The following is a 72,089-nucleotide window of genomic DNA, read 5'->3' as shown; positions in this document are numbered from 1 at the left end:
AAAAAAAAAAAAAAAAAAAAAAAAAAAAAAAAAAAATTAGCCAGGCATAGTGGCACCTGCTTGTAATCCCAGCTACTTGGGAGACTAAGGCAGGAGAATCGCTTTAACCCAGGAGGCGGAGGTTGCGGTGAGTCGAGATCACGCCATTGCATTCCAGCCTGGGCAACAAGAGTGAAACTCCAACTCAAAAGAAAAGTATGCAGCAACTTGGTATCTCAGAGAAAAGTGGCTAATATGAAAAACACCATTAGTAGTAGTAGTAGTGTTACAGATTTAAGGTTAAGCTAATAAATTTTTAACTGCAGGACAGATTACTGGATGGAAATTAGATAATATATTCACAGCAGCCATATGATTTTGTAAAATGTACACATAAATATAACTTTTGTACTATTTTGCTTATATTGTCTCCACTCTCAAAATTACATAAGCTTCAAGTCTCACAAACCAAAATCTACTTCTGGGTAAAATGTAGACAAAAGTCTTGTTGAACCACTAATGTTTTTTCTTTTCAGATAAAATCATAGATTGCTGGATTTCAAATTAGATTTAAAGAAACATGTATGTAAATTATATGACTAAATCTCTTAAAATATCTTACACAGTATAGTTGCACTGCTCATAAAATTGTACAGGACAAAAATTGATAATTGTAAACAAAATCTCTATCCTTTTTTTTTTCTTTTCTTTTCTTTTGAGATGGAATTTCACTCTTGTCACCCAGACTGGAGTGCAGTGGTGTGATCTCGGCTCACCACAACCTCTGCCTCCTGGGTTCAAGCGATTCTCCTGCCTCAGCCTCCCCAGTAGCTGGGATTATAGACACGTGCCATCATGCCCAGCTAATTTTTGTATTTTTAGTAGATACAGGATTTCGCCACGTTGGCCAGGCTGGTCTTGAACTCCTGACTTCAGGTGACCCACCCACCTCAGCCTCCCAAAGTGCTGGGATTACAGACATGAACCACCATACCCAGCCACGAAATCTTTATTCTTTTTTCAAGGACCTTTATTCTTTTTTCGAGGCTTGATGATCTGCCACCATTGATTATTGAAAAATATATACAATTCTATGAAAATATCATCCTACTTATTTCTGCCATTTTAATAACCTAATTTGACATACTGCAGTTAAATGTTTATAAGCAAATGTTAAAGAATACCATTGGTTCTATATGGTAGTATTATAATTATAACATATGCCATGAGAGTGCAGTATAGGAATTTGTGGCTCAAAATGTATTTATTACAAGTATGCATTGTGAGCATTTTTTATTTGTTTTTATAGTTAATATATTGATTAACTAAGCATATTCACTTAATGTATTCATTCATTAATAATTTATTGAATGTGTACTTTGTTTGCAATTCCATACGAGAAAATGCAGGAAAAATTATCAACTTTTAAGTGGCCCACAATTTAGTTTCAGAGGTAAAGCAGGAGTGATTCTACAATGAAATATAATCATTTTCTATATTCTCAAGAAGAAGCAAAATAGAACATCCATGATGAAAGAGCTGTGTGCTAAATGTTCAAAAAGCATTAAAACTTCAAACTTTATTCTAATGATCTTTTTTCAACTCTTAGAATATGCAATAAATATTTAAAGCTGATGAAAATTAAAAACAGCCAGATGCCTTATTATTCTATTTTAATTTTGTTTTTCAGTAGAACTGAGGGCTTTGACTGGAATGATTATTTCCTTTTATCTAGTGTTTTAGTAAACATGAATGGATAGAAAAGATACAGGAAAGTATTTATAACTAGTTCTGAGAGCCAAAGATACAATGCAGATATTAACAAACAGTAGCTGATATAGTTTGGATATTTGCCCCTGCCCAAATCTCATGTTGAATGGTAGTCTCCAATGCTGGAGGTGGGACCTGGTGGGAGGAGTTTGGGTCATTGAGGCAGATTCCTCATAGTTTGGTGTTGTCTTCACAATAGTGAGTTGTCACGAGATCATGTCATTTAAAAGTCTGTGGCACCTCAGGGGCCAGGAGCAATGGCTCATGCCTGTAATCCCAACACTTTGAGAGGCTGGTGGATCACTTGAAGTCAGGAGTTCGAGTCTAGCCTGGCTAATGTGATGAAATCCCATTTCTACTAAAAATACAAAAAAATAGCCAGATGTGGTGGCATGCACCTGTAATCCCAGTTATTCAGGAGGCTGAAGAAAGAGAAATGGTTGAACCTGGGAGGCAAAGGTTACAGTGAACTGAGATTGCACCACTGCACTCCAGCTTGGGTGACAGAGTGAGACTCCAAGAAGAAGAAGAGGAAGAAGAAGATGGAGGAGGAGGAGGAGAAGGAGGAGGAGGAGGAGAAGGAGGAAGAAGGTGGTCTGTGACATCTCAGCCTCCCATTCTTTCTCTTGCTTCTGCTCTGGCCAGTGGTGTGCCTGCTCCCCTTCACCTTCCACCATAATTGTAGGTTTCCTGAGGCCTCCCCAGAAGCTGAGCAGATGCCAGCACTGTGCTTCCTGTAAATCCTGCAGAACTGTGAGGGAGTTACACCTTCTTTCTTTGTAAATTACCCAGTCTCAGATATTTGTTTATAGCATTATAGAATTTAAAAAGGATATCATATGAAACAAACTTCTCTTTTCCCAGCTTTCATCCTAATGCTTATACACTCATGGCTACAGGATGGCCATCTCACCTCCAGTCTCATGTCTCCATTCCAGACTGCAAGAAGAAAGGAAGGGCTACAAGCCTTTTCATTGCAAGCTTTGACTTTTTTAAAAGCATAAATGTGTGCTTACAATTCAATGGCCAGAACTATTTTTGCAAGTTACATCTAGATGGAAAAGAACAGTCTAATACAGTAGCTTAGATGAAGAAGGCATTTATCTTTATCATTCAACAGTAAGTCTGTAGATGGGCAGTCCAGGTCTGGTGTAACTATTCAAGGATATCATAATGGAACAAACTTCTATTTTCCAACTTTCATCCTAATGCTTATACACTCGTGGCTGCAGGATGGCCATCTCACCTCCAGCCTCATGTCTCCATTGCAGACTGCAGGAAGAAAGGAAGGGTTACAAGCCTTTTTATTGCAAGCCTTTGACTTTTTATTTAAAAGCGTAAATGTGTGCTTACAATTCAATGGCCAGAACTATTTTTGCAAGTTACATCTAGATGGAAAATGGACAGGAGAAAGGTGTTTAACTTTTCATACTCCACAGTAGAAGAAAAGAAGGTAGAAGTCATTGAGTTGAGTGATAAATGAGCCAAATTAGAGTGTATTTCACAATGAATATGCTCAAAGTGAATTGAAGAACAATATGGCTTTTATTTTTTTCAAAACATTTATAAAGCTTTTCAATATATCATCTAAAAAGCTACTACATTAAAAAGGTATTTGTGCTGGCATATGTAACCTCTTCTCACATGTTTATTTCCTAATCATCTTGACTTTGTATTTATTGTCTGATTGCTTTTTCATGCTCCTTTTCAGATGGAAATCTCAACGCAAGTCATAATAGCTTTAAAATAATTTGAGCTTTTTGGTTACAATTTGTTTTTATAATGCTTTGATGCTTGTATGTGGTATTTACTGAAAATGGATGAATAAAGTCATTGTAATATGGAGAGGACTCCAGAAACAAATCCAAATTACAGATAACATTTAACTTGTACAAACTTTATGGCAGACATTGTTTTATAGCATTGCTGATATACACTCATTTAATCCTTATAACAAGTCTCTGAAGGAGTAACCTTTGTTTTTTCCATTTTGTAGTTAAGGAAAATAAGGCACAAGGAAGTTTAAGTAAATTTCCTAAAACCATATAGTAATTGGTAGACTGACTTAAACTGAGGAAGTACGCCCCCAGAATTAATGCTATTAGTCACTCTACATGTCTTCCTTTTAGTAACATTAAATCCAATATTTTTTATAAAACAGAAAATATTATTCTTAATTCCTTATTAATTGCTTTTATCTGAGAGGTATGAATAACAGTTTTATTTAGATGTTGTCCTGGTCTCTTTGGGCGGCTACAACAAAATACCATATACTGGGTAGCTTAATAACAACAGATTTTTTTTTTTTTTTTTTTTTTTTGAGACGGAGTTTCACTCTGTCACCTAGACTGGAGTGCAATGGCATAATCTCAGCTCACTGTAACCTCCGCTTCCTGGGTTCGAGCAATCCTCCTGCCTTAGCCTCCTAAGTAGCTGGGATTACAGGCATCTGCCAACACGCCCGGCTAATTTTTGTAATGTTAGTAGAGATGGGGTTTAACTATCTTGGTCAGGCTGATCTTGAACTCCTGACCTCAGGTGATGAACTTGCCTCGGCCTCCTAAAGTGCTGAGAAGATTACAGGTGTGAGCCACCACACTCGGCTAACAACAGAAATTTATATCTCACAGTTTTGGCAGCTGTGAGGTCCTACATTAAGGAATCACAAATTTATCTTTTCATGGATGGCTGTCTTCTCACTTTAACCTCACATGGTAGAAGGAGTGAATGACCTTCCTCAGGCCTCTCTTGTAAGGGCATTAATCTCATTCATGAGGACTCCACCTTTATGACATAATCACCTCCTAAAGGTATCACCTCTTAATACCATCGCCTTGGGAATTGGGATTTCAACATATGAATTTGGGGAGGACACAAACATTCAGAGCATAGCAGATGCATATCATATTTATAGAAAAAAGATTTGCAAAAATTCATCTAAATGTCTGAAATTTAGGAAAACGTTTTACTCCTATTGTCTGCTTAAATATTTACTGGCTACATATATATCCCATATTTATGATATTCATAATTTACGAATAAATAAATGTGTTTTTTTGTCAATGGGGAACAAGAGCAAGCAAGTTGTATGTATCTTGTTATTCTGCTAATCTCTTTGTGAAACTTTAATAAACTGCAGTGGAACCAATGTATGGTAAATTTAATATAATGGAAGAGAATAAAACATCTGCCACAAAAATATCCATCACTAGTTCCATATTCTCAATGGCTTCTGCAAGCTGGTAATAAGCAGATATAAATGATTTGACTCTGCCAATTTCTAGTTGTGCAGCCAGTGTAAAATACAGGGATTATAAAATGTTCCTCTGTCACGTATTTTGGCCGTGATTAGAGTATCTAGTGAAATATGGGATTTTATTCTTAGCACTTTAAGTTAATAACAATAACTGTAAAACTAATATTGTTCTTTCCAGTAATTGCCATCATCCATCATACTGCCGAGGAATGTAGGAACAAATATGTGCCACTTTGTTTCAGTACAGGCTCCCGGGTAAAACTACAATGTTATTACTGAGTCTTTTCTACTTAAAACATTATTCAAAGAGATTATATAGTAATGAAATCATATATTTAAAGAGGAGCACAAAACTAAAAGTGTAATAATAGTGTTATGTTTTACAGCAATCTTGCCACCTACACCAGGCCCTGGTATTCTGAGGGCATCAAGTTGTTGTAAATATAGCCAAACTCCTGGCAAGATAGTAGGTAATGATAAGGTTTTATCCAAATTATAGGTTTTTAAAGTAATCATTTTCAAAACAAAAATGGAGAATGTGAAATAGACTGTTTTTTCCCAGCACTCTTGTTCCTTAAGCAAAGAGATTTTTTAAATCTTCAAGAAATTATCTTATTAGAGTCCAAAACGACAGTATCACTGCATCATTTTTCTACTTTTTTTAAATGGCCAGGTAGAATCATAAGTAAAATTAAAATTAAACAAACAAAAGTATGCTTCTTTTTCCTGGATTAATATTTATATTTGTAGTAAATATCTAAGTGAAACTTTTTTCTTTTTTTTATTATCTTTTCTTATTGTTCTTTCTTTCCTTCTTTCCCTCCCTCCCTCCCTCCCTCCCTCCCTCCCTCCCTCCCTTCCTTCCTTCCTTCCTTTTCTTTTCTTTTCTTTTCTTTTTCTTTTCTTTTCTTTTCTTTTCTTTTCTTTTCTTTTATGGGGGGTCAAGAGCTTCCCCCCACTCCCCCCGCTAGGCCATCACATTAGAAACAGGTGAGTTACTATTAATGTGCACTTTAAATATAGCTCACCAGTTATACCAAATGCCAACTCCAATATTCGTTTGAATTTTTCTAAATATCTTGGATGTTAAGTCTCATTTCACAATTACTTAAAGGTGAAAGGGCAGGTTGCTATGGAAAAGCCATTAAAGTTTGTTAGAAAACACCACTTGACTATGTTCAAGCACAGGGGAAATTCACATACGGAGAGGGATAATGAAACTCATAGTCAATGAATTTGCATCAGGATTGACCTCAGAAAACAGTGGGACAAGGAATAGGAAAGTGGGGAACTCATGGAATTTTTTTTTTTTTTTTTTTTTTTTTTGAGACAGAGTCTTGCTCTGTTGCCAAGGCTGGAATGCAGAGGCACCATCTCTGCTCACTGCAACCTCCACCTCCCGGGTGCAAGAGATTCTCCTGCCTCCAGCCTCCCGAGTAGCTGGGACTACAGGTCCCCGCCTCCACGCCCAGCTAACTTTTGTATTTTTAGTAGAGACCGGGTTTCGTCATGTTAGCTAGGCTGGTTTCAAACTCCTGAACTCAGGTGATCCACCCGTCTCAGCCTCAGAAAATGCTGGGATTACAGGCGTGAGCCACTGCTCCCAGCCGGATTCTTTTTTTTTTTCTTTCTTTCTTCTAGGCTTCTTGGTGCATCTGTTTGTTTATTTTCTTCTATTTTTGCAAACTGGTCTGTGCCTCTCAGTTCCACATGGTGAGAAACAGCTTCTGATAGTGCTGAGCTTCATAATTCCTCCCAAAAAGGAGCTAAGCAAATCCTAACTTCTTGAAGAAGAAACTGGTAGGGCCAGCATGGGATGTAGTCCCACCTCTGGAAAGGCCAGTCTTAGCTAGATTATTCATACTGAGTGTCCCAGTCTGTCTCGAAGATTCATCCTTTGAACTGAAATACTCAGTGGCTTTCTGTCACTGCAACTTTAGATTTTGTGGATTTTAATCTCTTGGATCCCAGAAGCAAAGGGCCCTCATTGAACTGCAAGCTGTAGCTGCCACGCAGTTACTTTGTGCTCTCTATATTAAGAGACCAATAGACAAGAAATGATTCGCCATCTGGAAGGAGCAATCAAAATGGGGTTGTTATTATGTAATGCCTGCAAGGAAAAATGCATCGGGCACCCAAAAAATCACTGGGACATATCTTAGCACTTTCTTGCCCAAATTTGGAAACAAATGTAGCAATCACAATAAAAGCAGGCCATGATGAACAGAGGTCCAGATGTCACAGGGATGGACATCTTTGTCACCTACCAGATGAGCCACGTAAACCAGCAGAGGTGATAAGTAAAGGTAAGGGGAATAAAACATGGATTGTAGAGGACTAAGATGATGAGGATCAATGGCACTGAGACCAGCTGCTGCAGCAGCAGGAGTTAGAGTTTTTCACATTAGCTTTTCTGTCATAAAAGTTTGCACAGACAAAGGTTACAACAAAAATCCTAAAGCTATTTTCTGATGAAATAAAATTATGTCAGAAATCAAATGATGCAAGGAATGAACTATAGTGGATGTTATGGGTACACCATCTCGGTCTTTGTATTTTAGAACTAAAGCACTAATTCCTCAGCTGTCAGGAATATAACTAGCTGTTGGATCACAACTGAGTCCCTCACAGGAATTGTTCTTGGCCTAAGACGCTGCTGTGTTCAGTGTCGTGGGCCCTTTGGTGGGCAGCTTCCTACCAAGGGTTGGTTTATCTAAAGAAGTACAACAGGCGTCCCTCTTGCCTTCATTGTATCTGAGGAGCTCCCTGGGTTATCAACTGCTGCTGAGAACAATTGTTTGAAACTGCTTTGCAGCTTCACTTCTCCCTCCATCCTGTGTTACTTTTTCCATTTCCTCACACAAAGCATTGCTTCTCAGAACATTCTACATTAAACTTTTGCACACAAATGTTTATCTCAATAACAGTTTCCAGAATCCTTGATATACTAGAATAATGCTGTGAGAATAAAGCAGGAAAACATAATATCTAAAGCTTCTAAAGTCAAACTATATGTTTCCAAATTCCAATTCCTTTCATGTTACATAAAATTGGTCTAGTTATTTCATCTTTCTTTTATCATTTTCTCTAGTATAAAATAAAGGTAAAAATAAGTTTTGATTAAAGAAAATAGATGATTATAAAAAACAGAGCAACTGCAAAAAAAGCAACAAATAAAATCATTTTTATTATTATAATATTGTTTTATGGAACTCACATCTAAAACCACATTGGATGGGGGAAAGAGCCTTTTTCAAAAAAAGAATGAGGAAATTAAAAAATGTGTGCAGTAATCTTGCCAATGCTTTTCTACATTATATGCCTGCATTTTTATAAAATTCATATTATATAAATATACGAATATATGTATATGTATAACCAAATTCTAGATTTTTCTTATAATAGCTTAATCACATTTCTAATGTGTGAAACTAAAGTGAAAAATACAGTGAGAAAAGTGTATAATATATATCATAATGTATACATTCATTAAAAGGTGTTAGTGTATGTATTACATTGTTTGATGATACATCCACCCTTTCATCTCTTTAAAACATGATTCATGTGTCTTTTAGAAAGAATAATAGCATGATAAAGAAATTTACTAAGAATATGTGCATCTAAAATGTAATAGAGCCATGTTAATGTTAAATAAGCTTTAAAATGTCGGGCGCGGTGGCTCACGCCTGTAATCCCAGCACTTTGGGAGGCTGAGGCAGGTGGATCACAAGCTCAGGAGTTTGAGACCAGCCTAGACATCATTAGAGAAATCCTGTCTCTAATTAAAAAATACAAAAATTAGCCAGGCATGGTGGCATGTGCCTGTAATCCCAGCTACTCGAGAGGCTGAGGAGGGAGAATTTCTTGAACCCAGGAGGTGGAAATTGCAGTGAACCGAGATTGCTCCACTGCACTCCAGCCTGGGTGACAGAGCAAGACTCAGTCTCAGTAAATAAATAAATAAATAAATAAATAAATAAATAAATAAATAAGCTTTGAAAGAAAATAAAGCAAGGGAGCTTTCCAAAGTGAGTTATGGAACATCAAATTATTTAATAAATAAGTGATAAAAACAGAGGCACAAGCTTCTAAAACCAAATAGCATGAATCATCCTATTTATTTGCTAATTTGATATGTGTGAACACATATTTGGGCGACAATATAAAAAGCACTGTGCCCCAGCAAACTTTCCCCAACTCATGAGAGTGGATTGTGTGTCTCTTTTCAACTCTTCATCGGACATCTTCATGTAATCTGAACTCAGCCGTGTTAAATGTCGATAACACAGACCATCGGAAAAAAGCTAGAATGAGGGAGCCCCCAGTCCACTGCTGGTTGGAGGGCATAGAGTCGAAGAATTTAGAAAGAAGCATTTATAAAGACAAAATATATAAACCAAAAAGGTAAACAGTGTTTATTCCATAAAAATGGAATTACACACCAACAGTTAATCTAAGAGGAATAGCTGGAGATTTGTATTTTTACTCTAGGGAGTTATTTTCACTTTATGTTAGGGCAAACTTCACAAAAGAGCAAAATTCTTAAGAGGTCAGGACTACCCAAGATGGCATCTTGTCAATAAAATTTCTCAGGGCAAAGTACACCACATGCAGAGTCAGCATGCCAAACTACCCTATCAGAATATATTTTTGGATTTTTTTTTGTTTACCTATCTAATATTAAATTCACTATAGTCATATGTTTTGCTATGCACTAGATATAAAAACCTAGGGTCTCTTTCCTCAAGAAGCTTATAGTCTATTCATAAAACAGAGATTAAATACATAAATAAATCAATATGAAACTAGAAATTTAGAGAATTTGTATTAAGATCAGGAAAATGTGCCATGATAGAAAATGACTAAGGCAAATATAATTAGAAAAGATGTTTGGAGAAAACCTCTCTGAGATGATGATATTTAAACTGAGATTTGGAGGATAAAATGAAGCAGGCCTTGTGAAGATCCACAGAAAATGCACCCCTGGCAGATGGACAAGAATGAAAGGGCACTAAGTAGGACTGTCCTTGTCTTGTTTTATGAACTCTGAGCAGGCCATTTGGGCTGCAGCAAAGTCTGTAACTCGAATGCTTATTAGAGCCAGTCAGGTTAGGTACATGAGTTAAATAGAACAATGTCAGTGTCTTCAGTTGTATTTTTTTCAACCAGATACACTTCGTTTGCATGTTAATGAAATCTTAATTGTATTATTCCCACAGGGACACTCTGTGATTGCATATAAAACACATAGGAATATGTTTTACTATCAGAAAGAAATATGCTCTGTCCTAATTTTTTGATACACACTGGTCCTTTGGGTCTATGTTTTGTTTTCTCCTTCAACTTGGGAATACCAGAAACAGCAGGGCAAGCTCAATGATAAATCACAAATGACAGTGGATCTCAGTATTAAGGTAACAAGATAGTGAGAGGTCTCTGGTGAATTGAGAATGCACATTTCACATAAAGATTAGAGTTTCTGTCCAACCCAAGTGATGGAAAGAGGATCCAGATTAGGTTGAAATGCTGATTTTTTTAAAGAAGTACTTAGATCTAGATATTGACATATAATCTCTACATATTTCAATATTGGCAAATAGTTTTGCAAAACACAAACACACAGGGATTACTATCAAGACTATATAATACTCCTTTCCATTGTCAAGAACTGTGAAGGGCCTAAGATTTTACCCTACCTGCAATCTAACAAGTTATTCTTCAATAGTTTCATCAATGCTGCAAAAAGATGTGAGACTCCTGTGTCAGAAAAAAAAAGGACAGTTTATTACTCACATAATAGTGGAGACCAGGTTATCAGCATTTGTGTTGATTCTTCAAGACTCATTCCCCACTGACCAATGCACAGCCAGCTGACACCTGCATATGTAGTGGATTGCATTACAGAAAAGGAAGAACCTGTTATTTTAGAATAATTTTATAATTATTTTTATGGTGGCAAAACACATCTGCCATTTTGATCTGGGTTATACGTCATCTTTGTCTTCCCAGGCTGTAAACAAACTCTTAGCTCTGAAGGAATACTAACTCTGTCTTCCAAAGTTACTCACTATATAAACTTATACTTGAGAAAACTAACTAGAACAATGGACGGTTGTTGTGTCTGTTTGCAAGATGTGTGGAAATATGAGAGATATTGAAAATTGCCTCTCAGCATCTATAGGCCTCAAAATATCCACTTCTGCCCTAAAGCCTAATGAGTGGGGAAGGAGACTCAATTAAAATAATGTTTCTCGAGATAGGCAAGAGCCAGACTGTAAAAGGACTTATACACAAAAGTCCCTTTATATTAAGTTTAATGGATATCCATCATTGAACATTGAGAAGAATAATGTGAGTCACTTTACATTTTCAAAAGCTCATTAAGGTAGTCAGATGGGGAATGGACTTTGCTGGACCAGACTGATAGAGGTGGACCACTTAGAAAAGGAAACTAAAGATGTCTAGACATGATATGGTGACCTGGCTAGAGTGCTGTAAGAGCAGATGGAGGAAACAGATTGATTGATAATATCATCTTATGATAACACTAGAGATTGGATCTGTAGTCTTGACTGACAAGTAGGAAGCTAAATGGAAAGAAATAATTAAAGGAGTCTCACAGGTTATTTGACAGGGGAAGCAAGTGATGGAATATGGGTAAAAACAACAGTTAATTTTGTTTTATATTTCAGATATTTACTAAAAATTCACAGACAGAATCAAATTAGGTAGTTAAATATATAATTTGGAGACTCAGATAAGTGTTTTATATTATACATACTATGTTGGAAGCAGTTGGCAAATAGATGACATTTAAATGATGAGTATGAATGGAACCACATATGGATGGCATAATAAAAAATATAAACAACCAAAAGATGGATTTTTGAAGAAAACTACATGTTTAGAAGCTTTTTGGGGATTTAAAAGTGAAAGAGATTTCTTTCTTTCTTTCTTTCTTTCTTTCTTTCTTTCTTTCTTTCTTTCTTTCTTTCTTTCTTTCTCTTTCTTTCTTTCTTTCTTTCTTTCTTTCTTTCTTTCTTTCTTTCTTTCTTTCTTTCTTTCTTTCTTTCTTTCTTTCCTTCCTTCCTTCCTTCCTTCCTTCCTTCTTTCTTTCTTTTTCTTTCTTTCTTTTTCTTTTTTAAGTTCTTGCTCTGTCACCCAGGCTGGAGTGCAGTGGTGTGATCATCGTTTGCTGCAAACTCTCAAACTCCTGGGCTCAAGTGAATGGTTCCTTTGAGAAGGAGATGTAAATAATGTTTTAGAAATAAGTGCAATGCAAGTCATTTAAATGTGATCCATAGCATCTGTGGAGAAACTGTCTTTCACTGAGGGTGAAACACTTTTTCCACTTTCACAGAAGAAGAGAAAATAAAAATAGGTTCAGAGGCAAATATGTTAAACATTTCAGCTAAAAAAAGATGAAGGGAGCTGTGTCTCACAGCTTTTATTTTCTCAATTACATGAGAGTTAAACTCATCAGCAGACAGCAAAGTATGGCAGGTTTGAGGAAAGAGGAAAAGGTAGAATACGATAAGTGTAGAGAGTGAGCAGATGATCTTTGCTAAGTGCCCACATGATGTTCATAAATTCATGAATTCATAAATTCACATTAACATTCTCATTGCAGGATGTGGAATTTTCTCGAGGAATAAGCAATTCCATTAGTAAAACATACAGAAAATAAATGTTTGGTTTTACCAGTGGTTAGAGTACCAGACAAATATATCTGAAGGCCAAATGGACAAGGGAATTAAAGACATTTTCAAGAGAGGGATTGTAATAATGAACCATAGAATCTACACTGGATAAAGAAGAAAGCAAACATGGGACTGTCCAAATAAAAATGTAAGGTTGGGGTGAATGTATTTTTTTCCCCATGAGAGTGAAAAGTTGTTTCTATGAGGCTACTTTAGGAGGAAAGATGAATAGATGAAGAGTAATGGTTTGAACTGGATGCATGAATTTGTGATTTTTAGAAATTCTACTGTTTCTGGTGTTAAAGTAAGTTAAAATGGAAACCAGGTCGGAAGAATATCTGAACAGACAAAGCCACTTATGCCTCATAAGTAACAATAACCTTGCTAGATCTGCAAACAGAAGCAAAACTTAAGCTATGTTTTCTAAACACCTATAGAAAGAAAAATGAAACTTAAGGCTAACCAATAGAAGCTGCTAGCCAACTTAAAGTTACTTAACTGTGGACTTTTCAGCAGGAAAGGTCAAAGAAGGCAACTGAATAACTATAACCAACCAATTTTTTTGTCTGTTTGTATTACTTCTGTGTTTACTCTATAAAGCATTCACCTTGTGCTCCCTCAATGGAGCCCCCAAACCACTTCTGTTTTGGAGAGGACCAATACATGAATCACTGTTTTCGCAAATAAACTCTTTAAAAATCTTACCTGCCTCAGTTTTCCTTTTAATACTGGTCATAGTAGTTTTTAAAGAGTTTGTGGCGAAAGTAAAAGGAAGGAAATGTACATTGATGATCAAAGAATAGAGAAACGCAGACTTATCCATGTGTGTATATTATGCTTACTGAGAACAATTAGAAGTGTTGAAGGAGAAGGAGTGCTGTAAATCAGATAATAAGATTCACAATGAAAAGAGCAATAACCCTGACTGCTGCATAATAAAAATCATCAGGGGTACTTGGCGATTATTATTTTGCAGTTTCTAGACACTATTCCAGGAGGCTCTGAAAATGTAGACTTAGGTAGGGCTTTGAATTCTGTGTGTTTGCCAGTTATCTCCAAATATTTCTGTCATCAAACAGTTTGAGATACATTGGGTTAGGACAAAGAAGTTACAGCAGAATGGTTTGTATCTAGGATGAGACTATTATAAGTTTTCTGATCTTAGAATGGGAGATGAAGGCTTAGTAGTGCAGAAATATAAGGTGGAGTGGGAGTGAGATATGAAGCATGCATCAATAAAAATGAACTCAAAACTTCAAACAAGCAGCCAGCAGATTAGTGTTGGGCATTTACCTACATGTCTGATTGTAGACATGATTCTTTGGTGTTCTTCAGCTGGTCCTGCACCTCTTCCTCAAAAAGAATAACTGAATACTATATTATAAAAGGTACTACACTAAGGCTTAAATGCTTAATGAGATTTCCAAACTATAAATGTATTTAGAAGTATAATTTTACAATTCCACTTACATACTGTTTACTAATGCTAAAATAAATAAATGGGAATGTTTTCTGTCTCTTCAAAGATCATGGTATATAGTTTTTTCTACCAGATGTACAAAGAAGAGCTCGTGTCATTCCTGCTGAAACTATTCCAAAAAAAATGAGGAGAAGGGACTCCTCCCTAACTCATTCTATAAGTCCAGCATCATCCTGATACCAAAACCTGGCAGAGAAACAGAAAGAAAAGACAGAGAAATCTTCAGGCCAGTTTCTTTGATGAACAGCGATGCAAAAATCCTCAACAATCTGCTGGCAAACTGAACCAGTGGCAAATCAAAAAGCTTATCCTCCAAAATTAAGTAGGCTCGATCCCTAAGAGGCAAGGTTGGTTCAACATACACAAATCAATAAATGTCATTTATCACATAAACAGAAATAAGGACAGAAAACACATGATTACTTCAATTGATGAAGAAAAGGCTTTTGATACAATTCAACACTCCTTCATGCTACAAATTCAATAAACTAGGTATTGAAGGAACATGCCTCAAAATAGTAAGTCATCTATGACAAACCCACAGCCAACATCATACTGAATAGGCAAATGCTGGAAGTATTCCCCTTGAAAACCATCACAAGACAAGGATACCCTCTCTCACCATATCTATTCAGTATAGTGTTGGAAGCCCTTGCCAGAGCAATCACGTAAGAGAAAGAAATAAAGGGTGTGCAAATACAAAGACAGAAAGTCAAACTATCCCTGTTTGCAGTTGACATGATTATATATCTAGAGAGATCCATAGTCTCCACCCAAAAGCTTTTTAAGCTGATAAACAACTTCAGCAAGTCTCAGGATTCAAAATCAATGTGCAAAAATTACTAGCATTTCTGTACATCAACAAGAGTCAAACTGAGAGCCAAATCAGAAACATACTCCCATTCACAATTGCCACAAAAATAATAAAATGCTGAGGAATACAGCTAGCTAGGGAAGTAAAAGAGCTCTACCAGGAACACTACAAAATATTGCTCAAAGAAATCAGAAATGACACAAACAAATAGAAAAACATTCCATACTCATAGATAAGAAGAATCAATATTATTAAATGGACATACTGCCCAAAGCAATTTATAGATTCAATTCTACTCCTATTAAACTGCTATTGAGATTCTTCATAGAACCAGAAAATACTATTTTAAAATTTTTATGGAACCAAAAAAGAGCCTGAATAGCCAAGGTTATCCTAATCAGAAAGAACAAGGCTGGAGGCGTCACTCTGCTCAACTTCAAACTATAGTACAGGGCCACAATAACCAAAACAGCATGATACTGGTACAAAAACAGACACATAGACCAAAGTAACTGGGATTACAGACAGGCCACCAGGCTCTGCTAATTTTTGTAATTTTTTTGGAGAGACAGGATTTCACCATGTTTCCCAGGCTGATCTCAAACTCTTGAGCTCAAGTCATTCACCCTCCTCAGCCTCCCAAAGTGCTGGGATTACAGGCGTAAGCCATTGTGCCCAGCCTTTATTCAGTCTCACTTAAAAGTTTAGTTCTCAAACTTCATTACCCATAAGAATAATACAGAGAACTTACTAACATATCAGATTACTAAACACCATTCCAAACTTCTGATTCAGTTAATGAGGGAACACTGTGACTATCAAATGTAAACAAATATAAAAACGATGAGCTGCTGGGCGCGGTGGCTCAGGCCTGTAATCCCAGCACTTTGGGAGGCCGAGGCGGGCGGATCACGAGGTCAGGAGATCGAGACCATCCTGGCTAACATGGTGAAACCCCGTTTCTACTAAAAACGCAAAAAATTAGCTGGGCGTGGTGGCGCACACCTGTAGTCCCAGCTATTTGGGAGGCTGAGGCAGGAGAATGGCGTGAACCTGGGAGGCGGAGCTTGCAGTGAGCCGAGATGGCGCCACTGCACTCCAGCCTGGGCGACTGAGCGAGACTCTGTCTCAATAAAAACAAAAAACAAAACAAAACAAAAAAAAACTGATGAGCTATCTAGATGCTTTTATTCCAACAACCACCTTCTCTGTGTAAGTATGCTTGGGGTGGATTAATTCAAATTTGAAGTTCTTGTGCCAGATTTTGTGCTTCCAAGGTATGAACAGTGAAAACAATTTATGCAAGTGAAAATAGGCTCTGAAGTGCCAGGGCCTAATTAATGAGTGATTAATGACCATTAATCAAAATTTAAACAATAAAACTAGAAAAAAAATGAAATATCTAAACCTTACCATATCTAGTTATAAAATTTCCTTAGAAAAACTTAACTTTAAGACTCAGTAATATGTTGTGTCTTTTTATTTGGTTTGTTTTGATTTTCTACTTTGATTTGAAATATTCATGCAAGTACATGTCAATTTTGGACCTTTTGTGCAGAAAATATCTAAAAACTCTTTGGGCTTGTCAGGAGAGCAACACTGCTGAATAATTCTAGTAGGCCTGATTCTGTTAAATCTCTGAATAGCCATATATTTACTCATGACAAAACATTTTGTGAGAAAACAAAATATCTTATAAAAGACAATTGTACTGATGGTGTCCTAATATAGAATATTAATATAAATAAAAATTCACCATATTTTTAGCATCTTTTAATTTGTATAGCTTTAATTTTTTTCAAGTTAACAATAATACAATTTTTTACACATATGATCTAATTTTGGTTTTAAATTCACAGTCGTATTATTCAGTTACTATATTTTATGGAATATATGTGAAAAGTCCACTTTAGAGAATTGCATTATTTGCAGATAGTTTTAGATCAAGTTAATTTGGTTTAATTAAAAAGATCAAAACAAATGAATTCACCTCTACATAGATATGACAAGCTTTTCTTAAGGCATTTTAATATTTTAGTATGTGTTCAAACTCTAAATATAATTAGTCTGCATTGTGTGTCCTATTTCCTTCGGTTTACATTGAAAGATAATTAAATAATATATTATGAACAAAGAATTTTCAAATAGTCTGCCATACTGCTATCAAGGTTTCTAGACTTTTCATATCAAGTGCATATCTATAATCTTTGTACTATGGATGCAAAATGCACCTACCAAGTACAGCATAGAAAATTCACAAGTAGAATGCAGTATTACCACCAAGGTATTCTCTTATGATGGAATGTTCAACAAGTGTAATGTAATAAACCAGGTAAAATATCTCTAGAACATTCACTAACCTGGTTCCAGACCTCTGAAAGTTTGGTAACAACTGAAATATCCCTAAGCCATTCTTTACTGCTATTTCTCATTCAGATAAATTTTGTTGTTATATGAAACAATATAGCAGTTATTGCTGCTGCTGTCCACATGGGCCTAGATTTTGGAAATTCATCATTTGAAATACTGTGTTACAACTTAATATAAAGTATGGCTGGTGGAACTCAACTATTTTATTCGATAAATTTTATAATTTGTAGTCAGACTGAATAAACATCTATATTAATTGCTATATTATATTTACTCAAGTCTTAGTGAATAGTGTACTGTAAACTTTAGATATGCTATAGTAATGTCCATGGTACTTGTTTTTCCTCATAATGTAAAGAATATTTCCTAATGTTTTATAATGATAGTTTTGAATGTTTCAAAGTTATGGAAACCAACTAGACTGTAAGGAGACAAATAGAGAAAAAAAGAAAATTTCTGAGATATTTTGTGAAAATGAAGTGATTGTAGAAAAATACAAAATGTAATTGTCTATTTATGGATAAGTGGAAAGAAATAGATCATTTTGAAGAAATGCAAGGGAGTACTTCAGGTATAATTACGGCTTGTGTTCAGCATGCAGGTTTAAGCCACAGAGCACTTATTGGAAGTGATGAGGCCTGGCCTTTTAAAGCATTCAACATCTGAATGAAAACATTGCTGTTAGCTTTTCTAAAAGAGGATGAAACTGTAGAATGAATTTGTTGAAAGTACATTTCCTCTTAAAAATATATGAAACAGAATGTTTGACTCAGATTGGATATATAACTGCTACCTAGACAGTCTATATTTATTAAAATGTTTGACCAATATTTTTTGCCTCTTATGATTTTAATTTGTATTTATCCTTTTAAATTAGGTGACTTACCTACTTAATTCTTCACAACACTTGAATTGATAAGACATCCAATGTCTGAACAAAAAGCCATTTCCTTATTTGTGTTATTGCTTTTCTCTAGTTCAGTATAAAGAATAATATAGAATCATTTAGCTCTAGTTACTGACAGATTTGTTAAGATATGGGTCTCCGTGTGTGAAAGAGGGATTATCATTTGTTTGTACAAAGGTAACCATGTCATTTAACTAGGTCAGCAAACAAACATCTTTTTTGTGAGTTGTCCAAATCATCCAACTTCAGTAACAAAACAAAACAAAAATAATAATAAATCAGCTTGGAAAGGACAGAGCTTGTGGATCCATCATGAAGACAGCTGAAAAGAATGAATTGGCCATGTCATAGTTCAGTTCGACAGCTGCATAGAGAAATACACATACTTACATTTATTTCAGGGAGAAAAATGCTCCTTTAATTCTTGTAGATAATAACAACATGTTGTTGTATTTTTCCACTTTTCAACTTTCGCTTGGAACACTAAGCCCTTTATGTACAAAAATGAAAGGACATTGAATGAAAAAAATTAATGAGCATGAAAAATTAAACCTACCAGTGAGATGTTATGAGCTGTTCTATGTGGGAATAAAGGGAGTCATATGTGCTTTCAAATTCCTTCATAGTCAAAAATTGCTACACAGGTCTCCATTCTGAGTTACTGGGGCAATAATGCATGTCTTTTTATTTAATGAATGTGGGGCTGAATATTATTATGTGGAAGCAATTATATGCTAAAGGAATTGAATAGTAGAGGAAACATAAATAGCTTCTTTTTATTAAGCTGGAAACTGGCTTAAGATTTCTTCTTTATTTTTTATCTTATGTAAATATCTGTGAAGGTCAAATTATCAAACAAGTGTGATATTCATTTTAAATCTTGTTATAAAATAATACTCTTTATATGAGACATGTAATTAGCCAGTGACACTGTAAAGCAGCACTGTTTGTTCTTAATATTTCATACAAATATAATATGATTAAAATATAAACATATTCCATGAAAAATTATTGTCTTCTCTCTGCCTTTTAGATATATAAATTCATGAGCTAAAGGAAAATCAAGTTTATTCTGTATTGATGTCCTTTACTCTTCTTTTTGACACTACTATATTCTGCTCAGCTATAAGTACATTATTTTGTGGGGGGATTAATTTTATATCTCTGGGTCAATAGAAAGCTTTCTGGTTCAAATGATTGTTTCATAGTTGCTTTATTCAAGACAGGCAATGCATTCTATTATGCTCATAGCAGTGAAAATTGGAGAATGTACTTGAGAAAAAATTGTAAAGGTGAGAGTGGCCTGTCTGTAAACTAATTATTACATAATTAATCATATTAAGGCTTAAGGCATTGTCACTACTCTAGGGATTAATAGCACTGTGTTAACTTAGAGGAGAGTTTTGGTGAGTATAATTTATTGTAACTCTTCGCATTAAAATCAGTGATAACTAGTAAGAAGCAGTTACTTAAAAACAATTCTTTGAATTTCTTCTAATGTTTATATTGAGACCCAATGTACTGGACTGTGTGTCTCTGAAGGAGTTATTTTATTCACCAGTTTCTACATTATGTATCACATAAAAGGGCACATATTATTAATGTTTATTTGTTTAATTGTTTAATTCAGATATTATACAATAGAATTTCATACTCACAAATGTAATAAGTACACTATTTTTTAAATGGTGTCATACTGTACAATACCAATGCCTGACAAAAAGGTATTATATAATAAGAGATGGAGGAAAATTGAATCTGTAGTGGTTCCTTTAAAAAATTAGTCATTGGATGCCAACATGGGAACATTAGAATAAATAAAATATAAAAAGATGCTTAATTATTGATTGCATATGGAATCATCTATCATTTGGATAAGATTTCTTCCCATCATTTACAATTCTGTTCAATTCCAAAATGAGAGTAACACAAAATATGTACATTTGGCAAAAACAAGTCATTAATGAATCTTCTAATTACTATTCCGAGAATGCTTTCTTTAAAAAAGTAAGAGTACATCACCCCTAGCATTTTCCTTGAGTACAAGTAATCACATTAATCTATGCTTTTTTATACTTCACCTTCTTATTATTGCTTTAGTCATGTTTTAATGAAAATATGCTCTTTAAACTTTTAGAAAGATAATTATGGCAGAATTTTCCATTATTGGTTTTGATTCCTCTTTATAATGATTAATGTTTCACATACCTAACTTAGTCATGCAAGTAGCATTCTTGTAAGTTAAATATAGCCATATCCTTTCATGAAAATATAAAATTATTAGTTGCTTCTTCGTCTCTCTAAAATTTTGTAATTATAGAACTAGTTTGTTTTGTTCATCAAGTTAATTCATGAGTTTTCCTTTCATCATTTTATCTAAGATTTACTTAGGGATAGATACTGAATTAGATAGTATATGCTAAATCTTATTAAAGATCCCAGATTGAATTGATTCTATACAATCAATGTTAAAGTCTAGAAATATTTTGTCTAATTTAAAAATGGTTTAAGTGTAGTAAATACAATCGACTCTTTGTATGCAAGGGAAAAATATTTTTCTTACATGTAAAATGAGAATTTGAAACTCTAAGTGCTTTCCAGATACTATAATCAGCTATATCAGAATAATTTGGGAAAGTTTTAAAAGTACACTTCCTGCATTTCACATAGTATTGAGTATACTAAAATTAATCAAGGATTCCTCAACTTTTAATGATTCCTCAGTGTTCTGATTTCCAACCAGCTTTACTAATCCTTGTACTATTTATTCTCCTAATTTCCTTCCAATTAAAAGGCTATCTAACTTTGAAATGTCTTATTAATGTCAAATTTCTCCAGATTTGTTCTTGTGTACATTTATTTTGTTTTTATTGTTGCTATTATTATTTTGACCAGAGAGAAACATGTAATTATATTTTATTAAATATTGGCACCAATGTGATAAAATATTCCTACAAAGCATGAAGTCTGTGCTCTCATGTAGGTGGGGATAGTAATGCCTCTATCTTGGAATTGTGTAGACTGAATGACTCATGTGGAATTCTACACAACACTTGTGAAGATATTTCAATGCCAATATTCACTTAGTTCATTACATTGTATAAGAAAAAACACTGCTTCATACACATATCTGGGTCTAGTTGAAGTTTCCTAAAAAGTGTTTTCTATCTAAAAAAGAGAGCTGCTAAGGAGTAGAGTGTTGCTTGATTCATTTTGAGTAGGTTAATATATCTGTCTTGATATCATTATCTTTGAAGACTTTTTGAAAAAATTAATTTGTAGACCTTTTTGATTAATAAAACAACTTGAACTAAGCATGGGTTTAGGGATTGAAATCAGAGTCACAGTGTGATTTTGGCTACACAGGGTAATTGGGAAAATTCTGTTCTTGAAAGCAAAGCTGTGGTTTAGAACTAAGCAACCTGCATTTGTGAACTTGAGAAAGCTGTTTAATCTTCTGTAGCCTAGTTTTCTATAATTCTGTAATGTATATATTTATAATTTTCTTAAGAAATCTAAGTGAGGCTTACATGAGAAAACAGACAAAAATTATCCAGAATGGGACCTGGCATTTCACCACCATTGTCATCATCACCAACACCACCATCATCATCACATCATACAGGCAAGCACCTGTGTCATCTCTGTCCAAGAAAAACATCTGCAAATCTAATCCAACATGGGATGAATTTTACAGCTCAGTATAAAAGTTTCCTAATTATGTATTTGTTTACCATATATCATCAATGTCAGTCTTTTGGTTACAGTATGCTTTAATATTTTGTGATTATTTTTATGTCATCCATAAGGAGTCTTTATAATTGTATCTCCATATATATGCCAAATATCATCAAACATTAAGAGTTGCTTAATGAAAATTTTAATTGTCTAATACTGGTGGCAACAATGTGATACCTCACTGCTTATCATATCCAAAGATGACTTTAAGTAAAAATATCTTGAATTATAATGTACTCAAAATCGATACATTTAGGGTTTGTGATTTTTTTCTTTATCAAAAAAGCCAGTTTTGCTGTATATTTTGGCAATTTTGATTGCTACCTATACGTTAGATTATGAATTAATTTAATCCAGGTATTGATGAAGGTAATGTAGTTGAAAGAAAATGTTTTACGTTATTTGCAGTAAATGATATTTTTAAAACTCAATATCAGCATTAATTTGATTACAATACTCCAGAATTGTAAACAAATAATTTTATATTGACTTATAATTCAGCTTTGAATCAAATATGAGCTTTGACTCATTCTCTATCCTAACAATACTTATTCCTTCTCCTCTGTATCTCAGTGGGTAAAAGTAAGGCATTCAATGTTGTATGTCATTAGAGAAAGCCTAAATCAACTCTTCAGGCCATTGCCATTGAGAAAATATTAAAATGTGAAATAAAGGTTATTACTGTGACAAGAGCACTGAACATTGATAGCCATTTGGGTTTAATATTGTTAAATGAGACCACATTAGTGCTGTAACAGTTGGCTGTCTAATAAGCTGGAATATTTCATCAGGAATATTATAACAAGATGTGCTTTGAAGAGTCTGTTGGAAAACAATAGCTTGATATAGCTCATTTAAGGTTCAGTGTGATCCCTCTCATTTGCCTCCTCTATATTGTTTATTTCTCCAGGGGTAGCAATGAATACTAAGCACCAGGCCCTTATCAGTCTCTGGCACCCTGACTTAGTGTTTGGATTAGTCCCCAAATAAAGTATGTTTTACAGAAAGATATTAAGATTATCAACAAAAAGAAGCAGGGTGGCAAGTAAAATTGAGAGAAATTGCCCAAATACGAATGAAAATATAATAGCTATTAATGCAGTGACATTTTAGAATCTGCTAAGCATTTGCCATCGAAGTATTGGGTACCTTGTATTTTTTGTTTTAGTTTCCATTCTCAAGGCTTACGTTAATCTAAACTCTATCATTTGAATGTATCATTATTTTCGGAATTACTGAGAGTCTCTTAACATAAAATGTATCATTTGGTTTTATGGATGTGATTATATATTTTCATTTTACATGTTGAATTACAATAAACAATAGTAAATCATTTTAGATATTTTCCACTTAAATTTTGTATCAGAGTTTACAGAATAAAAATATAGTCAGTTTATAGAGTATGCTGTTTTATGAAAAATTCTATAGCTGAGAGTATAACTCTCTGAGTCATTTTTAGAATGTTTCAGATTATTACAGAATCCTGTGCAATATTAATTAGAAAAAAAATATAAAAATCTCAATAACAATTATGAGAGTACTATAGATTGCATAAAAATCTTTTCATTGAAAAGTTATACATAATTTTAGTGACTCATAGTACACCTATTTAAGATTTATATTCCATTAGCTCTTGCAGGTTATTTTACATAAAATCCTGCATATTATAGTAGTGTGCAAATTAAAGTTTCCAGAAATCTAATACAAAGTGCACTTCTACTTTCAAGGCTGAACAAAACCTATGCATTAAAAATGCATGCTATTCCACTGAACTTTTAAGAGGTTTTTCTTTTTTGGTGTGTTTTATCATTCCCAAAAGTGCAGTGAAGATGTTTGGTTTGAGATTAATAATACCCTTTGCATTTTTAAGACTGCTTTAAAAATCACAAGTGTGAAATCTTCATATTTTGTTGATTCATCACCAGAAGATTGCTTTATCTACATAAATGAGCCAAATTAATCATTTCTTACTCATTGAATCTGACTTGAAGCTATATATTAAGTAATATCTGTTGAGTGCCTACTATGTGCCAATGATGCCTAATATTGGAGATTCTAGACGAGTAGGAAACAAATACACTCCCTTATTCTTACGGATATTACTGCTATTAGTCCAGAAATCAAAATAGCACAGTAATCAAAATAGTACACTGATGAATCAGTGATCACAGACAGGAAAGTGATATAAGAAAAGCAATACAATTTGATGAGTAACTATTGTGAACTTAAAAACAGACAGTTTCTGAGGAAGTGATGCTTGAGCTGACAGCTAAGGGATGAACAAGCTGGGCAAATGGTGGCACATATCTGTAGTCACAGCTACTTGGAAGACTGAGGTGTGATGATCACCTGAAGAACCCAGGAATTTGAGTCTAGTCTGGGCAACATAGCAAGACCCCATCTCTGATAAAATAATAATAATAATAATAATAATAATATGAACAGCACTTAACTAGGTGAAGCATCAATAGTAAATGTGCAATGGAAAGTATTACAGAGGAAAAAATTAGTGAAGACAATAAATCCTTTGGTGTGAGGAAGCATGGAAGTGAGCCACTACTGACTGAAGAGCCTATGTGGCCTGGGGGACTGGATATGGAAAAAGAGCTTTGAGACAACTCTTTCTCCTTCTATCTATCTATCTATCTATCTATCTATCTATCTATCTATCTATCTATCTATCTATCTATCCGTCTGTCTGTCTGTCTGTCTATCTATCTATCTATCTATCTATCTATCTATCTATCTATCTATCTATCTATCTATCTATCTATTTGAGACAGAGTCTCACTCAGCTGCCCAGGCTGGAGTGCAGTGGCGCAATCTCCACTCACTGCAAGCTCCGCCTCCCGGGTTTACGCCATTCTCCTGCCTCAGCCTCCGCAGTAGCTGGGACTACAGGCGCCCGCCAACGCGCCCGGCTAATTTTTTTGGATTTTTAGTAGAGACCAGGTTTCACCATGTTAGCCAGGATGGTCTCGATCTCCTGACCTCGTGATCTGCCCACCTCGACTTCCCAAAGTGCTGGGATTACAGGCGTGAGCCACCGCGCCCGGCCCTTTTAGACAACTCTCTCACAAAGTGGAATCATTAAGCTGAAATGAGAAATAGGATGACTTGGGAGTGAAACTAAAAAATCTTGTGTTTGAAGGTGTGGTTTTACTTTTATTTTTGTCATCAAATGGAAGAAACATGAGCATATGTGGAGGTTAATGTGACAGATAACAGTATAGTGAGACTGATGGAATACATAGGAAAGAAAAATATGATTGACAAGTTCTGTAGGCAGCAGGTAAACAGCAGAATCCAAAGAGTAGATAGAGGGCATGAATCTAGGTAGTGAAAGGGTCAATTCCTCCTTCATAACAGAAGGGAAGGGAGCATGGTGGGTTCACTTCCTCAATTCTTTCATGACAGTGGGCATCAAGCCTAATGGCTTGAGGACAAGACTTACTCATCCTCGTATGACATCAGGGTAGCCTGTGAAATCTCTGCTCTCCGTTACCCAGGGTGGAAAACAAGGAGATTGCTGTTTTATGATTTATTTAGATATTTTCTGTCGAGGTAAATGTTTTCATTTCCATAAACAATGCTTTCATCCTTTAATTCCTAATTATACCCAATTGTTCATGGGAAGAAATTTCCAAGGACGCAAGAGTTAATAAGGCACCACAATAAGGTTTTTAGTGTTTCAGAAAGAAAGCGCTATTTGTGGAAGAAAAAAAAAAGCTATTTTCCCTTGAACTAAAAATTGTAATCACATATCTTCTTTCCTCCTGCAGTTATTAAATACATGAGGTAATGACCAGTGCCTCTTTCATGGCATTTTTGATTTATGCTATGATACTAAAAATGTTCCTTCAGGGAATGTCACTGAAATATACTGCTGCTTGAAAAGTGTATGTAAAAAGAGACTTAATTATATATATTTCGTTAAAAGTTAAAGGTATAATTGGAGATTAAAATTAAGAATGACAAAAACATTATTAGGACCTAGTTAAATTACAGAACAATATTTGTTTTAATAACATAATAAATTTTAATAATAGTGATATAAAAATCATAACATAATTCAAAATATATTTTTCAGTAGAGACAAATTAATTCTAAACTAATGTCATATAAGAAAATGTTAATTTTCTTTTCTCATTTAAACTTTCTCAGTATAGCACAAGAGCTATTTCATCTCTCCATTATACAAGCTTCCAACTTTCACAGGAACCAGCAATACAATTTTTATGCATTTTTGCAACACATCTTAAAAATCTTTGTCAGAGAGTATGAAATTTTGAGCAACTCTAACGCATAACTCATAAACTCATTCTTACCAGTATTCAGAATTAGCATACATAATTAAAACCTGTTAAAAGTATTGTTTTTTTAAAAAAATACACTGACATTGTAAGATATTACATTTAAATTATTTTATTATTTTCTCCTATATTAGCTTATCCTCTGCAGCCTGGTCTTTCAGAAGATTGGCCTTCTGCAATATGCTACTGAAACAAATTCTTTCCTAGCCCTTTAAACAATCAATCCTGGGCAACTGCAAGGTTTGAATCCGAGGTCCTTGATATATCATGGACGGACTATTGCTTTCCCAGGAATGATTGTTGATGTGGTTAATTTTCCTCTGATTTACTATATCCTACATCTGTGCCAAAGTGTTTGCATTTCAATTTCTCTATCATGCTAAAGAAGGGCTACTGGGTCTACTCCTAAATACAAAAACTATGCTAGCAGTGAACGACTGTATGGCCTAACAGTTTATAATCATACCAAGGAAGGAGCAAGGGCTTCCCTAGTTATATAGCTTAAAAACTACTCAGCTCCTGGAGTCTCATATCCAGACCTACAAGATTACTGTGAGTTAACCCAGAATGTAATAGCCAGTGGAGAAGGGGGGTGCATTCACCTGCTACTCATCCTTTTTCCCCAATGATTGGTGCCCTAGCAGCTGGCATTGCCTGTACATGTGCCTGGTCTGTTCAAGTCTCCTTCAGTCATCTTTAATTCACTAAAATATTTTATTTTAATATTGTTTTTATAATTTCAACCTTTATTTTAGATTCAGGGGTACATGTGCAGGATTGTTAAATGGGAATATTGTGTGATGATGAGGTTTGGAGTGTGAATGATCCCATTGCCCAGGTAGTGAGTATAGTACATAATAGGTAGTTTTTCAGCCCTTGCCCCTCTCAATAGTCCCCAGTGCATATTGTTGTCATTTTTATAACCATGTGTACCCAATGCTTAGCTCCCACTTAAAAGTGAGAACATGTGATATTTAGTTTCCTATTCCTACATTAATTGGCTTAAGTAGGATGATGACCTCCAACATGAATGTATTTGTGTTGCTTCAAAAGGCCTAATTTCATCCTTTTTTTTTTTTTTTCCTATGGTTGTGTGATATTCCATGGTGTATATGTGCCACTTTTTCTTTATCTGGTCCACAATTTGTAGGCACTTGGGTTGATTCTATGTCAATGATATTGTGAATAGTACTGCTATGAACATATGAGTACAGGTGTCTTTTTGGTAGAACAATGTATTTTCCTTTGGGTATATACTCAGTAACAGGATTGCTGGGCCAAATGGTAATTCTGTTTTAATTTTTTAGGGAACTATCCACACTGCTTTCCATAGTAGCTGAACTAATTCACATTCCGACCAACAGTGCATAACCATTCCCTTTTCTCTGCAGCCTTGCCAACATGTTATTATTTGACTTTTTAAGTAATAGCCATTCTGATGGGTATGAGACGATATGGTGTTGTGGTTTTTATCTGCATTTCTCTGATTATTAATGATGTCAAGCATTTTTTCTTGTGTTTGGTTCTTTGTGTGTGTATTAATCTGTTTTCACACTGATGATCAAGGTATACCTGAGACTGGGTAATTTACAAAAGAAAAAGGTTTAATTGGACTTACAGCTCCATGTGGTTGGGGAAGCCTCACAATTATGGTGGAAGGCAAGGAGGAGCAAGTCACATCTTACATGGATGGCAGCAGGCCAAGAGAGAGGACTTGTGCAGGGGAACTTCTTTTTTTAAAGCCATCAGATCTTGTGAGATTTATCATGAGAACAGCATGGGAAAGGTTTGCCCCCACAATTCAATTACCTTTCATTGGGTCCCTCTCACAACATGTGGGAGTTCAAGATGAGATATGGGTGGGGACACAGCCAAACCATATTAGTGTGTCCTCTTTTGAGACATGTCTGTTCATGTCCTTTTGCTCATTGCATTGTTAAAGTTTCTTATAGATTCTGGATGTTTGACCTCTGACAGATGCATAGTTTGCAAATATTTTCTCTCATTCTATAGTTTGTCTATTTACTCTGTTGATAGTTTCTTTTGCTGTGCAGAAGCTCTTTAGTTTAATTAGGTTCTACTTTTCCTAGTTTTTGTTGTTGTTGTTGTTGTTGCAATTGCTTTTGAGGACTTAGGGATAAATTCCTTCCCAGCATAATGTTCAGAATGGTATTTTTTAGGTTTTCTTCTAGGATTTTGACAGTTTGAGGTCTTACATTTAAATTTTTAATCCACCTTGAGTTAATTTTTTGTATATGGGGAAAGATAGAGGTCTACTTTTATTCCTCTGTGTACGGCTAGCCAGCTATTCCAGCATCATTTATTGAAAAAGGAGTCCTTTTTCCACGGCTTATTTTGTCAACTTTATTGAAAATCAGATGGCTGTAGGTGTTTATTTCTATATGCTCTCTTCTATTCCAATGGTCTATTTGTCTGTATTTGTCTCTTTTTCTACACGTACTGTGCTGTCTTGGTTACTCTAGCCTTAGAGTATAGTTTGAAGTCAAATAGTGTGATGCCTCTGGCTTTGTTCTTTTTGCTTAGCATTTCTTTGGTTATTTGGGTTCTTTTTTGGTTCCACATGAATTTTAGAATAGGTTTTTCTAATTCTTTGAAGAGCAATATTGGTAGTTTCATAGGAATATCATTGAATTTGTACATTACTTTAGGCAGTATGGCCATTTTAACAATATTGATTCTTTCTATTCCATTTGTTTCTGTCATCTATGATTTTTTCCAGCAGTGTTTTATAGTTCCTCTCACCAAGATATTTTAATATATTCCATCATGTAAAATATGAGTGAGAATAATGAGGGTTAAACTATTGCAATTGTGCTGAAAGTTTAAAGACATTATCTTGAAAAAGTCAAAAAAGTAAGTTTGCTGGGTCAAAACACACACACACACACACACACACACACAAAACAAAAACGAAAACCTTCACACTGATAAGGTCAAACATGACTTTAGTAGAGACTATAATCCTTACCAAGGTTTTAGTGCAGTATTTCAGAAAAATAGCACGAAACACATGTTCCTTCCCGAAGAGTACACAATAGGCGATGTTAAGAAAGACTTAAATGGTGTTCACATGTCCTTCCTTGCTTTTATGAACCAGATGCATTCCCTTGTATGGAAGTGAGATATTACTAAGCAGAGTATAACATTTGCAACCATTCAATCATACAATGATGGATGAAGCACCATCTATTTGCTCTACCTTTTCCCATGCTTGTGTTTTTTATACAGGCTCAGAAATGGAAATGCTTACTTTCTTTACTTCCTTTTCAGCTAGTTGTGACCTGAGAAACAACTCACATTAATGAGATGCATGAGGACATCTGGGTGCTCTCTGACAGATTTCACTTTCTCAATTAAAATGTTTAGCCTTGGCTAAATTCTCACCATTTTATTCTGATCCTTCAGATGAATGTGTAGTCTGATGCTTGACAAGATCATGTTATCATGAAGGAAAGGAAATCATTGATTCTGACTTTGTTAAACTGGAGGACTAATTTAAGGAATCATCTTCCTTTGAATTTCTCTTTGGAGGGTGGGGGGGAAACTACTCCTTTATATTTAAGTCACTATTGGTTATGTTTTCCACTTCGTGCTCTGACATTTTATCCTAATTGCTGCAATTATAAGTTTTCAATGTTGTACTTTTTGGGTCATCTGTCAGATAGATTAAAAGTTTAATGTCTGTTCTCAACAATTTATATTTTACCTGTTTGTCAGCTTCTTTTTTGAGAAACTTAGTTTACTGTCAAATTATTAAGATATCACCTAACAACTTTCATATTAATTTTAAAAATTAATTTTTCTGATGTATGCACATATACTGCATACCCATAGTTTAACATATATATTCATGCATATACATTTACATATATTGAAACATGTATAAGTTTTATTCTGAAATTTATCAAAAAGCAAATTGTTAAAGATAATTTTTAGAGCCTTTTATTCAAAGAGAAATTACAAAACAAAATTAATGATGGTCTTAAAGAGTAAAGAATCTAATAATAATTGCTTTGCAACGGCTAGTTGGAACTTTTGTAAAGGTATCCCAATGGTATGAAGCAGTTACAATGAGCTAGTTTTTCTGTAGTGTGCTTATAGACATTAACTCATTAAAACTGGATCCATTGGACTATCTCAGGAAATCCTTATTTTTCCAAGCAGTCCGTTTTCCTGGTTCTATGTGTGAGTTCATAAGGAATTGATACGTCAACATATTTATACTTTTATTAAATTTAAAGTTTGACTCTGCTCAACAGCAATTTCAGCGCTAAATTGAGTTGTCATACAAATAGTAAGGCATTTGATATTTCTGCAAGAAACATATCTTGAAAAAATCATCAGTAAGTCATACTTTTTGTCCTATTTTGTGAAAAAAACAAATAGAAACCATCTTAAACTTATTTGGAATAAGGTTCTGTACTAGTAGATTTTTCGTAAGGACTGAAAAGACAATAATTCCTGAGCACAAATTTCTGTGTAACCCAAATTCATTATTAATTAAACAAATATTAATTGAGCTCCAAATGTGAATCAAATTCTGTGTCTTCCTTCAAAACCTCTATTGTCTTTTGGAGGATAGAAAAAGGGAGATAAGCCATGGAACTATAGTACATGTTCTAGTGGGATAGGCGATGCTGTGATAACACACAAGAAGGACAGTGAATCCAGAATTGAAAATGAAGAAATGTTTAAGCAAACACTCCAGGAAGAAGTATGAGTTAAGAGGATGAAATGGAGTGAAAGGGATGAATATACACTGGAGTGAGAAGGAGAAAAAAGACATAAATCATTCTAGCTACTACACATTAGTTGAATATATTGCATAAGAAAAGAGAAGGTGGTAATAGACGAAGAGCAAGGAACAATTTATAATGGGAGATTGTATGTTATGCTAAGGGATTAGATTGTATTTGTAGGGCACTGGAGGACTATTAAAGGTTTTATGAAGGGGAATGATAAGATTAGGTTTATATTTAAAACTACCACTCTGGTCACAGAGCAAAGATTGGATTTTAGGGAGGTGCGATTTCCAGACAATAGACTTGCTGGGGCAAAGGGAAAACTTCCCCTTTACCTTTGGAGCATTCACTGAAAAAATCAACTCCAATAAGGCAAATTAATAAGAGAAAAAGCATACTAGCTTATTTAATAACGTGCACAAGGAAAATTACGGAGTGATCACCCAATATTCCAGTGGTATCCAAACACCTTTGCCTTTGTAGGTTTGTCTCATCTTTATGTAGATAGGGGAAAAGTCTTTTTCAAGCCCTGTGGATCTCTAAGGGCTTTTAATTCAAAATACTCAATATGCCAAAGAGCCTTTTTTTAGGGTGAAATTTCCTATGCTCCTTCAGACTGGAGGCAGGAGCCCCAGTCAGGAGACTGTTCTGTGAATTTCAGTGGTTGCCTAAACTAAACAGGCATCAAAATAAACATCTGTGAATGGATTTGTAAGTTAAAAAGAAAGAAAAATACCTGGGGACTTATTTTCTCTGTAATATAAGTCACAAGTTAAAGATAATGGGAGGTTTAAACTCAACAGGCTGAAAAATAGATGCACTGAAAAATGGAGAGATACTTTAGTAGCCTGGAGAGTTCCAATTTCTGTCATATAATGTAATTTTTCACATTTTTCAACAACTTTGCCCCTAAATACTAATATTAGGATGTCCTTATAATTTTTAGATTTTTTTATGTTTTGTTTTAAATATAAATCAATTCGAAGGCCTACCCTATGTGACACATTCAGCCTTTCATGTACATTTTGTCTTCTGAACAACCTGTTTTCAGAGTTCTTTTTTTTTAAATTAAGGTAGAGCAGAGCCTTGTCCAAATCTGTATATTTAACTAGCACCAGAAGAGGAATTTATGTGTAATTTTCTGATTCTAAATTACTTGTATATATGAACACTTTTTCATTAGTAAGATAAAGGTTACATTTTGTATATCTATATATTATATATATAATATATATATTTTATATATATAAATATATATATATATTTCTATTAGCTAGGATCCATGACAAGATGCAATAAAGAAAAACAGATTAAATTGACACCTGATGTGGCAGAACTCTGTTCTTCACGTTTATCAATATGCTTTATTGGATAACATGTTGAAGAATTTTTCATTATGTGAGAAATCTGTGGGGGCATTTCAAAAAATGTATGAATGAAAATGTGAAAATCTCTGGATAGGTTAGATAGCAACATATGGTTCGTCATATTTTCAGATGAATTACAGCAAAACAACATTGTTATAAATTTATTCAGGTATCTTGTGGTCGCTATACATTTAATTTTCAAAACTGTTACCAAATCATAAGTTATGATTTGAAATAACAAGCAAAGGAATTACAAGACTATTTTCTTTTCCATTTCTGTAAAGTAATCAGAACTCTACTGAACATTCATTTTTTTAACTTTGCTAAAATGTGACTTGCTTTATTGCAATATTCATTTTATTGGGGTGGTCTGAACTCAACATGCACTAAAAATGGAAGACAACATTCCTATACCTTACTTATTAGTATCATAACGATCATCCAGGTTCATTATACTAATGACAAGGTCCATTAGCAGTAATTCAACATCTGATTTACCCAGCAGGTAACTTTAGTTTGACTCTTTTCAGGTTAATATTGCAGAATGTAGAATGTTAAAAAGGAAACAGGTGGTCCAGGCGTGGTGGCTCACGTCTGTAATCCCAGTACTTTGGGAGGCCGAGGCTGGTGGATCACCTGAGGTCAGGAGTTCAAAACCAGCCTGGCCAATGTGGAGAAATCCCATCTCTACTAAAAATACAAAATTAGCCGGGTGTGGTGGCGGGCGCCTGTAGTCCCTGTTACTGGGGAGGCTGAGGCAGAAGAATTGCTTGAACCCAGGAGCAGGAGTTTACAGTGAGCAGAGATCGTGCCACTGCCCTTCAGCCTGGGCAACAGGAATGAAACTCCGTCTTAAAAAAAAAAAAAAAAAAAAAAAAAAGGAAAAAGTGTAGAGAAAAAGTCATGGAAAGAGAATCACTATCTTGACAAAGTTGTGGTTTCAAAATCTTAAATCGGAGCAACTTCTCTAAGATGGCACTTGAAATTTTTCTTCTGTTTACTTCTATTTGGTATTATTTGTAATTAACATAAAGGTTGTAATAAGATATTAGCATAGTATCCCCCACTCTGTGGCCAGCTTTATCTATGCTCTCAATCTGAATTGTTATCTTGGAAAAGAAAGTTCTTGTGATTTAAGTTTGAGTTCCAGGGCCAGTATGTAACCAGTAGATCCAGTGAGGGCTGTTGATAAACATGAAGTTAGTGTGTTGTCTCAAACATGGTTTAATTTTAGGCCATTATACATGATATAATAGGCCCCCCAAATTTCATGTCGAAATATAATTACCAGTGTTGAAGGTGGGGCCTGGTGGGAGGTGACTGGATCATGAGGATGGCTCCCTCATGAATTGTTTAGCCCTATCCCCTTAGTGATAAGTGCATTCTCCCTCAGTTCATGTGAGATCCACTGGTTTAAAAGTCTGGGACCATCATCTCTCTCATTCCCACTCTCATTATTTGATAATATGGCTTTCCACTTTGCCTTCTACCATGCCTTGTAAGCTCCCTAAGACCCTTCTCAGAATCTGAGTAAATGTTGGTGTCGTGCTTTCTGTACAGTCTTCAGAACCATGAGTCAAATAAACCTCTCCCCTTTATAAATTACCAAGCGTCAGGTATTTCTTTATAGCTTAACACAGAAAATTGGTAGCTAGAGCACAGCATTGTTATAAAAATATGAGAAAACATGGAAGTGGCTTTGGAATTAGGTAACAGGCAGAAGTTGGAAGCATTTGGAAGGCTCACAGGAAGACAGGAAGATGAGGAAAAGTTAGGAACTTCTTAGAGACTGGTCCGATTGTTGTGACCAAAATTCCGATAGAGATATGGACAGTGAAATCTAGGCTAATGAGATACAGATGGAAATGAAGATATTATTGGGAACTGGAGTAAGGTCAGCCAGTTCCCAATAATATCTTCTAATATCTAGCAAATAACCTGGAGGCATTGTGTTCATTCCCTAGGGATCTGTGGAAATTTAAACTTAAGAGTAATTACCTAGGGTATCTGGTGGCAGAAATTTCTAACCTGCAAAACATTCATGATGTGGCCTGACTGCCCTTAACAGCCTATAAGATATAGGAGGAAAAAAAAAATGACTAAAGTTGGAATTCATATTTAATGAGGAGGAAGAGCATAAACGTTTGAAACTTTGCAGCCTGGCCCTGTGGTAGAGAAAGGATCCAAGACGGCTGTGGAGAAATGACTTGCTAGAGAGATTAGCATGGCTAACAATGGGGAAATGTCCTAAAAGGCATTTCAAGAAGTCTTTAGAACAAACTCTCTCTTCATAGGCCCATAAGCCTAAAAGAAAAGAATGATTTCAGAGGCCAGGCCCAGTGCCCCACTGCCCTGCACAGCTTCAAGGCATGACTCTCCACATTCTCGTCACTCTGGCTCCAGCCTCAGCTCAAAGGAGCTCAGGCTCAAAGGGTCCACTGCTTCAGATGGTGCAAACCATAAGCCTTGGTGGCTTCCACATAGTGTTAAGCCTACAGGCACACGAAATATAAAAGTAAAGGAGACTCAGAAGCTTCCACATAGATTTCAGGGGAGTTATGGAAAAGCTTGGGTACCTGATCAGAAGACTGCCACAGGGACGGAGTCCACACAGAGAGGCTCTACTGGGGTGGCACCAAGGGGAAATATGAGGTTGGAGTCCCCATACAGAATCCTAAACAGGGCATTGCCTAGTAGAGCTGTGGGAAGGCGTGGGAAGGGGGTTGCCATTTTCTGCCCATGATTAGTAAAGCCAGCTGCAGCTTGCATCCCTAGCCTGGAAAAGCCAGAAACTCTGGACTCTAACCCATTAGAGAAGGCCCATGAGGTGCATCCGTCAAAGCCACGGGGCAGAGCTACCCAAGGTGTTGGAAGTTCACCCATCACACCACTATGCCCTGCATGTAAAGCATGGAGTCAAAGGAAATTATCGTGGAGCTTTAAAACTTAATGACTGTCCTACTGAGTTTCAGACTTGTGTGGTGCCTATTCCCCTTGCTTTTGGCCAGTTTCTCCACTTTGGAATCAAAATATGTACCCAATTCTGGTACCACCACTGTATCTTAGGAATACATAATTTGACTTTGGTCTCACTGGCAAATTGGTAGGAAGAACTCATCTTCAGATGAGGCTGGACTTGAGACTTCTGAGTTAATGCTGGAATGAATTAAGATTTGGTGACATATTGCAAAGGCATTATTGTATTTTGATTTGTGAGAAGGACATAAGATTTGAGGGGCTATGAGTAGAATGATGTTGTTGGGATGTTTCTCCCCTCCAAATTTCTTTTTATTATTATTATTATACTTTAAGTTCTGGGGTACATGTGCACAATGTGCAGGTTTTTTACATAGGTATATATGTTCCATGTTGGTTTGCTATACCTATCAACTTGTCATTTATATTAGGTATTTCTCTTAATGCTATCCCTCCCCCCGCAACAGGCCCTTGTGTGTCATGTTGAAATGTGATTGCCAATACTGGAGGTGGGACCTGGTGGGAGGTGATTGACTCATAGAAACAGATCCCTCATGAATGGCTTTAACACCATCCTTTTAATGATAAGTGAATTCTTATTCACTTATTGCTCGTGCAAGATCTGGTTGTTCAAAGGAGTCTAGGACCGCCCCCCTCCTCTCTCTTGCTCCTTCTCTTGCCATGTTACATGCTGGTTCCCCTTTGCCTTCTTCCATGATTGTAAGTCTCCTGAGACTCTCACAAGAAGCAGATTTTGGCACCACATTTCCTGTACAGACTGAAGAACCATAGCCAAAATAAACCTTATTTTCTTATAAATTACCCAGCCTCAGGTATTTCTATATAGCAATGCAAGAATGGACTCATGCAGTACCAGAAACATGTTCCCCACTGGTTTTCAAGAGCACCTGGTGTACCCGGTATTAATTTATTAAAGAATTTATGTAGCTTGCAACCATTTCATACTTTGCATTATGTGAGAGATAGAGAGCACTTAGAAGGAAATTAGAATTCATATAATAAAAACCCATTCCAGCGTAGTTAACTTGTTCATAGAATTGTTGAGATAAATTTACCTGATGTCTGATCAGCTATAGCTAGGAGGGCTATCAGAAAAGTCTTTTTTTTGAATTATGAAATATTTCTAATCATTAAAATTTGATCCCAGTGTAGAGCAAACATTTTTCTCTCTATGTTTCTCAAAATTTATATTGATTCTTCCACTATTAAAATCTATATTAAATTTCAGCATATACTGACATCAAATCTTTCTTCTTTCTCCATGGATGTAGGAGAAAAAGAAAAAATAATAATTTTACAAGTGGAGAGTACAGCTAAGAAAAAATACTAAGAGTCCAAACTTTGTTCATAGAAGATTTTTAGTATTTATGCAGAATAATATAGTATATATCAGGTTGAACTTAAGACTCAGGTTATTTTATTTTCAAATAGTAATCTTTGCCTTTTTTGGCTGTGACATTGAAAATTACTTAAACTCTTGCTTCCACGGTCACTTTATTTTAAAAGAACATTAATGTCTACCTCAGAAGACAAATGATATATTAATGTATATATAACTTATTTCTAATTGTAACTTAAAATTAAAATATCTCAAAATAAATTATATGTGATATAAACATATATGTGCATTACTGGTAGAAATGTGTATATTCTATATAGTTTTCATCTGAGGATGGGTTTCAGTGCCAAAATTACCCCATGGTCATCTGTGATCATTATCGCTACAAGTCAGAAGTGATTATTCATCAAGGTGCTTTCATACCTTGAAAATGCAATGAATATAATCATTACTATCACCTGCAAATAGAACTATATAGCTTATGGATTCAATAAATCTTGAATAAACTGTGATTAAATATATAGCTAATGACATTTGTTATAAAATCCATTCACTTAATGACTAGCATCTTTAGCCAACACAATAGATCACTCTATTCTCTAAGGAAAATGAGAATATTTCTTGTATCTTTAACTGACTCTATATAATCTTAACTGTTCTTCATCTGAGAGTAACAATAGGTCAGGCAAACACAAAGTCTTTTAATATTTGAGTGATGAATACTAAATAATTTTGGAAAGTGATGCTTTTCTACACTACACTGTGAAATCACGTGAAAATAAGTATAGGAAAACAAATATTTAAAAAAAAACTTACAAACTTTAATTGAAATAAATGATTTCAAATATATATTGCTTAGTGGAAATAGCAAAATGCAAATAGTAGGTTTATTATGAAAACTGTTGTTAAAAAGAGAAATAAGAAAATATAAATATATCATCACATCTTTATGGAAAGAAACACAGGAAAGATAAAACAAATAAATTGGATACTAACATGAGATATGGGGATATAGTGGAAAGGAAAAAGAGAAGGATGAATGATTTCTCTCTAAGTGCAGTTTTTCAGTTCTTTTGACTTTTTGAAGCATGCTAATGTGTACATCAACAGGAATGAAAAACAGAAAAAAAGACAATTAAAATCAAGCAAGTCAACCTGAACCCAATAGTTTTACAAATGAATAGCACAACCACACTAAAAGGGTGATGGTCAGGGAAACAATCCAATAGCTTGTAAACACATTAATTTAATGTTTAACATCAGTTTTTGTTTTTGATTTTCGTTATTTTTATGAGGGGTGGCCACTGCAATCAAATTCTAAAACATTTTAAAATATTTTTTATGGTTGTATGGGTAAAGCAATTCTGAAATTATTTTAGGTGTGTTACATTGAATTGAACAGATGATAAAATGGGTTGATGTTTGAAAGAAGCGTTCACACAGTGGAAGAAAGGAAACTGTGGAATTGCAAGCATGGAGTGTGTGTGTATCTGTATGCATATGTGTGGGTGTACACACATATATTTGTACAATTATATCTGTACACATATCTATTAAAATTTATGTATAGTATATACATATATATTTCTTAGCTCTTTCTAAGAAAGGAAATTTGATGCTAGGATGGGGGACATACAGGAAGACTTTGGAATATCATTTTATGCCAGAAATTAAGGGAGTTAAAAAAAAAGTTGGGGAATGTGTGTGAACCAGCTGGAAGATGCTTCCACTATTCAAACCTGAGGAACATTTAACATCATAATAATGTGGACCGTAATAAGTTATAAATGTTTCAAAAATAAGAATTCATGTGGACATGTTAAGATAGATACATAGATAGATAGATAGATAGATAGATAGATAGATAGATAGATAGATATAGATAGACTACAATTTTTTTTTAATGAGGCTATAGAATGCTGGTTGCTGACTACTGAATGTGATAGCAATGCTATAATTGGAAGATAATTATTTTGTAAGCATTACTGTAAAGACTGGCATAGACAAGAATCATCAGTAATTGCTAAATCCATGGGAGGGATGTTAAGGATAATTGGATAATATTAAAGTATCACCTCAAACCCTGCTTTTACTACCCAGTGTACACCTGGGATAACACCTAGACCATGTGATCTAAATAAACATCACTAATGAGGGTAATATGGATATTGTGTGCCTTCCTTCAATTTTCTCACTTCTTTCAATTCTCCAAACTTCAGGGATCATAATATATCAGCACAAAAGATTATTTGACAATATTGCATTCTTTTAATGGGATTCAATGCATTTAGAATCATGTTCAAATTCCTTAATAAAGCATACAAGATATTTCAGCATCTAGAATATTTCTGAGTTGCTTCAGATCTATTTTCTACCTTGGTGTATACTGCAATAAACATTGAGTGTCTTTTTGTTTCTAGAATCTGTCATGTTTTTCTCTTCTGCATTTTCTCATATGGATTTCTCATATATTGTTTTTCTCACATTGTGTCTTAGTTCATTTGGGCTTCTACAACAAAATGCCATATACCGGGTAGCTTATAAAAAGCAAAAGGTTTATTTCTCAGAATTCTGGAGGCTGGGAAATCCAAGATCATGTTGCCAGCAGATTCAGTGGCTGATGAGAGCCTGGTTTTTGGTTCTTAGATGGTGTTTTCTAGCTGTGTCCGCTCATGGTAGAAGGGGCAAGGCAGCTATCTGAGGACTTTTTAATAAGAGCACTAATCCCATTTATGAAGACTTCACCTTCAGAGTCTAATCACCTCCCAAATGTCCTATCTTCTAAAATCATCACATTGGCATTCAAGATATGAGTTTTAGGGAGACGTAACATTCAGACCTTAGCCTGTAGAATATTCTCAAGTAGTATTCTTCTGTCAAAAACATATTTCCCATACATTTTTAGGGCTTGTCATTTGTCTAAAATTACTTTTTTCTTCTATTCCTTTTTTTTTAAATAACTTCTCTGCAATGAAGATCTACATACTTTCCCCAAATACATTTATAAAATTTTATTTCTAAGTTGACAGATAAAATTGGATTTATCACATACAATATGATGTTTTGAGGTACATAGAAGTTGTAGAATGGCTAAATCTACCTAATTAACATGCATTACCTCACATAATTATCACCCCTCTTTACCCTATCAGTGAGGGATATGTAAGTTTGAACACAGAACCCCCAAACTGGAAAAAAAGTGAAATGGACAGAAGTTAATTTGTCATATATACTGACAGCCCAGAGACAGAGGACACCGCACACCAGGTGGAGCCACATAGAGATTGCATTTGAGAACAGAGCAAACCAGAGGAGATATATGGGGCAGACATTGTGGAATTAAGTGGTTGAATTTTCCTTGGTCTTGTGGGAGAATGTGATTGGTTTGTTTGAGTAGTTCTGCATCCTGGCAGGAAACAGAAATACAATACTCAGTACTAAGTAGGAACCTCATCTGGTCTGTTTGAAAAAGAGTGTGGTTTGGCCATGGGACCTTATCTGCAGAGGCCAAGTGGGGAGAAAAACCTGCAGTTACAACATTCAAGGTCCTACCAGTTCTACCATGTGAAGTCAGTCCCAAACATTACCCATTTGTATTAGTCCATTTTCTTGCTGCTGATAAAGACATACCCAAGGCTGGGAAGAAAAGGAGATATAATGGACTTACAGTTCCACATGGCTGGGGAGGCCTCACAATCATGGTGGAAGGCAAAGAAGAGCACATCAAGTCTTACATGGATGGCGGCAGGTAAAAAGAGCTTGTGCAGGAAAATTCTCCTTTTTAAAACCACTGGATCTCGTGAGACTTATTTACTATCAGCAGAACAGCACAGGAAAGACTTGACCCCATAATTCAAGTACCTCCTACTGGGACCCTCTCATAACATGTGGAAATTCAAGATGAGATTTGGGTGAGGACACAGACAAACTGTATTACTATTCAATAAATATTTGTAAATTTTTATTCTCCTTTCTCTTCAAATCACACTACTGCTTTGGAAATGCTACTCCTAGTCAACTAAGCTATCCCCTGGACTTCTAAAGCACTCTGTGATCCCCCATCCCATGCTTCATAAAAATAGCATTTTGGACTTTTCATTATAGAAAATACATAAAGTCAAAATCTATGCTGAATTTATTAGTACTTTCAAATTAAATATTATTCTATTTACCACAATATTGTCCAAGACATACTGATGAGTCATTTAACACAGACAACCTATAATGTTTGAGATAAATTTAATAAGTAATAGCACTATCGGTACCTAGAGTTTCAATTACTTTAGCTTCCTGAGGACATTATTTTTTCTAAATCTCTAAAAACGTTAACCTTTAATAAATATGTCAAAGCACACAACGACCATTCATCCAACCAACCAACCACAATAACAAAAGAGGCAAATTTGCTTATAGTTTAAGAAACAAAATACCTGGGAATGAATAAAATCCATTATCCATCTAGAGAATTGGTAGATACTGATCCAGAATAATGTTTTAGCATATACATTAAAAAGATATACAAAAAATCCTGATGAAACACATATTATACAGAAACATTTTAATTTGTATGCAAGCAGTTCCATATTTTTAAATAATGAAATAGTGAGAGTTATTGACTCCGAACAGGATGTTATTGATAAACACATTCAGTCAACATTTTTAGGAGAGAAAAATATTTGCGTTATAAACAAAGTTTTTGCTTTCTTTTATTTCTGAATTCTTCAATTCAATTTTCATCTTTTTATACTAGTGTTTCAAAAATTGTGTTAAATGCTATACATATAACAATATATTTGTCTTTGCAACATGTATGTGAATCATATGTGAAAACTTTATGGTGGTGTTTTCTTTTGCTATCTTAATTGATAATAATTAACAGATAACTGCTTTTTTTTCCTCAAGAACATGTCTAACAGATTTTAATTTTCTATTATTTGAAACATTCACTTCAACTTTTCAACTATACAGAAGGTCTAAGTATGAGTTGAAAACTATTGGCAATACTACCTTTGATTTGTGTATTATTTATGGTGTTTGAAACCTCAGAAGTGACATTCACAGCTTCTCTCAGTATGATAACTTTTTAATAAAGACTTGAAAAACATCTGATTTGTGCTTTGAGGGAAAAAATTAAAATGTATTTTTGCAGATAAGTTTATTGACATTTCAAAGATGATATCTTAGAAAAGACTTTTCTTTCAAGTGTTTTTTAAATGACATACTTATATCTTCCACTTTAATTTGTCTTTGAAGTGATCTTCAAATGCACTGTTATTAAATCAAAATGTTATCATAACTTGACCAATTGACTCCTTCAAAAATGTCCCAAATTCTATCTTTCTCTCATTCACTAATATTTCATTAAATAATCAATTAAAATGTTTCTGAGCTGGACAGAATATTGTATTAATTGTTGAGAACAGAGTGGCAAATAAGCTAGGCATAATCCATTTCTTGAGTAAAATCACTTGAAATAATAGTTCAAAGATAAATTTAATAGGAAGCAATCAATCAGCTTTGAAATTTTTTATTTTTTAAATACATGCTAATTGTACATATTTATGGAGTACATGTGATATTTTGACACATTTATACAATGTACAATGATCAAAGCAGGGTAATTAGGACATCCATCACCTCTTACTATCATTATTTTGTATTGATGACATTCCTAAATATTTATTCTAGCTATTTTCAAATATACATAAAAGATTATTAATTATCATAACCTCACTGTAGTATTGAACAATAGAATTTTCTTTCTATCTAATTGTATTTTTGTATCTAATTACAAAACTCTCTTCATTGCTGTCTCTCCTCTACCGTTCTCATCATTCTTTACTCTCTACCTTCACAAAAATAGTTTCTTTTTCTGGGTTGCAGGGGAGGTTTCACACCGTGCGCTAGAACATATGATATTTGTCTTTCCGTTCCTAGTTTGTTTCATTTAACATAATGCCTTCCAGTTCTGTCTATGTTGTTGCAAATGATATTCATTCTTTTTATGGCTGAACAATATTTCAGTGCATGTGCGTGCGTGTGCGTGTGTGTGTGTGTGTATGTGTGTCTAGAGGTATCCCTCATTTTCTTCATCCATTCATCCACTGATGAACACTTAGGTTGATTCCATTTCTCAGCTATTGTGAATAGTGCTACAATCAACATGACAGTACATATATTTATTTAGTAGAATGATTTCATTACTTTTGGATATATTCCTAGCAACTTGATTGTTGGATCACAACATAGACCTATTTTTAGTATTCTGAGGAGCCCCATACTGTTTTCAATTGTGGCTACTCTAACTTACAGTCCCACCAACAATGTACTAGCATCTCCCTTTCTCTGCATTCTTGCCAGAATTTGTGATTTATTTTATTTTATTTTATTTTATTTTATTTTATTTTATTGTTTTTCTGAGATGGAGTCTTGCTCTGTCACCCAGGCTGGAGTGCAGTGGCACAAGCTTGGCTCACTGCAGCCTCCGCCTCCCAGTTTCAAGCGATTGTCCTGTCTCTGCCTCCTGTGTAGCTGGTATTACAGGTGCACGCCACCACACCTGGCTAATGTTAGTATTTTTAGTAGAGATGGGGTTTTACCATGTTGCCCAGGCTGGTCTCAAACTCCTGACCTCAGGTCATCTGCCCGCCTTGACCTCCCTAAGTGCTGGGATTACAGGCATGAGCCACCACGAGAGGCTTGATTTTTAAAATCTTTTTGACCGTAGCCATTTTTACTGGGATAAGATTATACCTAATTTTGGTTTTGATTTGCATGTCCCTGATGATTGTTTCTGTTAAGCTTTATTTTGTACACTTATTGGACAATTCTATGTCTTCTCTTGGGAAATGTCTATTTAGATCATGTGCCCATTGTCTAATCAGATTATTTGATTATTTGCTATTGAGTTTTTGAATTCCTTACACATTCTGGACACTGATCCCCTTCTCAGATGAATAGTGTATAAACATTTTCTCCCATTTTATAGGCTGTCTCTTTATTGATTGTTTCATTTGCTATGTGGAAGCTTTTTAGCTTGATGCTCTTCCATTTCTCTGTTTTTGCTTTTGTTGCCTGTGATTTTGAGGTCTTACTTCAAAATTATTGCCCGGACCAATGTCTTAAATCGTTTTCTCAATGTTTTCTCCTAGAAGTATCAGGCCTTACATTTAGGCATTTAACCCATTTTGAGTTGATTTTTGTATATGATGAGAGATAGGGGTCCAATTTCATTCTTCTGCATATGAATATTCAGTTTTCCTCGCACCACTAATTAGACTATCCTTTCCCATGTGTGTGTTTTTGGTATCTTTGTCAAAAATGAGTTAGCTGTAAAATCATGAATTTATCTATGGTTCTCTATCTGATCCATCAGTCTGCGTATCTGTTTTTATGACAATACCATGCTATTTTAATTACTAAAACTTTGTACTATATTTTGAATCTGGTAATGTTATGTCTCCAGCTTTGTTTTTTTGCTCAGGATTGCTTTTTCTATTTAGAGTCTTTTGTGACTCCTTGTGAATTTTAGGATTGTTTTTCCTATTGTTGTGAGGAATATCACTGGCATGTTGATAGGAATTACACTGAATCTGTAGATTGCTTTGTGTAGTATGGACATTTTAACGATATTAAATATTCTAATCCAGTAGCGTGGGATATCTGTCTATTTTTATAGGGTGTTATTTTTAATTTCTTTCATCAGAAATTTTGTTCTTATTGTAGCGGTCCTTCACATCTTTGATTAAATTTATTCCTAAGTGTTTTATTTTTTGTTGTTATAATAACTATGATTGCATTCTTGATTTCTTTTTAGATTGTTCATTTTTAGTGTATAGAAATGTTACTGGTTGCATGCTGATTTTGTATCCTGCAAATTTACTGAGTTATTTAACAGTTCTGACTTTTTTTTGATGGAGTCTTTGGGTTTTCCTAAATATAGGATCATGTCATCTTTGAACAAGGATAACTTGATCTTGACTTCTTCCTATGCAATTTGGATATCTTTTTCCTTTATTGTTTTATTGTTCTGGTTAGGACTTCTAGTATTATATTGAATAAAAGTAGTGAAAGTGGTCATCTTTGTCTCCTTCCAGAATTTAGGGGCTCTTCATTTTTCCCCCTATTAGCTTTGGGTTTGTCATAGTTGGCCTTGGTTGTTTTGAGGTATGTTTCTTCTGTAACAACTTTGTTGAGAGTTTTTATCATGAAGGGATATTTAATTTTATGCAAAGCTTTTTTCAGCATCTATTGAATTAGTTGTATTTTTTAAAATTCTGTTAATGTGATGTATTTTGGTTATTGAATTGCATATGTTCAGGCATCCTTACATCACTGGGATGAATCCTACTTGATTACGATGAATGATTCTTTTATTGTGTTGCTGAATTTGTTTTTGGTATTATATTGTTGAGGAGTTTAGCATCTATGTTCATCAGTGATATTGGCCTGTAGATTGATTTTGTCTGTGCTTGCCTTGTTTTATTTCGGTATCAGAGTAATGCTGGCCTCATAGAATGAGTTTTGGTTTTCCCTCCTGTGTAATTTGTTTGAAGAGTTTTAGTAGTATTAATGTTATTTCTTGTTTAAATGTTTGGTAGAATTCAGCAGTGAATCAATTAGATCCTTGGTTTCTCCTTTGATGGGAGACTTTTTAATATTGCTTCAATATCAATACTCCTTAATTGTCTCTTCATGTTTTCTATATATATTTTTTTTTTCATGATCCAATCTGGTAGATTGTATGTGTCTAGGAACTTGTCAATTTCTTCTAAGTTTTTCAATATAGTTGTTTACAATAGTCTGTAATGATCACCTTTATCTTTTTGATATAATTTGTAATGTCTTCTTTTATGCCTCTGAATTTATGTCTTCTCTCTTATTTTCCTAGTCTAATAAAGGTTTGTCCATTTTTTAAACCTTTTCAAAAAAACAGAACTTATTTTATTATTCTTTTATATTTTGCAGTCTCAATTTCATTTATTTCTACTTTGATCTTTATTATTTCTTTTTTTCTGTTAACTTTTTTCCATGCTTTTCTATTTCCTTGAAGTGCATCACTGGTTGTTTATTTGAAGTCTTTCTACTTTTTTGATGTAGGTGTTTATTGCTATGAACTTCCCTCTTAGACCTGCTTTTGCTATATCTCGTTTGGTATGCCATGTTCCCATTTTAATTTATTTCGTGGAATTTTAAAATCTTCTTTTAAATTTCTTTAATGATCTATTTGTTGTTTGGGAACAAGTTTTATTTTCACAAATTTTTATAGTTTTCCAGTGTCCATTTGTTTATAGATTTCTAGTTTTATTCCATCAAGGTCAGAGAACATATTTGATATAATTTTGATTTTTAAAAAACCTGTAGGAGTTGTTCTTTACCTAGCATATGGCCTATCTTGGGGAATATTTCACATGATGTTGAGAAAAAAGTGTATCCTGTAGCCGGCAGATGGAATCTTCTGTAAATGTCTGCTAGGTCCATTTTGTCTGTAGAGCAGTTTAACTCTAATTTTTTTAGTTACTGTTGATTTTATGTCTGGATGGTCTGCCTATTGCTGAAAGTTGGGTATTGAAGTTTCCTACTATTATTATATTGCAATTAACATTTTTCTTTACATCTATTAATATTTGTTTTATATATTTGAGTGCTCTGGTATTGGGTATATATAAATTAACAATTGCTAATCCTCTGGATGAAATGACAACTTTATCATTATATAATGGGATTCTTTGTATATTGTACTCTTCTTGACTTAAAATCTATTTTATCTGATATAGGTATAGCTACTCCTGCTCTTTTATGTTTTCATTTGTATGAAATACCATTTTTGACTCTTCACCTTCAGTCTATGCACATCTATATAGGTGAAGTGAGTTTCCTATAGACAGCATATATTTGTCCCTTGTTTCTATTTATTTATTCAGTCACTCTGTGCCTTTTAGTTGATTATTTTAATCTATTTACATGCAATATTCTTATTAATGGGTAATGATACAATATTGCCATTTAGGTTTTTGTTTCCTAGTTGTCTTGTAGCTCTTTCATTTCTTTTTTCCTCTGATGTTAAGTGATTTTTCTCTAGTAGTACATTTTGATTCTGTGTTGGTGGTATTTATTTTTGGTGTATCTATTGTAAGTTTTAGCTTTCTGGTAACAATGAAACTTACAAAACATCTTTTAGTTATAATAGGTTATTTGAAACTGATCATGACACAACTTTGATCATAAAGAAAAGTAACCAAAAAATCTACATTTTAACACAGCCCCTCCTTCACGTTTTGACTTATTAATGTTTCAATTTAAATTTTATATTTTTTATCTTATAGCCAATTGAAGTTATTATTAATTTTAATTGTTTCATCTTTACATTTAAGATATAAGTGGTTTAATTTCTCCAATTACAGTATTAGAATATCTAAATTAGTCTGTTTTATTTCTTTTACTAGTGAGTTTAATAGCTTCCGTTGTTTTCTTGGTACATATTAGCATCCATTTCTTCCAGATTGATGAACTCCTGTTAGTATTTCTTGTAAGATAAATCTGGTGTTGTCAAACTCCCTCAGTTTTGTTTGTCTGAGAAAGTCTTTATCTTGCCTTCATGCTTGAAGGATAAATCTGCTAAATATCATATTTGTCATTTTTTTGCCTTCAATACTTTGAGTATAGCATTCTATTTTCTCCTGACCTGCCAGGCTTTTGCTGAGAAATTGCTGAAAGCCACATTGAAGTTTCATTGAATGTAATATGTTTCTTTTCTCTTGCTAATTTGAGTACTCTTTCTTTGCTTTTGAATTTTGCTAATTTGATTATGATATACTTTGGGGATTTCCTCTTCGGGTTGAATTTTATTGGTGACCTTTACACTTTCTGTACCTGCATGGTGAAGTCTGTCTCCAGATCTGGAGATTTTTCAGATATTATTTCTTTAAATGTAAAATAAATAATTCATTCAGCAGAAAGAGCTTTCTAGGCTCTTTTCTCTCTTGTCTCCTTTGAGAATTCTTATTATGTGGAGACTGGTTTGCCTGATGGTGTCCATGATCCTCACAGGCCTTCTTTATTCTCTTGTTCTTTTTTCTTTTTGCTTCTCTGATTGGATAATTTCATACATTTTAAGTTCATGAATTATTTTCTGTGTTTGATCAATTCTGCTGCTGAGGCTTTCTAATAAGTTTTTCTGTTCAATTATTGTATTATTTATTTATGAGATTTATATATACATATTTGTTCCTGTTTATTTCTCAAATTTATCATTTTGTTCCTAGATTGTTTTCTAAATTTTATTTAATATTTTATTTAATTTATTCTCTGCATTTTCTTGTGATGTCCTGAACTTCTTTAAGAGGATAATTCTGAATTCTCTTTCCAGTGTTTGACAGATCTTCAATTCTTCTGGGTCCCTTGCTGGAGCTCTGTTAGTTTACACATTCTTTGTGTTTTTACACTGATGCCTGCAATTTAAGGAGACTGCGACCTCTTCCAGGTTTTGCAGGTGTTCATTGGTGGCGTTAGAGCTCAATTACTTAATATTGGAACTTAAGCACTAGCCTGCTATTTCTCCTTGTTCTAGGGAGGACTTATAGTAAAGATTAGAACTAAAACACTGCACTAGAGCTAACTCATTGTCCTGCTACTGTTTTCTGGTCTGGGAAGACTTATGGTAAGCACTGGAACTTGAACACTGCTCTGGAACTAAATTGCTGCCCTGATTTTTTTTCCAGTTTGGAGAACACTTAAGCAGCCACCAAAAGTTAATTGAAACCTTTTAGTTGTTTCCAGCCCAGGGCAAGGCTCCATGCAAGCATCTTGGCTGTGTGAAAACTTATGCCAGGGATTCAGGCCTTTCTACACATTGTGCCCCCTGCAGGACTATGGCATCAGCCAGTCCCTTCAATGTGGTGTCCCTGCTGATCAGAATTCAGAGTAGCTACCAATATCTCTGCACCAGTTGCTGCACTCAGCACCCTGTTCTTTGTCCTTTATACAGTGCAAGAGGTTCAGCTCTCCTGGTACTCCCAATGGTTCCTGTAAGATAGGGCTGGTATGGGCTCCCCATGAAGATTTCCAGACTGAGGCAGAGGTTAAATGTTCATATCCAATCCCCTTTTCTCACCTTTGAAACCATGGGATTAGGGAAATTATGAGTGGTTTTATGCTGGCTTGGAGGAGGGTCAGCACCAAATGAAATGATCTTTTGTCTTACTGGTTATGGTTTCTCTTGATGCTATGGGCCCGGGGGTCTCCCCTGAGTTCTGATTAACTTAGGGTGGTATTCTTGTATTTGAATAGTTTCCAGTGCATTTTTGTTGGGTACGTGCATTTGCTATTCTGCCATCTTGTGAATGTCACTCTGAATTATTTATTTTACATGGGGAAGATACAATATTGAGTAAGAGAAAGCATAGTGTTTGTAGAAATTTCAATAATACTTAGGGGGACATGAACTGGATACATTCAAATATTCACAACATTGAGATACATGGATCTCACATAAATTCTTATGTCTAATAGTATTAATTAGGGCTCTTTAAAGTCAAGAATATCATAAAATTAATTGTAGGGTATGTCACGTTATGTAATTTGTATCTTGCAATATTTTGCTAGAAACACTTTAAGAATGAATAGAACTCACCACATTTTGAATAACTTTAATTTTCTCATGCTGCCATTACAATGATGATGATGTCCTAAAAGTTTGCATAGTGTTTTCAGTAATAGCTGGAATAATAGTTGCCCTGATACTCAGCAGAAAACAAATAATTTTAAGGAATTTGCAGTATTTTAAATTTCCCTAGTGAGGTCAGTCAGCAGAAAACATCGTAAGCAAAAGAAAACAAAATAAAGAAATAAATAAAGAGTAACCAGTGAAACAGAAAACACATGAAAACATGTCTTTTAAAAGAACATATGAAAATAGTAGTCTATTTTCAAAAATACTATCTATTTCTGCTTATATAAGGCTTTTAACAGTTGTGGAAATTACTCTGATATTGGCAGCATCAATTCCACCTGGATAAGAGGGGAAATGGAATAGTTGGATAGCTGGTAGATCACAGAGAAATGATCCAATCATATGGCTAACTTCAGGGACTACTAAAAGGTGATTGTTTAAATATGATTACAGCATTTTTTTACACAATTATACAGGGATATTTTATTTCAGCTTGAAGTTACTTTTTTATTCTTTTTACAGTGGCTCAATTCACTAAAAAATGAATTCAGAAGACAAAGAAAGTAATTGAAAAGTGCAAATGTAATTCAGAGGGCTGAAATAATATTTTGGCAGCCTAAATATAACTCTCACAGTGATTTGAATGAAGAGCTCCAAGAGAAATTGTCTGGGTGCAAAGTAACCCCAAACAAATTTTGTGAATGCATTAGTCAAGCAACATAAATGCAAAATGAAATTGACAAATTCAATATGGACTTATTCCCCAAGCATATTGGAAAGTAGATTCTGTGGGTTAGCTTTAAGTGACTTATTAGATAGGGATTCCATCTATTTTTCCTATATTTTCCATTTTATGGAATATTTTAAGGCAATTCTACAAAGGCCACACATTTATATTGTCTTTTCTCAATATATGAAGCTATATTTATTTTTAAATGCGATTATGACTGTTGCTCTGAAGAACCTCATAACAGTTATTTTGCAAAATAGTATTTCAATGGGACCTAAAATAATCATATTGTCTGGTGGTTTCACAATTAAGATAGTTTTATAATATGTAAAATATAAGTGGAAGTGTATCAGAATTGCCTTGTCTTTTACATAGCACATATGATTTCCATTCTCAAACCAATTCTGGGTTTGGCGCACCTCCCCCTACCAGCACATCTTCCTTCTTTCCTATAACAGCTCAGGGCTGTATATAATTTACTTTTCCTAATGTATAACCAGGGAAAAATAAGTTGTGAAAAAGTTGTGTAGATCTTTTAAGTCTATATTTAATGAAATGTAATCAAATAATTACATTGTATTTTCAAATTCCTTCCTGTAGAATTTATTCATCTAATAAGAACTGTACAAAGTAGTAACTGATAAGATTGTTGGATTGAAATATTAGGAATGATTCATTTTCAAAAAATTTGTTATTCTCACAATTTTTCAGTATCTCTAGTGTTCATGTTTTTGTACATGATCTATTTTTTGGCTTTTAGCCAGAATTCAAAAACTCTCTTCTGACAAAGTTGCTTTGTTGATCCAACTTTAGTTAGGCTCCTGAAACTTCTCCTGGGCCCATCTGTGCACATCCTCGTGAAATCCAAACTTACCAAGAATCTCCTATCCTATTTATCTGATCATCCTGACATCTGAAGGGCTCCTCATCCTCTACCATCACCCAGGTGATATCTAATCACTCTGGCCTGTCTTCAATCAGAATCTTATTGATGGTTTAGCTAGAATCCTCCCTTACACTTGATGCTTCCTCTTAGAAATTTTCTATCCATCAATCCTCTCCTTGCTATGAATTCCAACTTGTGCATGTTGTATTCAGAATTATATCTACTTCTATACTGAGGTGTCTTTTCCCTTCTTGCAATAACTCCGAATAATATCTGCTTTAACTACTATCCAGTTGTGGTTTCTCTTGAAAACTTCATAACATATCAGCTGAGTGTATTTAAGTCATGTAGCAAAACATGAGAACCTCAGTTTTCTCATGTATTAAAAATAAAAAAGAATAATTGCAAAGTATTATAGTGTAGTTTAAATGCCATTAAATATATGGAAGTAACTATTAGAGTTAAATTTATATCATCCATTAAAAATAGTTTCCTTACTTTGTTTTTACCATCTAACATTTCTTAAAAATTCTGCTCAACTATCACACCTCTCTATCCTGATTTAGCATTATCTCATCAGTACTGCCAAAGTATTCCTTATAAACATAACCTTATAAAAACATACCATCATTGTTTTATGTTCCCCTCTCTATGACTAAACTAGAAGGATTTAGGGGAAGAAATATGAATTATCTATCTTCCTTTCTCCAATTACTGGTAGGATATCTGACATTTTTAGGATTCAATTCAGATTTTAAGGTTAAGTAAATAAATAAAATGACTTGAACTAAAGGAGTTGCCATGTATACTTAAATTCTGGAATTATTTCAGTTAAGAGGAAGCATACGAAATAACTAATGAGATCACATCCATAAATCTAAGACCCAATTCATGTATTCCAGAAGGTCTCATGGGATACACACAAGGATGGAAATACAACACTGAAGCCCCCAGAAAGAATGTCATCATGGAAATGGAAATAATTCTATTGGAAAAAAATTGACAAGAATAAATCATTCATAACTTCCAGTTATTTAGAAGTTATTTATGTTCAAATAGAATCCATGTGTGTAGCAACAAGTAAACTTTGGTGTTACATTTAATAATGCCTTTCACAAAATTAAGTCTAAAATCTTTTTTATTGCTTTCCAATGAGAAAAAACTTGTATCTGCAAATTTTGAAAAAAAAAATCAGAATTGCCACTAGCAAATTGTAAATTCATCAAATATTGTGTTAACCTTAGTTCACAGAAATTAAAGTGAAATTAAACCGTTTTCTACTTTCAAGGAATGTCTTAGCAGTAAGTCTTTCTCCTCTATCATCTGACCATGGGAACACTATATGAGGAGTGGTTGATGTAAAAGTCTAGATGCAACCTCGTGTGGAACTCTGGGGGAACCTGTTCATCTAACCTACTTGCATCCTCAGGACCTTCTAGTTCTAGTTTTGTAGTTTAATTATGTCTCATGGTGGGGTACTGTATTAAGGCCCAATAGCAGGCCAACTGCTGCTTTTAAAAGGCAAAACCTTCTAAAAAATCCTAGGGTTCTGCTCTGCACCTGTCCTATCAGGATTTGTCCCAGATTTCACATATCCTTCCTGTCACAATGAATACCATTGAATTTGCAAGTTCAGAGGCACAATTGCATAAGGAGCTTAGAATGCAACCGAACCTTTCTTTCTCTGAGCCATAGTAAAAACTAGCATCCTTCTAAATCACAAAATAAATGGAACAGAAAACATTGCCATAGGCAGGATATGATGCCTCAAAAATCCACAAAGCCCCAACAAATGCTATACTTTTTTAAAATTTCAGGTAATAAAAGGCTTAATAATTTTCCTTAACCTATGATGCTATATGACCAAGACTATTATATTCGTAAGGTTTAATCCAGTTGCCCATAATTTAAATTTTTTTAGAGTTTATCTTCCATTCTCTGGCATACAAACTTGCTACTTGCCCTTTGTCATCATTTATTAATATAGTGCAATTATAATTAATTACAGTGCTATTTAACACAATGGAATTTATTTAGCTAAAGGATGTCCTGCAAAACATGAAAATGATCAGTTTCTAGGAACTATACTGTGACATGGAACAAAAGAGTTATACTAGGCACCTGTCAGAAAAGTAAACCCACACTATTGTCCTTCTCATATAATTGCAAGCATCTTTGATCCTCTTCATTGATGGTGATTGATTTTTTTTCAACAGTGGCTGTATTGGTCTGTTTCAGTAAAGATACCAAGTTCAACATAAACAGCTACTATTGAAGTTGACCTCGGATTCCATGGATAGTAGTCCATTGTCATCTTGTATAAGACATCCATTTTTGCAGAGAAAGGTAAATTGAATACAGGTAAGCCACTCATGTTGTCTTCAAATTTTTATGCTGGAGCTAATTTTTGCAATTCTACCTAGGATGTGGTATTGTTTCTGCTTTATGATGTTGAGTATGGTGGGGAGTATTTTTTAGGGACTTCCTTTTGGTGTTTCCTATCATAATTTTTTTTAACTAAAAAAAGAGAGATATATAATTATGTGAGTACCATAAGCTATTAAGATTATTTGTCCCAAGCTCTAACATGCACAATCTATACAGAACTTAAATCATTAAATGAAAAACAAATAAACCCACTAAAAATGGGCAAAGGACATGAACAGACACTGCTGAAAAGAAGACATGCAAGTGGCCAGCAAAGATATGAAAAAATGCTCGCATCACTAATCATCAGATAAATGCAAATCAGAACCATAATGAGGTACCATTTCATACCTGTCAGAATGGCTGTTATTAAAGAGCCAAAAAACAACAGATGCTGGCTAGACTGTGGAGAAAAGGGAATGCTTTTACACTGTTGGTTTGACTGTAACTTAGTCCAACCACTGTGGAAAGTGTTTTAAATATTTCTCTAAGAATTTGAAACAGAGCTACCATTCTACCTAGGAATACCATTATTGGGTATATACCTAAAAGAAAACAAATTATTCTCTCAAAAAGACACATGTAGTCTTCATCACTGCATTATTTACAATAGGAAGGACATGGATTCAACCCAAGTGCCCATCAGTGGTAGACTGATTTTTTTAAATGTGGTACATGGCCGGGCACGGTGGCTCATACATGTAATCCCAGCATTTTGGGAGGCCGAGGCAGGCGGATCATGAGGTCAGGAGATCGAGACCTTCCTGGCTAACTCGGCAAAACCCTGTCTTTACTATAAATACAAATAATTAGCCGGGTGTGGTGGCAGGTGCTTGTAGTCCCAGCTGCTCGGGAGGCTGAGGCAGGAGAATGGCGTGAACCTGGAAGGTGGAGCTTGCAGGGAGCCGACATCACACCACTGTACTCCAGAAAAGAAAAAAAATGTGTCACATATACATCCCGGAATACTACACAGCAATAAAAAGTAATGAAATCATGTCCTTTGCAGCAACAACATGGAAGCAGTTGGAGGCCATAATACTAAGCAAATTAATGCAAGAACAGAAAACCAAATACTGCATGTTCTCATTTATAAGTGGAAGTTAAACATCAAACATACATGGACATAAATATGGAAACGAAAGTCACTGCAGACTACTAGGCAGAGAAAGAAGGAGGGCATGGGTTGAAAAACTACCTATTGGGTACTATGCTCACTACATGGGTGACGGGATCTGTACCCCAAATCTCAGTATCACACAATATTCCCATGTAACAGACCTGCACACATAGCTCCTGTATCTAAAATAAGTTGAAATTAAGAAAACAAAAAGATTATTTGTCCCATGAATGGACTAAGAAACTATGTGAACCCTAAGTGAGGTGAATTTCAACCAGAACTCTAAACACCATCTGGCTTTTAGAAACGCCAGTCTAACTAGGAACCATATGCATTGTGAGTTCCCTAATATTAGTGTGGTTACAGAACCTGTCGCCCACAGCCCTTGAAAGGTCTGGGCATTCCCTTTCTTTGATTCCCTTTCTTTAACTCTGGTTGAAAACTATAAGTTCTTATGGGAAATAGGAAAAATTTACAGTATACAGTTTTTTTTTTAAAGATGTAGAGATTATTTTTAATGGTGGAAGCCAACACATTGACACTTGGATAGAAGAAGGCAGGATTCTGATACAGAACCAACAGAGAAGGCCACCAGGCAAAGCCACAGAGAGTTGCACCTGAATACGATGTAACAAGGTATAATTGTAGGTGACAGCTTATGAGTAAGTGACAGGGGTTTAGGAAGGTTTCCAGACTTCCCTTCGGACTGGCTAATTTGAATAATTTAATAAGCTCTAGAAAAGAGAGGCTGCCCTAGTTGTCTGGCCTCTGGTCTTGGGATGATTAAGATGGGTGCAGAGTGACCTTGGATTTCAGAGCTTGATAAGGAAAGTGATTGAGGTACAAATTTGCTATTTGGAGAACTGACCAGCCTGGATGAGGACAGAATTTGTTTTTATGTATTTACATATATTTATATTTACATTTACAGTGATATTATACATTTTTTTTCTTAAAAGATCTTAGTATCCCTTTTAATCAATGAGATCTAGGTTTAAAAGCTGGCTGAGCTCTGGAAATTGAGGAGGGATTGGGCAAACTAAACTTCAGTGGGCTTGGAGGAAGCCCTGGAAGAGAATGAGAAATGATAAAGTACCCTGGTTTAAGATAAAAATCTGCCAGCTTTGAGGGGAATCTAACATTTTATGGAACCACCTCCTACAGATTTGGCTCAAATCAGAGCAAGGTTGAAATGCGGTAAGAGTACTATAAGGCCTCTGCTACGAGGACCTTCCTAGAGCTATCTTAAGGTGGGGCAAAAATGAGAAAGAGATTTAAGTGATCAGTGAATTTCTTTGTCTGTTATGAAATGTTGAAATGGGAGGAGTTCCCTTATCCCCTCACAGGGTATGCGACAGGGGTGAGGCTTGCTTCTTAGGTGCCCCGCTGCTCAAACACCTAGGGGGAGCCTGCAGATGGGCAGGTCGTGGGGAGCGTTTTGGGGGTCTGACCCCACTGCAGAGTCTAGGGTTGAGTATTTATAGCTCCTGAATCCCCAGTGGGCGTGTGTTACAGTGTACTCTTTCAGTTTTGCAATCCGCAGGCAGCTTGTGTTAATCGGCTCAATTAGACTCCCTCTGCCGGTGTTTAGCTGGTGTATGACCTTCCCCTAGGAACACTTGACTGGTAAGGAAAGTGAGTCTGCATACTACTTAAATAAATATATTGCACATGCAGCCCCTCTCAAGTGCTGGCAGGCCACTGCACGTGCGAAATGCTCCTGTATAAAATCTCAAGTCAAAGGTCAAATCAGGTACTTGCATCACTCAAGTTGCCCTCTTGGCTCTCTTCCAAGTGTACTTCCTTTTGTTCCTGCTCTAAAACTTTTTAACAAACTTTCGCTCCTGCTCTAAAGCTTGCTTCAGTTTCTCCATCTGCCTTACGTCCCTTGGTTGAATAATTTCTTCAGAGGAGGCAAGAACTGAGGCTGCCGCACATCCAAACTGATTCACCGCTGCTAACAGTTGCAGCAAATACAATAATCATTTTGGTTATCTTCATTATTCATACATGTTGGGACTGGATCACTCTGGATGCAATAATCAGTTGTTAAGAGAGCTTAAAACACAGATCACTCATGCTGTGGAATGCACTCACTTTGCACGTGTGGTTATGTCGTTAGATTAAATCTGTTAGTTTTTAAAAACAAATATCTTTTCAGTATACATGCTTGTTTCCAGAGCTGCATAATCGTTTTATCGTTCTTTTCCTGTTCTTGCTAAAGATTTCCTGCCTTTTAGTGTGAGGAAACTCAAAGGCCAAGATGATATTTTTAAGTAAAACTTTTTTTTTTTTCAACTTTAGGGTCAGCAATATAAATTCAGATCCCTTTTCTGATGGAGCACATTGAGGTCTTCCCCACTTTATTCTGTTTCCTAACGTGCTCCTGTTTCAGCCTGTTATTACACAAATTTGTAGGAGCTGCAGAACCACAGGTCTGAAGGAAATGTTTTAAGAAAATAAGTAGAATTTGGAGGACAGAAGCGGGAATAAAGGGAGTTGGGGAACACAGGATTCTATGACCTCTGTGAGTATTGTGAACATAATAATAGAGAATGACCAAATAAGCTTCTTTTCAGAAGGGTTCAGTCCCATAAAGTGTATAATTATTAATGATGGTTCCTAAGGGTAACACTCTAATAGACTACATTCAGATCAATATGTGCCTCTAAACAGAGAAACTGAAACGTGATGGAATTAAACCGTGTATTAGAAACAATTATTTTGGATTAATATTCATTATCCCTACAAAGGGCATTTTCTCCGGTTGTTGCTTGAAAGCCTTTGTCTGGAGAGAGCACTCTCTCTTTTTACTGAAAAAAAAAAAAAAAGAAAAAGGAGAATGTTATTAAAAGTAAATAAATAACAAGTATTTATTTATTTATTATTATTTTTTATTATACTTTAAGTGTTGGGAGACATGTGCAGAACATGCAGGTTTGTTACATAGGTATACATGTGCCATGGCAGTTTGCTGCACCCATCAACCTGTCATCTACATTTGTATTCTCCTAATGCTATCCCTCCCCTAGCCCCCCAACCCTGACAGGCCCTGATGTGTGATGTTCCCCTCCTTGTGCCCATGTGTTCTCATTGTTCAACTCCCACTTATGAGTGAGAACATGGGGTGTTTGGTTTTCTGTTCCCATGTTAGTTTGCTGAAAATGATGGTTTCCAGCTTCATCCATGTCCCTGTAAAGGACATGTACTCATTCCTTTTTATGGCTGCATAGTATTCCATGGTAGTAACCAAAACAGCATGGTACTGGTACCAAAACAGATATATAGACCAATGGAACTGGACAGAGTCCTCAAAAATAACACCACACATCTGCAACCATCTGATCTTTGATAAACCTGACAAAAACAAGCCATGGGGAAAGGATTCCCTATTTAATAAATGCTGTTGGGAAAACTGGCTAGCCATACACAGAAAACTGAAACTGGATCCCTTTCTTATACCTTATACAAAAATTAACTCAAGATGGTTTAAAGATTTAAATGTAAGACGTAAAACTGTAAAAATCCTAGAAGAAAACCTAGGCAATACCATTCAGGACATAGGCATGGGCAACGACTTCAAGATTAAAACACCAAAAGCAATTGCAACAAAAGCCAAAATTGACAAATAAGATCTAAGTAAATTAAAGAGCTTCTGCACAGCAAAAGAAACTATCATTGAGTCAACAGGCAGCCTACAGAATGGGAGAAAATTTTTGCAATCTATTTATCTGACAAAGGGCTAATATACAGAATATGCAAGAAACTTAAACTTACAAGAAAAAAAATCAAAAAGTGGGTGAAGGATATGGACAGACACTTTTCAAAAGAAGACATTTAGGCAGCCCACAGACACATGAAAAAATGCTCATCATCACTGATCATTAGAGAAATGCAAATCAAAAACACTATGAGATACCATCTCATGCCAGTTAGAACAGCAATACTTAAAAAGTCAGGAGACAACAGATGCTGGAGAGGATGTGGAGAAATAGGAACACTTTCACACTGTTGGTGGAGTGTAAATTAGTTCAACCACTGTGGAAGACAGTGTGGCGATTCCTCAAGGATCTAGAGCTAGAAATACCATTTGACCCAGCGATCACATTACAGGATCTGCACCCAAAGGATTATAAATCTTTCTCCTATAAAGACACATGCACACTTACGTTTATTGCAGCACTATTCACAATACCAAAGTCTTGGAACCAACCCAAATGCCCATCAATGTTAGACTGGATAAAGAAAATAAGTATTTGTTTTTAAAATAAATTTATAAACTGTATAGTATATATAGTATCTAGTCTATATAGTATATAATATAGTATGTAGTCTGAACATGTATATACACACAGTTTTAGAAGAGCAAAAAGAACATATATATATACACACAGTTTTAGAAGTACACTAGGAAAAGAGTAATGAGCACTTAAAGAGGTACTAGTTTCTCTATGTAGCTATTATGGTAGGCTTCAGTATCTTGTGAAATAATCACATTTGTATTTTGTTTCCTTTTTAACTCAACTAATAGCTATAGTCTGCATTTACAAAACTTGTTAGAAAACCTATATTTTTACTTTTTTCTTTTTAATTTTTTATCATTTTTGTATGAAGCTTTTTTAAGCCATGACAATCTAGAAATTCAGGGTTATTTAGTCCAAAGAGGTTAAGATCTCCTTCCAAAGTGAGGAAGACAGGAGCTGACAGAGTCAACACTACCGATACTGTACTTTTGCCATGTAACATTGACATTAAAAATTAATCACATCACTCATAGAAGCTTATTCAATAGTCGTTTGACCTTTCTCTGGGTCAGGACTTAGAGCCTTCATTGTGTTTTCTAGTTTGATTTTAAGATTAGAGGTACATTAGTTCACATGTGGCCAGTTACTGTGGTCCACACACAATCTACAAACGGCATCACCTTTTGACTTCAGCCAGAGTCTCCCACCTTAACTAGATATCAAACTAAAATAAAACAAGATTTTTCTTTTTTAAAAATTTTTTCTGAGCCCAGATTATCTTCTAGAATGCAACTTCCTTTATATTGAGTTGCTCTATGAAGACTTCATAACAATGGTTCTCAATTGGGACTATTCCGATACATTTAATGATATTGGCCATCAAAAAGGAAGGTATTGTTTTATTTTCTGCAGGGGAATTCTTGTCACCTTATGTAATTTGTGTCATCTGTTCACTAGAAACCAACTCTGATCTGCAAATGTTTTGGAGAAAATATTTTATTGAGCCACATCTCTTCTTGTGCTTGTTTTTCTTGCTTATTATAATGGGGTATAATTAAAAAGAATTTGTTCTTGGAGTGCCTCTTTTAACTTACAAAATAAAAAATAAAAATAATTTTTCCTGTTTCTCTGTTTGAAACTTAAGTAGATCCTATGACTTTAATGGATTATTTTTGTTTAACCAAAATTCCTATGGTCACCACAAATTACAAAACACACATTTAATTCAGTAATTACAATTCTGTTCCAATATCTTTAATTAGCCCTTTATGCTTCAGTGAACAAGAAGTTTTCTTCTTTCCTTAGCTAGGCCTGTGGTACGTGGGAGTCAGACTTTGCGGGAGCTGTGGGATTGCTTTCCTATTTTTCCCTCACTTCTTCCATTGCTTGATGACTCTTAACTGTGACTCTTCCAGTTGAAATGGAGGGCAGAGAAAGAAGAGAAATAACATTGTTGGGGAAGTTCACTTCTCTGGGTTAGGCTTGATGTTGACTCTTTTTTGGGGTGATTTTGTGCACATCCCTTGTTGAAAACTCAGCCCATGCTTTGGATGGCTGATCCCCTACAACTCCTAGTTTTCCAGTGTTTATATCCACACAGACTTTTTTCCTATGGTGCATTGTGCAGGAGCAAATATTATCTTTTTTTTTTTTTTTTTTTTTGAGATGGAGGCTCTGTCGCCCAGGCTAGAGTGTAGTGGTGTGATCATCTCTGTTCACTGCGACCTCTGCTTCCCAGGTTCAAGAGATTCTGCTGCCTCAGCCTCCCAAGTAGCAGTGATTACAGGCTTGTGCCACCATGCCTGGCTAATTTTTGTATTTTTAGTAGAGATGGGGTTTCACCATGTTGGTCAGGCTGGTCTCAAACCCCTGACCTTGTGATCCGCCTGCTGCGGCCTTCCAAAGTGCTGGGATTACAGACGTGAACCACTACGCCCGGCTACAAATATTATCTTGATGCTTGAAGGGACTTCAATGTTAAAATCACAAACATTAACATGTTGTTACACATATGCACACACGTGCATACAAACATGTCATTAATAAAAGCACTTGGGTTGATTCATCCAGTAACACATAATTTGTTTTAAGGTTATAGGCTCACGGTGTTTATAGTCATGGAAACAATGGCATATTTTTTGAAGTTCTTCCTGACTAGGACCTCTGTTGCATATGCTGTAACCCTGCCCTTACGTTGAACTTGCTCAGTCTATGTTGATTCTTAGTTGCACCCTCAAATCTAATGAGGCCTTACAAGCTCCAATTTTATTCCAGTTGCCTTATCATTCTACTTCCTCTTCGCTTTACATTGATCCTCCAGTCCAGTGGCTCTTAATCCTCACTACACCCTGGGATCACCTGAGGAGATTTTGAAAAATGCTGTGGCTCAGTTTTTACCCAATAGGTTGGTAGTCAATTGTGCCAAGGTGGAGCCCTCATCATCAATACATTTTTAGAAACTCTTCATGTGATTCCAATGTGCATCCAAGGTGAGAGCTACTGCCTTGGTCATTCTTCCTGATTCTTGGTTTTATTCTGATTTGGCATTTGCTCTCCTGCTTCATAGTGAGAATCACTTGCTTTTAGCGAAATAATTCACCCTGATGTTGTATTTCTCAAAAAGTAAAGACTGGTAGAAATATTATATGTTATACATCTATCTATCTATCTATTTATCTATCTATCTAGCTAGCTAGCTAGCTAGCTAGCTAGCTAGCTAGCTACCTACCCACCTACGTACGTACGTACCTACCTACCTACCTACCTACCAATCAAGAGATAGAGAAATGTGGTTGCAATAACGACATTTTTTAAATGTCCAGATTCAAACCATTACACCATCTTCCCTTAATTCCTTTAATTATTTATTAAATTAGTTCTTTTTCATATATTAGGGACTTACTTGTGTCCCTCCAACGTTCCTATGGTGATTTCCCTCCCCATTTTCTTGGAATGTGACCCTGTTTGGAGACATGGTTTTTAAAGAAGTAGGTAGGTTAAACCGGGTCCTTGAGATGAGCCAGATTCTACTATGACTAGGGTCCTTATTAAAAGAAGGGATTTAGGACACATATATGCACAAATAAGCACCATGGGCAGACATGGGATGAAGGTGGCTATCTTCAAGCCAAGCAGAGAGACCACAGAATTAAACCGCTACAGTCAACACCATGATACTGGACTTCTAGCCTCCAGAATTGTGAGAAAATTAATTTCTGTTGTTGAAGCTACCCAATATCTGGTACCTTGTTATGGCAACCCTAGAAAACTAATGCATCATATATCTCAAGTACTACTTACCTAATTCAGACCTTAAGCATTTCAACCAGGATGATTGCATTTGACTCTGTATTCTACCCCTAGTCCCAAGGATACTTCGAATTCATTCCCAAAATACAGTCAGAATGAGCTATTGAAAATACAACCACCATTGCTATATCATTCCTACTTAAACTATTTGAGTGACCTATCTTCCAGTCCATATATTGCTATCTTGATGTTAAAATTCATTCTCAAATGTTTGCATAGGTATATGATAAGCATGTTTACAAAAATTTTTATACTCGTTATTCTATACTCTTTGTACATTATTCTCCTTTATGTTTTTTAAATTAAGTTTATTGAAGAATTATATCAGAAAAAGTTAATATCACTCTCTACAATAGTCCTCGTTGAGTCAATATAGTCACCATGGTACCAAAATATCCTGTGCATAAATCAGTTATTATATATGTTTAATAATTAGAGTTATATGTTTCTATGTCTATTTTGGCTTATGGATTGTACAATTCTTAAGGAATCAACTATTTTAAATTCATTTTAATACTACTCATTAGTCCCCAGAGTTTAATTCAGTATTTATAGTAAAAGCATTTACTATTTGTTAAAGAAATTTTGTGCTTACTTGTACAGTATATGTTTAATTGATTATGTCACAGATTACATATAACTCCTAACAGATAATACAAACCCAAGGTGACTGCTTAAAAACTTTCTTTACATTTTACTTTGAGAGCATATGACCTTTACCAGAGATTACATAAAATAATATGGAGCTTATTCTGTTAGATTTGATCATTCAGTGAAAGAAGATAATAAATGTGTGTTACATAGAATGTGAACCTGCTGAAATTGTATGAAAATCTGAGCACACACTGCATTTGAGTATGCACTTTTGCAGAGGGACTTTTTATCTAGTTGTCATGCTTATTGATCACAAACTTTTAAAAAGATTGATTATATATTTTAGGTCTTACATTTTACATCAATCCAGGCTAATGTTAACCAATAATTTAAATCATATTATCTTCAGTCTTTCTGGAGTATTTTCGTATTTATTCCTCCACTTCTATTGAGGATTGCTGTCTTAAAAGCAAACAAACACAATAAGACAAAATAGCAGCTGCAAAATCCTTTGGAAAGCTTTTTTTCCTGAGGGAGTTTTGATGAAAACACTGCCCATTACAACACCATGCTCTATTAAGTTTCCCTATAAAGAATGGTTTATGCACATCCACTTTCATCAATTTGACAAATATTTATTTTTTCTTGCAGACTTGGCACTTTGTTTTACATCTCAAAAACATTGATAAATTAGATAGTTTCTGCTCTTTGAAGCCAAAATTATAGAGAAAGGAACAAATATATGAAATAATAATATGTAAGGGGAAAATATGTAAATATTTACAGTGAGAAGAGATGACAACTGAGTAACACTTTATATTGGGTATTAAAGATGGTATCTCTAAGTAGATTATATTTAAACTGAGGCCTAAATGTCATGAAGGAGGCAGACATACAAAGGTTACATAAAACTCATTACTGACAAACAGAGTTATTAGTGCAAGGTCACTAAAATGGAAAAGAGTTTGGCATAACTCATAAGTTAGAAGACCAGAATGTGTGGCTCTAAGTGGGAGAAAGGAAGAGTGGCAGAAGATCAGATCTCAGAGATCAACTGAGAGAAAATCAGGTTTGACATTATAGACCTTGTTAAAGAGTTGGGAAGTTATTCTAAAATGGGATGGGAAACCAACGTGGAATTTTCAGCAAGAGACATGACAAGATCTGATTTCCAATTTTAATAGAACTCATTGGTTTCTCTGTGAATAACAGATTTTATACAAGCAAGAATAAGAGAGAAACCGGGATGGCTCATTTGTGGATAGAATTGGATAATATTCCATTGCCTGGATGTACTACAGTGTGTTCATCTCATTCATCTACTGAAGGGCATATTGATTATTTCTAAGTTTGAGTAGTTATGAATAAAGATGCTATAATCACCCAAGTCTTGGTTTCTGCCTTTGTAAGTTTTCAGTTTACTTGGGTAAACGCCAAGGAGGTTATTGGGAGCCACGCACAGCCTAATGATGTTTCAGTTGATGATAGGGCATATATAAAATCATGGTCCTTAGATTATAACGATGCTGAAACATTTATATCACCTAGTGATGATATAGCCATTGTAACATCATAGTGAAATATGTTATTCAAGTGTATGTGATGATTCTGGTGTCAATGGACCCACTAAATTGTGACTCAAATAAAAGTGTAGCACATACAATTACATACAGTACATAACACTCGGTAATGATAGCAAACAACTATTCTACTAGTTTGTGTATTTACCATATTAAAATTTTTATAATTAATTTACAGTGTACTCCTTCTACTTATTAAAAAGAAGTTAACTGTAAAACAGCCTCAGGCAGGTCCTTCAGGAGGTATTCCAGAATAAGGCATGGTTATCATAGGAGATGACAATTCCATGCATGTTATTGCCCCTAAAGACTTTTCAGTAGGACAAGCTGTGGAGGTGAAAAGCAGTGATATTGATGATCCTGACCGTATACAGGCCTAGGTTAATTTGTGTGTATTTGTGCCTTAGTTTTTAACAAAAAAGTTTATTTAAAAAATTAAAAATAGAAAAAAAAAAAAAAAGCTTATAGGCCAGGAGTGGTGGCTCCCGCCTGTAATCCCAGAACTTTGGGAGGGCAAACGAGTGGATCACCTGAGGTCAGGAGTTTGAGACCAGCCTGGCCGACATGGTGAAACCTCATCTCTATGAAAAATACAAAAATTAGCTGGGCGTGGTGGTGTGTGCCTGTAATCCTAGTTACTCAAGAGGCTGAGGCAAGAGAATCACTTGAACCCAGGAGGCGGAGGTTGCACTGAGCTGAGATTGCACCATTGCACTCCAGCCTGGGCAACAAGAGTGAAGCTCCATCTCAAAAAAAAAAAAAAAAAAGCTTATAGAATAAGAATATAAAGAAAGAAACATTTTGTACTGCTGTGCAATGTGTTTGTGTTTTAAGCTAAATATTACAAAAGAGTCAAAGATTTTAGAAGATTTTAAAAGTTTATAAAGTAAAAAGTTTATAAACTAGTTTATTATTAAATAAACATTTAAAAATACATTTAGTATAGTCTAATCATGCAGTGTTTACAGAGTTCACAGTAGTTTACAGTAATGTTCTTGGACTTCGCATTCACTGACCACTCATTCACTGACACTCAGAGCAACTTCCAGTACTGCAAGCTCCATTCATTATAAATGTCCTTTTTAGGTATACTATTTTTTAATCCATTAGACCTTATTTCTGCTGTATAATGTCTATGTTTTGATATGTTTAGATACACAAATACTTATTGTGTCACATTTGCCTACAGTATTTAGTACAGTAACATGTTGTACAAGCTTGTAGCCTGGGAGCAATAGGTTGTATCACATAGTCTAGGTGTGTAGGAGGCTATACCATTTAGGTTTCTGTAAGTACCTCCTATGATGTTCACACAACACATTCCTCAGAACATAGTCACATCATTAAGCAATACATCATTCTATTTATTTTTAAAAAATATTATCTGAGAAAATTCTACAGGATCAACTGTGTTTGTTTCTACTATCCAGGAAATATTTTGTGTTCATGAAAGATGCAAATTTTTACCCTTTTAATGATATTCCTAATATATGTATTTTTGATTTTCCCTTTCTGTTTTTCCTTAAAAGTGCTATAAAATCCTGAAGCTGGTTTTATTTATCACATGACTTACATAATGAACTATCCATTTTTCAGAAATTTTAAATAAAATTGAATAAAAGGATGATTTTGACATTGTCAAAACCTAAAAACAAAGGGTATCTAATGTTAAGCCTATGACTCTCGTGAAATTAACTTGATGTAAATGATAGGATGAAAGCATCTTTATTCAATTGGAGGGAGTGAAGGGAGCCCGAGAAAGCATTGTTCTTAGACAACCCACGACAATTTACACTGAAATGAAAAGGAAAGAATTCAGAAGATAATTCTCTTGATTATCCTTTTCTTGCTTCCCCCCCCCCTTTTTTTTTTTTTTTTTTTTTTCAGATAAAAGACACCAGAGAACAGTATTTGTTGTTGTAGCTACATGGCAAGACTTTTTTTTTTTTTTCTTGAGAGCTGATGCAGTACCTTTTTATTAACAATGAGAACTACCTAAAAAGACAGTTTATCATTTTGACTACCAAAATAATCAAAGCCTATTTTGAGCTGCATTTTTTAGCTATTGAATTCAAAATTGTTTTTCCTATAATTGTGATCAATTTTATCTTTAAGTTTAAAATTTATTTTTATTTATTTATTTTTTTAATGAAAAATGTTTTGTTTTAGGGGCAGGGACTTGCCATGTTGCTCAGACTGATCTCAAACTCCTGGCCTCAAGTGATCCCCCCACCTAAACCTGTGTAGTAGCTGGGATTAGGTGCAAGCCACCATGCCTGGCCAAGAAATTATTCTTTAATTCATGTTATTTTCGGATCCTTTTCCTTTAAATTTATATTTTATCATTTTGCCATATGTCTACATATAACAGATGAACATATAATATGCCATTCCACATATTTGAAGAAACATGACAGAGCATAAATAAATTAATGTATCTTGAAATGTGATCCTCTTAACATGTAATGAGGTAGCAAAATGGAAGGCATCTGGAGGTCATTTCAGGGGCTGATCATCTAGTCGTCTCTTGCTATTGGTGACTGTACTTTGTAATTTACTGAAAGGGATTGTTGCACACTAGTCTCTTTTCAACTGTTCCTTCTGAAATATAACTGAATGCTAAAAGAGTTTCCATTTCTTCCTCGTTTGCTTTTTTGTCCTACCAGTCTCCCCCAGTCTAAACACATATGAGGTTGAGATGAAGGTTTAAAAATGTCTTTTATAGAGGGTCCATCCATATCTCAACACATAATGGAATAAAGTAAGAACAGAGATTTTTTTTTTTTGTCCCAAGATTAATAGTTCTCTTTCATGAAACTGTGGTACAGATCTACCTCTTAAATATAAGAGTGATCCATGTGAATACTTCTTTTGTTCAGTCCCTCGCTCTCTCCCTTTCCTCTCCCTGCAAGGACAAGTAAAATGAGAATCCCTTACTATAACTTTGATGTGGAAGCAGTAAACCTGCAATTCCTGTGCTAAGCAATCTTTAACTCTTTCTTGGCTTTTAAAAAAATATCCAAGATGAACAGTGCACGATATTAATGGTACTATTTTAGACACCCAATATGGTAATTAGATAGATATGAGAGAGAGAGAGAGAGAGAGAGAGAGAGAGAGAGAGAGGTGCACACTATTTATCACTCAAATCATATAGTATGTCATATTACTTAAGCCAGTGAGGTGAGATTATTCAATACAGGTCAGACAACAAATTGTGCTTTTTCATTTCATCATTCCTATGGAAATATCACCATTTAGCCATCCGGAATGATTAAGCTTAATATGACACTTCTGCTTAAAATATGCCTGCTGTGCTGCTTTTAGGATAAAGACAAAAGTTTTTCGCCATGTGTGGTGGCTCATGTCTGTAATCCCAGCACTTTGTGAGGCTGAAGGAGGAGGATTGTTTGAACCCAGAAGCTTGAGGCCAGCCTGAGCAACATAATCAGTTTCCATCTCTGCAAAAAGTAAAACAATTAGCCAGGCATGATGGCATGTGCCTGTCCTCCCAACTACTTGGGAGGCTGAGGTGGGAGGATTGTTTAAACCTGAAGGCTGAGGCTACAGTGAGTTGTGATTGTGCTCCTGCACTCCACCCTGAGCAGAAGAGCTGGACCCTGTCTCAAAACAATTTTTTTTAAACCTGGTTTAACAAGGATACTTTTAATCATCTTCATCCTGCTTACTATTCCCACCTTAATACTTACTATTAGGTTCTTTCAGATGATGGGCTAGAGCAATATTCAGTTACACTCCATTCCCTTAATGGGCCATGCTCTATCTCAGTCCTAAACATCGGAACATACACTTATCTTGGACTTCTAGTTTCCTGTTCTTGAGGTCTCAGCCAAGTCATCTCTTTACATGGGAAGCCTTTTAGTAATGTATCTCCTCATGACTCCTCACCCGTAATCTGAATTACGTATCTAACTTTTATGCATATTCCTATTATACTACTTCACGTACTGTATTGTAAATCTACTTATTACTTAAAAATATTTTCATTCCCAATATATTTTGAGGGACAAAACTGTGTTTACTTTATGGTTGTATCCCACATCATCCAGCAACCAGAAAATGAATATTAAAAGAAAAATTAGATGAAGAAATGGCTTCAAAATTTATTGAGTAAAACCATGTAGAGAACCAAGGCAACCAAATCCAGTACTACATTCCAGACATACTGCTAAAGAAAATAGACATATAATTTAGAAAAATACCTATTTCTCTTTTTAACCAATGCCTTGTTTTCTTCCCACAGGCTGAAATTCTTTCATTTTTCTATGGCCTAAGTTTCTGTCAGTAGATAATCTATTAGTAATTCATTTAGAAGGAAATAGTAATATCTTTCAACATTCAAATTCCCGAGGAATGATTAGGCTTAGTATTAATTCACTGCCTGTTTTCAGTTGCTTGTCCTCTTGCTTTTCTTATAACAAAGGGATTAGCAAGTTTAAGACTGCTCACTATTATGGTATAAACTGAAATATATAGCAATTCAAAAGGAAATATTAGAAAACTATCTTTCTGTTATTGAGATTCAAATATGGTAAAGATATTAAATATTTCATGTTAATAAAGTTATACAAATTTTCTCATTGGGATATTTATCCCAATTTATAAAATATGTATAGATATCTATTTTTTTTCCTTGGAACAAAATAAAACTAATTTTATAAAATTGACTTTTGTAAAATAATGACTTAACTTGAAACACATTTATTTACCCTAAATTAACACTTATTAAAACGTAGGCCGGGTACAGTGGCTCACAATAATACCAGCAGTTTGGAAAGCCAAGGCAGGAGTATCACTTGAGGCCAGGAGTTCAAGACCAGTCTGAGCAAGATAGCAAGACCCAGCCATGTCCACAAGACACAAAATAATAACAGCAATAATAATAATTATCACCAAACTTCTAGCAATTAATTGAAATCAGCTACAGTGCAATTTTGATGAAGAAGAATGCATATAGGCAGGAAAAGATGATCAATGAACATTTTCAGGCATATAGTATTATAGTAGGAGGATGACCTAAGGAACTCTGGACTTGGAAATTTTGAGAAGCCTAGGAAGGCAGCATGATGTCAGGCTCCTAGTACCCACCTCGAAAATTGTAAAAGATTGTATAAACTCATCCCTCCTTGATCATTTTCAATCCCTACTATATGAAAACAACTGAGTATCAGAGCATGACTTCACCAAATTAAAAGACCACAGTAAAAATAACCTCTGTGCCTGGGCGCGGTGGCTCACTCCTGTAATCCCAGTACTTTGGGAGGCTGAGGCAAGTGGATCACCTGAGGTCGGGAGTTCAAGACCAGCCTAGCCAACATGGCTAAAATCCATCTCTACTAAAAATACAAAAATTAGCCAGGTGTAGTGGCATGCACCTATAGTCCCAGCTACTTGAGAGGCTGAGGCAGGAGAATTGCTTGAACCCAGGAAGTGGAGGTTGCAGTGAGTGGAGATCATGCCACTGCACTCCAGCCTGGGTAACAGAGCGAGACTCCACTGAAAAATAAAATAAATAAAATAAAAATTTTTTTAAAAAAAAACACCTCTGGATCTAAGCTCTAACAATTCAAAAAATGTTGAATCATCTACTCCAGCTTAAGAAGCACCTAACTTGTATCTAGTGTGTCTACTCATATAATGGACTAATTAGTTGAAATCTCTTTCTGTCAAAGGAAATGAAGAAAATAAATGACTTTTTCTTTTCTTAACATTTTAATTCAAAACTTTGTGTTTCTATGTCCAGATTTGTAAACTATTCTTGGCTAATGAGAATTTTAAAAAGAAAAGTCCTATAATGGATTTGGCCTTTTAACCTTCAATCAGGCAGCTTTATTTTCAGATAATTCTTCTTAAAAATATCAGAATTACTCTGAACAAGTCTTTTGATTGAATATTTCATAATGTATTCCCACTTCCTATATTAGGATATAATTCTAACTGCTTTTTGAACTTGTTTAGTTTCTCCACATGTGGATAATATCTCTGCATTATCACATCTAAATGTTCTATAATGAACAAGACAATGGGAAAACTTCCTTTGTGATGGTATCCTATTAAAAATTTACAAATCTGCTTCAGAGCATCAGCAGAAACTGCAAAATTCTCTCTTAATGCTGTAAATAGAACAGTGGTCAAAACACAGCATTTCATGTTTTTGTCTTTTAATTCTGAGTGAATGTAACTCGAACCAGATTTTTATCTCCACCCCTCCACTAAAATGGCTCTCTCAAGAATTTGGGTAACTTTGATATTGCTTTAGCCAATGGTTCAGCCTTAATTCTCATTTTATTTGAGTAGTCACCCATATTTGACCAGAATTTCAGCATCAAATGTCCAAAAGCCTAGTAGTGTTGGCAATTTCTATTAGAAATCTAGTAAGAATTAGAAGCTTAACATATCAAAAACTTATATTTTAATCTTTTAACCAAAACTTGTTTACCCTGTAGATTTTCTCCCAAGTCAGTTAATGACAACCTATTCTTCAAATTCATCATGGAGAAATTATTGGTGTCATTCTTCCTTGTCCTCTTCCTCTCCCTTGTCCCATGCTATCTATCAGAAAATCCTGTGGACAGTATTTTCAAAAAAGTTCAGAATTTCATCACTTCTTACTCTGCCAAGTTAATCCTCTGGTCTAATCCACCAATGTTTCTCGTCTAGATTATTGAAAGGCCTTAAAAATTTTCCTACCTCTGTCACTTTCCAATTTCTGCATGGCTTGCTATCTCACTTCCTTCAATTCTATACTCAAACTTTACCATGATGGTCAAACCTTTCATTTAACTTTGTTTAAAAAAATTCATCCACCTGCTCCATATCAGGCACACATACACACCCGGACAAACACAAATACATATACATATACATATACATCACATTCTATCACTTCTGTCTGCATTTATTATTCCCTGCGGTATTAACTAATATCAACAGGCAGAGGATGAAATAGCTGTTGAATGTCTGCCAACAAAGAAGAAAGTAAGAAACTCCAAATCCTATATTTATTTTAGCAATAAAAACTACCTGCTAGTAAATTTGCTGTTTAGGATGAAAATAATATATTATTTAATTCACGTCCACACATATGGAATGACCTTACAGCGCTTCCTCCACGCCTAGTGACATTTAAATAAAAAGAATCTAGACTTGGATCTAGACTGAACTTTCATATTGTAATGAGAAGAGACTATTAGAGTTTGGATAAGAATGGATGTATTTTACATGTGTTAAGACTATAAATAAATTTTAAGCTGAGAGTGAACTGTGTTGAAATAAAGATGACTGGAACTTCTTTGACACATTCCCATTGACATATGGGGTTTATTTTCCCTCCTCTTGAACCTGGCCTTGCCCAGTAACTTGTTTTGACTAATAAAATGAGCAGGAGTAATGTTTACAATGTGAGCAGGGCCTTAAGAGTGCTGCAGCTTCTGTCCCTGCCATCAAGTGCTTGTTTTGAGAACCCAGAAATGGATGCTGTGAGGAAGTCCAAGCTCCTACACTTGTAGTAAGTAAAGGCCCACGTGGAAGAAAATTGAGGCCTTTGGTCTATGGGCCCAACTGAGTTCCTAGCTGGCGTCTGGCTGCAAATGCCAGCCCTGGAATTTAGGACCTTTTGGAGAGTTTAGCCATCCCATCCCTTTAGCTAACATCACATACAGCAAAAGCATTGCCAAGTCAACTCAGAAATATGAGATAAAATAAACTGTTGCTGT

This window comes from Macaca fascicularis, chromosome 17, assembly GCF_037993035.2.
Source record: "Macaca fascicularis isolate 582-1 chromosome 17, T2T-MFA8v1.1".
NCBI lineage: Eukaryota > Metazoa > Chordata > Mammalia > Primates > Cercopithecidae > Macaca > Macaca fascicularis.
Note: the sequence above shows the minus strand (reverse complement) of the source record.